The sequence below is a fragment of the Gallinula chloropus genome (assembly GCF_964237585.1).
Source record: "Gallinula chloropus genome assembly, chromosome: 24".
Classification (NCBI taxonomy): domain Eukaryota; kingdom Metazoa; phylum Chordata; class Aves; order Gruiformes; family Rallidae; genus Gallinula; species Gallinula chloropus.
Window position 1 is genome coordinate 2,250,463 of NC_140109.1, and position 72,089 is coordinate 2,322,551.

The 72,089-nt window shown below is 48.2% G+C and overlaps 1 protein-coding gene across 1 annotated transcript; it reads left to right on the forward strand.

The window, feature by feature from the left end:
• Positions 1–11,115: 11,115 nt before the first annotated feature.
• ATP12A (ATPase H+/K+ transporting non-gastric alpha2 subunit) lies at positions 11,116–29,403 on the forward strand (the record flags this gene model as incomplete). Its single annotated transcript, XM_084274921.1, has 23 exons — positions 11,116–11,124; positions 13,123–13,266; positions 14,633–14,692; positions 15,500–15,703; positions 16,251–16,364; positions 16,517–16,651; positions 17,183–17,300; positions 17,849–18,117; positions 18,898–19,096; positions 19,578–19,687; positions 20,154–20,288; positions 20,548–20,740; positions 21,194–21,369; positions 22,059–22,195; positions 22,916–23,066; positions 24,948–25,116; positions 25,890–26,044; positions 26,596–26,719; positions 27,011–27,156; positions 27,827–27,960; positions 28,877–28,978; positions 29,097–29,188; positions 29,375–29,403. The coding sequence occupies 23 exons, from the start codon at positions 11,116–11,118 to the stop codon at positions 29,401–29,403; spliced, it is 3,105 nt and encodes a 1,034-aa protein (XP_084131047.1).
• Between the last annotated feature and the right edge of the window lie 42,686 nt (positions 29,404–72,089).

A 72,089-nucleotide genomic window follows, 5' to 3' on the forward strand; every position in this document is an offset into this window, starting at 1 on the left:
GTACAAGGCATCGCTAAGACAGGCCGTAGGGGAAGATGGGGCCCAATTACTGGATCACAAAAAGCAGCCAGACGCATTACATAGCAGACCCCAATACTCACCTCAGCAACAAGAAAGGAATCCTGGGCAAGGAGATGTTTTGCCGCCTGTGTCCCGCTCTAATGAGGCCAACCCAGTCTTGGTTTCGACTGGAATTTCCTACTGCAACCAGGACAAAGCTCCCCAGCCCTTGCCTGAAGCGCTCTGGAGCGCACACCACACGTGATGGAGGTTCTTGGTTTTGCTGCAGTTCTCGGAAGCGGGAAGGAAGCGGCGTTCCCACAGTCCTCACTCCCATTCCCAGCTGGTCGCCGCGAAGCATCTTATCACCCACCTCTCTCACCTGGCTTAGAATACTTGCCACAAGGAGGCTGGCAAGTACTAACTGGAAAACGATGCTACAACAGGGCATGCAGCCCTGATGGGCAGAAGCCAGAGACAGCAGAGAACTTGCTGCCAGTTAGGACTTCACATATCTGCACACCCTGGTGCAGTGCAAACTCTTAACCCTTTCCATACCTTCAATTCTGGGGTTCTTCTTACCATCCCTGTTTCACCACTCAGTTTTCCCGTTCCCCAACTGCTTACAGGGAGGTTTTGTCCATGCCCTGAACTCACAATTAACCTCTTCTTCACCCTCAGGGAGTAACAACCCGCTCAACTCACCACTTCCTTCAGATCTAGGCGTGCTGTGCACAACCAGCAGGAGACAAAGTAGTCGTTATGGGAACGATACATGTGGGTACCATGAGATTTATGGCCCCGAGAGGGTGACCAGGGCAAATATCTGCAGGATCACAGGAGATTTCCGTATGGCAGTGGAGTAATCACAGGGAAGCAACCACCTCAGAACTGCGATGGGATTCCAGGAGGGAGGGGGGGACGGGAGACAGTGAGGAGCACATGTCAAAGAATCAGACAGCGAGTTTGGAAATTATGAGGTAGTGCAATGGTTTGGGACATGCTCCAAGGCACTGTCCTGACATGCCCCACGTTACAGAAATCCCTACTGCAATCAGTGCCCAAATCCCACCTCCTCTCACTCCTCAGGAAACAGCCTCTGAAAAAATATGGGAATTGGCAATAGAACAGTGAACAAAGACTGCTGCCATGGTCCTGAGCAGAGTCTGCACACCTCGGCTCTGGTGCTTGGAGTCCTGGCAAGCCCCAGGGAAGGATCTGTGCCATTTAGTCTTCCCAGACTTGCACCGACCAGGAGGCCAAGTTTTGCTGCTTATCAACTTATAATGCAAGAGGCAGAAAGTAGGTCAGCAAGCATGGCATCTCAAAACCAAAGAGAACTCTCTTCCAGTCCCTTTTTCCAGGATGGCTTTGATCGATGTATGTAGGCAGAGCTGATTTTTAGAACGATAAAACAGAGAAACTGCTTGAGCCCAAGGCTGTAGCAGACTCCCCCAGACTAAATCAAGCAGCTGTGCAAGTAATTCAGTGCTCAGGAAAGCAGGGGAGGGTGTTCGTGCCTGAGTAGCCGGGGGCCCCAGGCAGAGGCACATCACCAGCTCTGGGTGCTGTAACTGCATCAAAACTCAAGCCCATGGACAGCAAAGCAGCGATTGTAACAGCAGATTTAGCAGAGGCACACACAGCTTTAAGCTATTCTTCCCCAGTGTCCTACATAAGAAACCCAAACAAATTAAGGAATGAGTAATGAAAAGGTAGGAGGTGGCAAGGCTTGTTTTGGTTCAGGAAAGGGTTCCCATCCCTTGCCTGGAATCTAAATTAGATTCAGTTTAGATTACAGTGAGGCAAGGCCAGATTCCCTTGACGGATGAGCTGCTGCAGCGGTTGGCTTGCGTGTTGCAGCTGTTCTTCAATAAATGGATTTTTCATCTCTGGCTTCTGCTTTTGTTTCTGATCTTGTCAGCTCCGTGCCATGCCCTCCCCTGCTCCTCCGGGTCAGGATATCCCTCATTATCTGGTAAGGAAAGAACTAATTTGTTGAGAGAAGGTGTTCTCAGACAGATAAACAGATCCTCTCCCTGAGCACGCTCTCTCACACAACCCAAGGAATTAATCACAACCCGTGAGGCGACACCCAAAAAAAGGTGAAGGCTCCCTCTCCTGCCCAATGTGCTACCATTACAGCCAGGCTTTCTGCCAAAGGAAAAGATACAGGGAAAACTAATTTCATGCTTACCAGGATTGAAAAAGGGTCTCTGTCCACTCAGAGCCTTTGTGTGGCCCCAGCAGTCAGGGGTCCAAGGCAGACCAGAGCTGCCAGCAGCACGGTAGTTCACACGGGTTGGATTCAGAGCCTGCCTTCAGATCACAAGTCACTCCTGGTGGAACGGTACACACTGACTGCATGAACAGAGGAGGTGATGAAGCACAACCTCCAGCTAAAGAGTGTTTAATATGTCAATGTCACACATGAACAGAGAAATGATGTCAGGGAACACCGGAGGGATGGCAATGGCATCAGCCGCACGGGAAGTGGCGTCTATCTACTCCCAGCAGCTGGGGAAGCTCAGCCATCATCTGGGTGGCTTGCTGCAGCCTTGTGATCTCTACCCTCCTGATTCCCCTCCATCCCACAGATGATCCCTCATTTGAGCTAAAATGTTCAGCTCTGCTACGTCCCTCTCGGAAGACATCAAGAACGTATCGCACCTTCAAGCACACACTCAGCTCCTCACAGGACTGAAACTCCTCAGCCTCTGACTCACCTCCATAAGGAAGCCAAGTGCATGTAAATGACACTCTGATCCCCAACACTGTACCTGACAGGCCTTTGTACACCACCTGCTCCACAGCACCACCACTAATTCCTTTCGTACTTCCCAAGTATTACAGCTTGCTCTGCCCGGGCAGCAGGACACGTGCACGTCAAGAGGGCATCACTGGCACGTCCTGCAGGATGTGGGAGCGCTGAAAAGCATCCCTGTGACTTCAAAGCATCCCCCTGGCAACAGGGTCAATTCACCTGGGAGCTCTGGACACTGGCCTGGCTTTCCTCTCTCAAACACCGAGCATTTTAGCAGTGCTGCTCCAACACAGGCCGAAGGGGAATTGGCTATCAGAACTTTAAGCTGGCAAATGCTATGTTCAAATCCCTGCTTACAGGGACAACCTGCAGTGGCATGGCTCCTGATTTTAATTCCACAGCCAAGAGACTGAGGTAGCTGAGAAGATTTCTGCAGGAGAGTGCATAAGCAAGGTTCTTATTTGAAGGAAATAGATCTTTCTGATGTGCTTCCTGTCTCCTCTAATAGATCAAAATTGCACTGCTTTATTTCACCAGCCCAGCTCCCTTCGCAGGCCTGTGCTACTTCAGTCTTTGTTACCCACTAGCCTGGCATGTAATCCTTCCTTCCTGATGCTTGGTTTCACATGCATTCACTTGCTGACAAAATGATACTCATTTTCTAGTATCACTTCAGCAGCTGAACAACACACTTCGTGATGATACTGCAAGATCATTCGGATGCCATGCTGATTTTGTGCAATAACCCAATAAAAACAGACACTGTTCTGAGGAGATGCTCCCTTGACTGGATGCTCAACAACTTTTGAATGATTAAACTTAAAATACATCATCTTAGAGTGTGATCTGTTTCCAAACAATGCAGTAGCCTTAAACTCCCCCAGGCTGTGAACACCAAGCCTCGTTTTGCCAAGTAGTGCAAATGTTCAGGGTTTGGAAATAACTAAAAATAAGTTATTTCTGCATGTGTGTGAAATATCACAGTGTCTGACTTTGCTTCCAGGGAAGAAAACACAAACTCAGGTAATTTAATTTCCCATGATTGCAGTTTCCACAGGAGAGAGGAATAACAGGAGCTTTGGAACCTTCCTAGTCATCCTGGATGTGTTATCCGTGTATGCCGAGCTGCCTGCCCAAACTGCACCGCAGTTTAAAACAATTACATGAGAAGACAGAGTTTACTATTGCTAAAAAGCAGGTGGCTGGCGTCCAATAAAACCCCAGCCAGTAGCTGAGCTACGCACATTCCTCTATTTAAATTCACATCAATGCTGGGAAGGGTGAAAACTCCTCGATTAGAGTTGGCATCCTGGCACTAAGCGGTGTCAATCCCATGGCCTGGTGGCTCACAGGAAGGGACGCAGAGCACGGCTATTTCCATGGCTTTGAGGGCACCTCGTGCAAGTGAGATCCCAAAACGCTGCACACTCCTTTACTAGCAGTTCTCCAAGCCCACCCAAATGGTTTGAAGAGGGACCAGCCCATCTAGTCACAATCAAAGCAACCCCCCACATTTGATTCCATCCTTTGTTTTACATTCATGCCAAGTGCCTCACTGCCTAATTAGCCAAGAGGGCAAGCTATACAGGCTGTCTGGAAGCCAACCTGTTTATCATTTGCATTTAAGCAATGCTTTCATATTTGCAGAGCCCTATGCAAATACCAATTACAGCCATGATGCAGCAGAGCTTATTAACACAATCGCAGAGCTGATGTGATTATGCTGCTTCCAGCTCTGGAGCTGTGGAAACTAGCGAATTCATTGCTAGCCAAGCTCAAATCCCACATCTTTCTGTATTTCTTACTCAACTGACTTTATTCTAATTTGCACCGAACGAGCAGTTGGACTGGTTCTCAGCAGCAGTCAAACAATATCCAGCATAAATCAAAGTCAAGGGCATTTTCCCAAGAGGAAAGTGGGTGAAAGGTAAGGCAGGATTGTCCCTCAGCATTACCTGCCCCAGTCTGAAAGCACGTGGTGAAACTCTGCCCACGTACAGGGACGCGCTCAGAGTAGGTGCACAGGGAGGTGATGGCGCAGAGCACCTCACGCATGCCCACTTTGAGGAAGGGTCCAGAGCGTGCCAAGGGCCCTTCCTCTCTTTGTGGCCATCCCTCCACACTTACAGACCTGCAGCATGTCACACCTCTGCACAGAGTGAAGCAGCACAGGAGTTTTTTTCATGGAGGTTTTCTGTATTGTGGCAGGAGGACGAGCAGCTTACAGCAGCAGTGTGCATCCCAAAGGGCTGGGCTGGCCTCTCACAAACTGGTGAGAAGCAGCACAGTGAATTCCCTGTGCCCGTCCCACAAGGCCCTACATCACAGCACCACCACTTTCTCTAGTTGTGTGCTTTACCTTTCAAACTGCTCCTCTCCCCCCTGCCCGTGTGACGCTGGGTTACAGGTACAGAGGCTGGTGTGGGGCTGGGGCCGATGCACTGGCACAGCAAGGGCACAGAGACTTGGCCGAGCCCCTTCACGTGGCTTCGGCAAATACGAAACGAGTTTTTCCCGACCCCAAGGTCTGCACAGCTAAGACTTCACACTGCTCTGGGCTGCATACAAACCCACGTGATTTTTCAAGTTCCACAGGTAAAAACGCTGTTTGCAACTTCATATCACAGCTCAAAACACCCCGGTTGTGTAACACCTTGAACTACTTCAAGACCATTTTCTCTCTCACCCCGCAACCAGTCTCTGAGTTTTCCTCAAGGACAGAGATGTGCCCATTATTGCAAGAGGACAGAGCTTCAGAAGGAAATAGAATGAAAAATGAAACATGTACAGATTGTCTGAATTATGTTGAAAGGTCAGAGAATGCCTCCCCTCCCTCGTCATCTTTTAAAGAGGCCAAAGGAATTCCACTGCAATGAAATCACATGTAAATGGAAAAAAAACCCCACTAAAGGAAAGAGAAAAGAAAGGAGAGGGACATAGCATTCTCCATTAAATGCTTCAACAGATGCTTACCACCTTGCCTGCTCTGGCAGCAGCTCTATCCAAACTCCCCACTTTTCTGGGAGTGCAAAGATGCAAAGGCACCATGAAACAATAGCTCAAACCCCGTTATTTTTAAACAGGCTTTCCTCTCGCCTTCTGCCAAGCTGCTGAAGCCAAGCCAGCCATTTTCAAGACCCTTTTCAACTGTTGCTCCCTGACTGCAGATCTGCCAGCATTGTTACAGCCAGGGACACCAAACACAGAGGTCAGTCCGTATCAGAGCAATGGTCCCCGGCTGTCGGCTCTTGTAAAGCATGAGCCATCACTTTGTCAGTCTCAGCCTTCGGCTTTGCAAGCTGTGACTAAAGATCCCGACTTGCCCTGCTAGCAGCTGTTGCAAGCTGTGAGCCAGCATCTTGGCATTCTCAGCTGAAACACTCACCACCCGTGTGCTCACGAGCTGTCATTTTCAGTTAGCAGAACTCTCAGTGACGTGGCAGCAATGCAAGGACATCACTGGGTAAAACAAGGACCGTCTCTTTGAATGACCCACATTCAACCAACCGACTCGTTTTTAATCACTCTCCACCAGAGGTGATCCAGAGAGCAGCATCTCAGCCATCTCCCAGAGAGCATTCCCTTGCGACTCAAGATCCAGCCCCCTGGTATCAGCTCTCAATCGCTTGTGCACTCACATTAGGGCAACGACCTGCTTTCCACCACCACAAATCCCCAAAAGCCACAGGACCAAACTTTTCTAAGTGAGAGAGGATCTTTGCCAAGTAACACTTGCTTTGCTGCCACACAAGATTAGGAAATAATCCTTCCCCAAAGTGACTTTTGACAAGACCCTTCCAGAGGCTGTGCATGGGAAACCTTTGCTGACCACAGACTGCTGCTTCTAGCTAGCTTTCCTTAAAACATGAGGCACATACCATGTCCTTTACAACTGAGTCTACTCCAACTCTTCCTCGCCAACATGTGCATAAGTGCTTTGGGACTGGTGTACATCTGCACTGCTATCCATTTCCTCTTCCCTCCTGTCCAGTTTTAGCTAGGAGTAGATTCAGACAGCAAACTGCAAATTCTAGAAAGTCATACTGTGTTCCCACACCGGCTCCCAGTCCTGCCTGTAACTCTGCCCAGCCCCAGGAGGTTGCAAAGAGGAATCACAGCAGCATCGAATGTACTGAGTTGGAAGGGGCCCAATAAGGATCATCAAGATCAGCTTTCCTGGCTGTTGTGTCCCACGCTCAGTATGAATTCAGTAATGGTTCACAGTAACAGCACTGGGAAGCAGGAAAATAAAATACCAAGAAGAACTAAGTCCTTGATACTGTGACTTGCTTGTGGCTTCTCTTTTCTGCCCTGACAGGCACACCTCTGGAGGTTGCTATTTCAAGTAACCCAGGATGCACTAGGGACAGTCACAGCTTCTTGATGACCCACATGAAAACATCTTGGAGGAGCACTTATCCACATCAGAAAGTGACAGGATACAAGTGACAGTATTGTTGTAGAATTCTAAGTAGAAACTCTCAACAAGGACTATAGATGAAAAGACCTGTCGTTTCCCCCATGCCCAGCTAGCTCTCCTCAGGTATGTGAAGAAGTAAATTATATATTGAAATAAATATATAAAATTATACATTTCATCTGTGTTACCTCTCTGTGGCTATACAGAACTCACATCAGCAGTATGTTAGCTTACAAAGGCCAAATCCTATTGTAAAGCAGAGATAAAACTTTCACAAAACTGGCTATGGCTGTGGTGACTGTGCCAAGCCCCTGGGGACACCAAGTCTGCATGGCAGATAAAGTGATGCCCACTGCAGCTCACCATTTGCAACGCTGTCTGAAAAGCTGAGAACTAAGCACCTCATCACATCCTACTCATGTTTCATTAACAAGAAGGGAAAATTAGAAGAGAAGCACAGCAATACACCTTTCTGGGTGGACACAGAAAATATGCTCAGCAGCCACATGTCTACTTGCCTTCTGTTGGAGATAGCTGGTTGCAAAGCCTTGTCCTCAGGGCTACTTAAAGCACAAGGAAATTGTATGGCTCACATACATATCTGCTATCTCCCAGCTCCCCTGCGGTTCTATCCCATATTTAAAGAGGATTTCAGCATCACAAAACCAGAACCCTTCTCAGTCTCTGGAGTGAGGTCTGTGCCATGGACACCAATGCAGACGCAACGTCTGATTTTTGGGGTGTGAGAGCAGTGAATGAAGAAGGGAACCACAAGCAGAGAGGCTGCTGTGCTCCCTCTGCTGCTCTCCCCGAGGGAAGGCAGCAAAGCCTGCACCATGCCTTGGGAAGGGAAGTGGAATCAGGGACCTACCTGCGGCTTCGGGTGCTTCACATCCATACCACAGCAAGGCTCAAAACACACCGCGTTCTCCTGACTCCAAAAGCCCTGCCAAACACTCTGTTCCACAGCCCAGAGAACCGTGGGAATCGTAGCACAGGTTATGGGCAGCCTGCAGTCTTCAAACACGCTGAGAAACCTGGGCTCTGTGTGCTGTACAAGAGCAAAGCACTCTCTGGGCTGTCTTTTTCCAGGGCTGGCATGCAGACATAGGAGCTCAGAACAGGATGAAACACACCTTCACCCCAGTGAAGAACCGTGAGGATGAAATACTTCAGAGGGAACGTGTTTTCCTCAATCAGCGTTTGGCAGTCGGAACAATGCTCATCCATTGCACCTTCTAAAAGAGTGAGAAGCTCAGCCTGAGTGTTGAGGCACACTAGGCACACACCTGATGATTACAGCTCCCTGGCACGGGCCCGAGTGTATTCCCCTCCATACATGCTGCGTCTTGCCAAAGCCAGGCACAAGCGCTTCGTGAGCAGGACTGAGTTGAGCACAAGCACTCGTCCAGACCCGCAGCCTGGGCTCTCCTGTGGGTTCTCTTCTGGTGCCCATTTCAGCAAGGCCAAACCTAAGATCATCAGTGGCAAGTGACTCCTGTTAACGAGGATAATTTCTCCCAAAGGTGGGAAATGATGCTGCCCCCACCACAGCACCTTGGTTCATGGGGAAGACAACATTTTGGGGGTTTTTCCACAGTGCTTCTCATCATTAGTTTGCAACTCACAGGAAAACAATTCCTCAAGCAGACAAAACTAATGGAATTTCTGCCACAGGCCTTTTTAACCATCAATTTTGCACTTTGAACTTGGCAGCTCAGTACAGATCCTTTGTCAGCAGCAACCCCAGCCTGATACTCTGTAAATATTGTTAAGCTATCGTACTGTTGTGGGGCTTTCCCAGCTTAATTTGCTCCAAAACTTACCCTCCTTTAGATGACAGATGTGTTAAGTACAACGTGCAGACCGAGGTGTGTGGGGTACTTGGCTGGCAAGCACTTCCCTAATTTGCATTTCCAACGTTTTTCCCCAGGCAGAAGTAGTTGCTATTTATAGAAGACAAATGCAAGAGCTGCCCCAAATGACCCAGGTAACATTCTCAATCACAATCCCTTCCTAAAGATTGCAAAGCACTTGGTTTTACAAATCTGAACACCAGGATGTAACAACACACATTCTGGTTTTCCACCTACCAGCCATTCCTCGCTGCTGGATTAGTAATCCTAGTTCAAAACTGAAAATCAACAGGGTAAACAGGCTAGCCCTCTGATGGACAGCACAACTGCATTCCTGGAAGGCATTCCCCTCTTTCCAAGTCCACTTTCCTTTCACATATCCCCCCCCACCTTCCAGCCTCAGCACTCCAGTTCGATGCCAAACACGCTCACTCCGCCTCTTGGTCTCACTCCAGTATCTTTTCCAGCAATGGAAAGGACAATCTCAGCAAGGGGTAATGCAGCACAAGCAGACTCGCTGGATACAGTCAATACATTACTGTTCTTGCAGCATAGGGCACATATTGCAAAATCTCAGTACTTATATACATATGAAAAGCCTTATACATTCAAGCCCCAGGACACAATCCAGTTCTCATTAAAACAAACGGCAGAAATGGAACATGAAACCTTCCCAGACACACTCCTGCGTCTCGTGTAACAGCCTGAGATTAAAGAATGCCATGGAAAATGCCCAACACACATATAAAGCAAGAAGTGGAAGAGCTTTACTTTTAATATCAGCATCATTTAAGGAACTATGATACCCGAATCACTAGAAACCCACCTGTCATTTGAACACATATTCACGCTCCTGCTGCAGTAGTAAAGGATGTTTCTAGCTTGCCTTCCCTACACTCACAGATTATGCACATGGCCTGAAAGAGTCAACATCAGTTATCTCCATTAATATGTTGCATCTCACCACAGTTTGAGTCAGCCTCTGGCCACCATGGTACCTCACAGCATCTCAGATGATGCAACTCGAAGCTCACGGATTATACAACGTAAAAGACCAACTGCTGAAATGCTATGGTGTTCAGTGGGACCAGTTCTGTCCGACAGGTGGGACATGGTCTTCCCCCAGATAATGTTCAAATACAGAAAGTCATTGGCTGTCTTTGCTGCAGTTTTAAATCAGTTCAATTCCAGAGGTGAAGAAGTGGTTAACTTCACTTCTAAATGGGGAGGTATGCCAGGCACCTAAAGCATCATAAATCTCATGATTACTCCTGCATGGAAAATGGCAATTGGTGCAAGACAAACAATTTAAATAAGCTGTTCAGGTAAGTGCTCTTGCTGAAAATGCACTGGGAAGTGCTTGCTTTCAGCTAAGCACAAAGGTTAAAACCAGAACAAACGCAATGCAAGAATGAAGTCTGAGTTGAGAGGCTTGAAGTGAGTACTGCTCCACTACATCTCCACTAGTACCTGAACATGGCAGGGGGACTGACTTTGAGGGACCCGAGGCAAGCAAACAGGCAAGACATGCACAGACTTCCTTCTCCCCACCACACGTTGCCAGAGGAGATGGAAGTCTCAAGGGGAGTCCGGTGCTGGAAAGTCTCAGAAGGAAACTCTTTGCTTCTAGCAAGATGAATGATACACCTGTTCCCTAGTCATGAGCAAACACTACAAAGGAATAATTAGAAACTATCTGACCTGAAACCCACATGCCCATTACTGTGGTATTTTTCCACCTACTACAGGTGAAACAGAAGATGGGCTGGACCTGGAAGGGGAGGGGTGGAGTGGCAGCACAAGATGCTGATTTATAAAGCACTAGCAAACACCACTCTTTCTCCACAGGCTTTGGACATCGAACTCGTCCTGCCTGAAGGATGCCGAAGTGCAAGCAGCATTCCAGCTAACATCTGCTTGCCAGCTGAGAGGGAACTGCAGCCTCTGTGAGCTTCTGTACTCCGACAGCCAAAACTCCTCTGAGCTGCTTCGTTCTCCAGCTGGGCTTTTGTTTTTCATCCAGAGACCTTGGCTTGGCTGTTTCACTCCACCAGGAACGGAATAAACTCACCACAATGGTAAAGGTGAGTACGCCATTCACAGAACTGCTGCTCCTGCATGTGTGTTTATTCTTAAGAACAAGCAATAATTTCAGTTTGAATAGACTTGTATTATAAATGGGAGGTCAGTGAACAATGGAACTAACACTGGACACTGGCAGACATCCAGCGTAACGGGCAAAATATTCTCTGTTGGCGGATAAGCACCTCTAAATCCTAAAAAGTAAAGAGATCAGATTGGATAGGAAAGAATTCTGGGACTGGCAGGCTTCATACATAATCATGAGCTTCAAGACCAATATCCCTTCTGCAAAGGCCAAAACCTGAGACTTCACGAAAATTTGCAGGTTAAAGGTTAAATTTAGATCATGCATAGAGGTGATCAGCAGATTTTACTAACTCCTTTCATTTTCCTCACTATCCTCCATCTGCTAAGTTCTCACAATGCATAGCTGCTTTCCTTCTTTCCTGGCCCCACCACTTCATGGGGATCTGAAAAGCTGAACAGACTTCTGGGTGGGATAAAGGGAGGAGGAGGAGGAGAAGGAGAAATCCCAGTAGATAAACCAGATTGTGAATCTTTGGCAAGGTAGAAAAGAAATAGAACTCACTGCAACACACATGTCCTTTACCTGGGACATGCATCACCAAGCAAATTCAAGTGCTTCAGGAAAAAGACTTCAGATTTTTGACTCCCCAAACTACTCCCCTCCTCAAGGTACGACGCCAGGACTTTAACACTCCTCTAATCAAAGGGCATCTGAGGATAAGATGTCACTTCTGGGTTCAGAACAGTAGCAAGTAATAGAAGGTTCCTATTATTTTTCCCCCCTCTTCTTGTTTCCTTTACTTCAGCTCTCTGGTCTAGTTTGTATGTAATTAAAAGGTCTGCTTTCAACTCCTCTGAAATATTACCTCTGCAGGAGTCCCAACACTGACAAAGGTCCTGCAGTGTGTACAGACTCATTAGTCAGACAGCAGCAGCCTGCAAGCTCGTCCATCCCCCTAGCAGATAAGATCCTGTACGACTCTCATGAAGCCCTGATGGTGAAGCTGTAAGGAAGCCTCTGAAATGGGGTCAGCCCCTTCCAAGGCATGGCATGTATATTACAAGATAATTAGGATCTGGAACGTTATGATTATAGAAGCGGGTAAATTGGCAACACAGGAAGTTTGCCCTTCAGACTACAGTATTAACTGGGGGTTAGGAAACAGCCCCTGCCCACCCGCCCCCAGGTTATTGATAAACCCCCACATCCTCAGAGGTTTTGGCAGCTTCTTTAGGTTGGCAGTTTCCCGTATCTGGTGCTAGATTGGCAAACGTCAGCCAAGAGTTTGCTGACTCCCTGGCAGTTTTGAGCCCTAGGGGAAAGTAACAGACCTGTTTCTCACACCACCCTGCTTTTTGCCCCCCTTTCTCGTTATGTGATCAAGTGTAAATGTGCAAATATCAATGTGTAAACAGTAATCTTAATTAAAAAAGTAAACCTTCATGTCATGTTATCTAAAATGCTCTTGGAAGAGGCAAGTTTGCAATTAGCTTTTTTTTTTCTCCTCTCTTTTCCTTGTAAAAATCTTAAAATCCTCTTAAACCCCTACCTTTTCCCTAGAGAGGATAAATGACTTAGTGGTTTTTGCTAGTTCTAAGGTCCTGGGGCGGTATTCCTACACTTCAGACCACAAACTACTAAAAGCATTGTGCATCCATAAAGGAATCCCTGTAATTTACACCTGCTGGGGACCTGACCACGATTGCTGTAACACATGCTGGAGAGATCTTGGGGTAAGGCAGGAACTAGTGCTCCAAGTTGCCAGGAGAAAAGTTTGTGGCCCGTCTAGAAAACACAGGTCTGTCAGTTTGACTTGTCTGTGGGAACTTCTACTGCATCCTTCCAGCCCTAGCAGATCATAGAATCACCTGGGTTGGAAGAGACCCTTTAGTTCAAGTCCAACCACGGCCTGTCCACCTCTAGACCATGTCCTTGTGTTCACAGCAACGCTGAACCCTTCTTTCTCTTACAGAAAAAGTCTGATGTTTACTCGGTGGAGATCTATGGGACAAAAGACCTACAAAAGACAGAGATGGGAGATGAAGAGAAGTACAAAGACTTGAAAGGCAACAAGAGAAAAAAGAAGACAGAAGACCTTAAGAAAGAACTGGAGCTGGTGAGTGTTGCTAAGCTCCCAGTAGACCTGCCAGGACAGCCCCTCTGACCCAGGTCTGTCACTTCAGCAGAAGACAGGCTGCTCTGAAAATCCTAGCACTGGGAAGGACTTGCTCCCCTGTGCTCCTGAGGTGGGATTAATACCTCTAATGACAGAATGATTCTGGTTTAATTAAGCCACCAACGGCTTAATTAAGCTGCAGCCAGCCAGGCAACACAGGCAAAGCTGGAAACCCAACACGTTGCTCCTGAGAGTTCTAGGTATAAAAGCCTGCCTCAGCTTTAAGCACTGGGTTTTCTCCTTTCCCCAAACTAACTGCAAGAGCACAGTGCCCTAAGCTCCAGAAACCTGTGTTCTGCTGCTGGCTCGCTCCTGCCGTGCCGGCTGGTCTGGGAAAAGTTGCTTCCTCTCCATACGTTTCAGTTGCCCAATCTGAAAAATGAAGGTAATTACAGTGACCTCTTTTCAGAGCGGCTTTGAGAGCATCTCAGAGGAGAGGCTATTTAAGGGCTAGATGGTGTTTCAAAGGTAAGGAAGCCCCAAAATGAGCCATCAGTTTACCCATCGCATTTCCAAGATCTACCCAGCACTAGCTAAATAATTCTCAGTGTATCTTACCTTTGTCTCCAGGGGATGTAAGATTACTCCCTTGTTTCTAAAGAGAAACCAAAGCACAGACAACTTAATTGACTCATCCAAGTACCAATGAATCATTCCGTGAAAACAACTGTGAGAACTCTCAAATACTTGGCATCTTAAATCTCAGTTTGGCACAAGATATAATTAGGTCACTGATCACACAGAGGTGTCACTGCAGGGAAAGGGGAAGAGCTTTCAGAGTTCCCTCTCCCACACCCTTTGTAACCATGGTTAGAACCTGCTGCTTCTTTCTGTGGCAAGTCATTTCACATACCCTACCTTGTCAATCAAGTGCAAAGATTGTTGTCACACACATTCCGGCACCGCAGCCTTTCTCCTACCGACACCCCAACATACTGCCTGCAGCACCCAATGCCTGAGTCCTGTAGCATGGAAAAGGGAACTGTTTGTCCAAAAGAAGCACAGACACTTGTGGCAAGCAGTATTAGCTGAGAACACCATGCTGTTCTCCTGACAGATTTGCTGGAGGAGGGAGCTGCTTACAAAAGTACTCTCAAAATTCAAAGAAAACACCGTGTCCCAGTGGAAAGACGTTTCACTAATCGATATGCAAATTGTATCCTGCCTGTTCACAAAAGCAGGCTGCCATACTAGCAACTGGATCCATGGGCCCAGGCCCAGGCAGTTTGAGCATTCTCCAGACCCTGAGATAAAAGTTTTAACAGTCTGACCTTCTGCTCACTGTTGTTTTTCTTTTGGATTCCAGGATGACCACAAACTCAGCACTTCGGAACTGGAGGAAAAGTATGGTACAAGCATCAACAAAGTAAGTCCAAAGGGCATCATTAAGAACCTGCCTGATTCAGTTACCTTATGTTGCCTCTGGCTTGCCCGTAGCTTCCTAGAAGCAGGAGGAAAACATTCAGATCAGCAGACTCATACATAGCTGTATGCCCATTGTGTTCATGCTCCCAGTAAAGCCTGAACCTGCAAGTCAACATGCAGCACTGACCTGGATTTAAGTGTGAAGAAGTCCGATCTTTTGAAGAAGGTCACAAAATGTGACCTCCAAGTTTGCACCAGAACATCTGCTTTCCTGAGGTTTTTATGGGATAACTCAATGTCACCACAATTCGTTTTTCACTGGCAGTGACTGCAGCAATGGCAAGACAGTACACTGGAGAAGACCTTATCTCAAAGGAAATGCTACACCTTAGCTGTCCTTCGATGCACTGCAACAGGCCAGAGTACAGACCAGAATTTCAAGGATCCCAGATGTCTGGGTTGAAATGCAGGAAGAGCAGCAAAAGAAAGGATGTCCTTTTTTTTCCCCAGCTTTCCAAACACTTAGTGACAGGTATACTTGACAGATAACCCACAGAAGGAAAACTCCTAATGGCCATGGCCTCAGATTCAATGTTCCAGTGAAGAAATCATCTGTTTCTTCATAGCAGCTAAATAACAGCAGGCACCCTGAGAACAGAACATCTGGGAAGCTTAGACACAGGTTCCTGCAGCTGAACTGTGACACAGATGATGCTTAAGGAAGAAACAGTGTGTGAACTTTGTTCTGAATTGAGACAAAGATATGTTTTCTCTGACTTCATTTTAATCACACCATTTACTTTTGCAGGGTCTCTCCAGTGCAAGAGCAGCAGAGATTCTGGCTCGGGATGGTCCCAATGCACTCACTCCTCCAAAAGCCACTCCTGAAATTGTGAAGTTCCTCAAACAGATGGTGGGAGGATTTTCCATCCTCTTATGGATAGGAGCTGTCTTCTCCTGGATTTCATTTGGCATTCAGCTTGCCCAGGGAGCTGAATCACCCTTTGACAATGTAAGTGTCTGAATAACCATGAGTGAGTATTTGACCCTTTGACAATCTAAGTAATTTAAATACTACTTCACAGTTACTCAGTAACTACTAGGAGGCCTTTTAGTCTATCAGTACTCTCCCTCTACTATGGAACATTCCTGATAAACACTCAAATGCATGACGCACCACTTCTGCCTAAAAGTGCCTATCTGAGGGTTTTATAACCACGACGCATAATTGTAACACTTGAGGACCCCTGAGAGCAACACTGAAGCCCACAAAGGACTCTGGAGTCTCAACTTGGGAGTTTCACTCTGCTAGGAATGTTGTTTGTTTGGGCTCATATTAGGTTTAGTTTAGAGGTGGCTTTTGGAGAGATGGGGAACTTGTTCTTAAAAGCCCTTTTCGTATTCAGAAAGTTTTACTCCATCATTATCAGGGCAAAACCTGAAAATTCTTTTCTTAAAATGTCCTTTAACCTGACTGATACAGAACTGTGATTTATTCCAGCAGAGGAATCGCTGAACACTTGTCTTAAATTAACCAGATAATGTCTTTTATTGATTAGCTCTACCTTGGTGTAGTGCTGGCCCTGGTTGTCATCCTCACCGGTATCTTCGCTTACTATCAAGAAGCTAAAAGCACAAACATCATGGCCAGCTTCAGTAAAATGATTCCACAGGTAAGAGCAACCAACACATCGCATTTGAAGTTAAAGAGGCCACTCTAATAACGCACCCTGAAGTGACAAAACCCCAGTGAGCCCAACTTAATTTTACCTGGGGGTCTAGAGGATGGCACACTGCTAATTTTTGCCACACTTGTGTCTTCCAGCAAGCCCTTGTCATCAGAGATGCAGAAAAGAGGGAAATGCCAGCAGACCAGCTGGTGGTTGGCGATATCGTGGAAATAAAGGGTGGCGACAGGATCCCAGCAGACATTCGTCTGATCTTCACTCAGGGTTGTAAGGTAAAACAGCACACTGCAGAGCAAGGGAAAAGAGGAAAAATCTGGTTAAGATACTTTTACTACATACAAAGATTTTCTGCTTATACAAGCTGAGTTATTAGAGCTTTAATTAGACATAACCTAATAAAATCATACAGTGCAGGAGCTATACGGTGATGCTCAGTTCATCCAGGACTAACATCTCTGCTCCCTGAACATCAAAAGAAGTTGTAAGTCTGTGCCACGTTCTAGCAATGCTCTTTACCAGGACAGAGGCAGAAATACCACTACAGTAATAGGAGCATCTGCAGACCTGGAGGCAGATCTTCAAACAGTGTTTTCTTTCGGGCTCCTACCAAAAATCCCACTGCAGGCACATTTGAACCCCCACAGAAAGACTCTCCCAGAGACAACGGCAGCTCTGTCGGAGGAAAGGCACCGCGAGATTACGCCCTGTCTCTGATGATGAAATGCTCTGCCCCCTTGCTTTCTGGGCCAGACATAGCTGCATGTTACTAACCTTAACACGGGCATGTCTCCGTTTCATTAAAGGTGGACAATTCTTCACTCACAGGGGAATCGGAACCGCAGTCTCGTTCCTGTGACTTCACCCACGAGAACCCCTTGGAGACCAGGAACATTGCCTTCTACTCCACCACCTGTGTGGAAGGTGCGTGCAGACAGACAGACAGACAGACAGACGGGCCTCTGGAAACGGCACCTCTGCAGGGTGCTGCCTAACAGTGCCAACTCCTTTTAAGCAGTTCTGCTTCAAGGAATTCCAGAAAGGTTAAGGAAGAAACTATTGCCCCAAGCACAGCAGAATAAAGCCTTACACACTGGGCTGGTCATACCTAGTATTGACCAGAGAGTTGTTTTAGCAGCTAGCCTGGTTATGGGTGCAACAACCAATTCATTGCACCTTAGTCCTGGTCTTTCCATCACTACCTTTAGGAATTCAAGCTGTGGATACCTCTAAGTACTAGCAGATAGGATAGCATCCAGGATAACACTGCACTCCTGTAAAGGAGATTCAATTGAGAGAAAATAAGCTTACATCTTCCTCGTCACTGGGATCAGGTTTCTAAGGGGAAGAATGTAAATCTGGCGTGAAGTCTCAGTCACATAAAGGCTGAGAAAGGCTTTCATCAACTAGTGCTGGGTAGATAAGGCAGCATTAGCCTGTCCTGGAGCTGACAGCCTTTTATTTCTCCGCAGGCACTGCTACTGGCGTTGTAATCAACACTGGGGATCGCACCATCATCGGGCGGATTGCCTCTCTGGCATCGGGAGTAGGAAACGAGAAAACACCCATCGCTATTGAAATAGAACATTTTGTCTACCTGGTGGCAGGAGTGGCCATTTCCATCGGTGTTCTCTTCTTCATTATATCTGTTTCTATGCGATACAAGATTCTGGACTCCATCATCTTTCTCATTGGCATCATCGTGGCCAACGTGCCAGAGGGACTGCTAGCCACAGTAACGGTAAGTCTATCTTTGAATTTGCTGCTTGTCACCATAGCCCCTCATTCATTACCACAACTAATCACTTTAAAAGCTCATTACAGTGCAGTACTAGCCAGTGAAGAACAGATGATCTGTTAAGTGCCTCGGCCACATTGAGTTTGCAATAGGGGTGTTTTCTTCCATGAAACGGGAAGGACAAACATTTCATTTAGGAGTCCTGGCATAATTAGGCCATTAATCTTAAAAGCTCCAGCACAGCAATCCAGTTTGAAATAAGGTCCTTCAAGTACTAGCTAGCCAGTAGAATGATGTGACTCACTTCCCCGCATCCTGTTCCTGTTTTATCATACCCTAAAAGTTGCATGAAAATTCCACTTAGCAACATGCATAGAGCATCCCTAAAATCCCTGGCTGTGAAGCAGCACATCAGCTAAACATGGTTACCCCAAGGTATGCCAACAGCAAACACCAGCAGTACTGCAATAATGGAAAGCATCGTTCCCAGATTCATTAAGTAGGTGATTAGGAGCTCCCTGTGTTGTAGGTTCTTCCATCTAAAACAGCCTCTTTTATGACATTCGCATTTCTATCAGCAGGCAAGCAGGTTCCTCTTAGCAGCAAATGTGCTTTTGGTAGTTACAGCCAAACCTCTGGCCTTAGTAATGCCATTGAAAAGAGAGGAGAAAATGCACAGCGACCTGCTAAAAGATGAAGTTAAAAACCCACCCTCTTCCTAAAAAAAGCCAGAGGTTAGTGTACCTCACTACCCGTGAGCTGAACTCCTTTTCCTTCTGCCAGGTGAGTCTGTCTCTGACAGCCAAGCGGATGGCGAAGAAGAACTGCCTGGTGAAGAACCTGGAAGCTGTGGAAACACTCGGTTCTACCTCCATCATCTGTTCCGACAAGACTGGGACCCTCACGCAAAACAGGATGACTGTTGCCCACCTCTGGTTCGATAACCAGATCTACTCAGCAGATACCAGTGAAGATCAAACAAGTAAATAAGGCAGTGGGGGACATGGGAATCCTCAGATCACATCTGGGGTGTTTCACACCTATTTGGCTGTCAGACTGGTGTCGGTGGGAATCACTGTCTCTTGACAGCTAAACCAGACATGTCTTCCTTCCACGGAGAAGTTAATGTGCAACAGGAAAGTCCCTTCTTAGCCACACAGAAATGTGAAAGGAATTAATTAATATTTGCACTCCCTTCACAGCGAGTAAGTCTGGATGAGGTTCCAAATCAGACCCTTTTGCTGACACTAAACTTAGTAGGGAGACAGACCTATCACCTGAGCAATTTTGCCAGTTCCACTGACAGATGTACTGGTTTGTGTCAGCTTGTTTTTCTGCAATGACACCTCACAAAACAGCAATTTTGTTTTGCCAATAATCCAATCCTGTCGTTTCAAACTTAAGCTTCTGCTTTCATCCTGTAATAAGCTAAGGGATGCAATATTTATTTTGCTTCCTCTCAGCCCAGCCTTTTGATCAATCTTCTGCAACATGGACAGCATTATCCAAAATAGTAACTCTCTGCAACCGGGCGGAATTCAGGCCAGGACAGGAGAAGCTCCCAATAATGAAGGTACTGCCTGCTTCCTATCAGCTTCCTTCCTTCTCTTCCTCTGAAAGAATACATATGAGTTGCTGTGTTTCACTCTAGTAACCTACACCATCTTGCCAAGCCAGTCTAAGTTACTCTCTCTAGTAGCATTACTGGTATACACTTGCAGAAAGGGGGGAAAAAAACCCCAAGTCACTTAAGTGCCTCAGTTAACTGAGCCCCTTGCCTGCTGCTACCCTAGAATTGCATTACGAAGCCTCCACACAAACCCGAAAGCCATCCCCCTTCTGCAGAATGTAGAGTTAACTTTGTCTCTTTGCTGCAGCTTATTTCTGAGACAGACAGACATCCCCAATTTTTACTGAAGTAATTTTCCAGGACAACCTGAACTCACTGCTGCTTAAGCACAGAGCGCGCTACAGAAGCGGGCAGGCTCTCCTGATGGCAGTGCATGTGCTGTAAATGGTTTCTTCTTCTCTGCCTACAGAGAGTTGTGGTAGGTGATGCCTCCGAAACTGCTCTGCTGAAGTTTGCAGAAGTCATTCTGGGTGACGTCATGGATATCAGAGCGCGGAACAAGAAAGTGGCTGAGATTCCTTTCAACTCTACCAACAAATTCCAGGTGTGTTTAGTTCATGGAAATCATGCCAGACTCTTTCAAACCTAACCAGCTTCTATCACTGGGTCTAGAGCAACTATTTGTGACCTGGAAGTCACAGAGACAATCTAAGCTATAACAAATGTTGCTCATTCCAGCTGATGGAATGTACAATAACCTGATGGGAAAGAGGAGACATTACTTCTGTGCAAAGTGCCCAAAACTAGAGACAAGCAGGGCTCACCTGTGTTCTTTTAACTCATTCCATCTTTGTGGCACACAGCTTTCTATTCATGAGACTGATGATGACAACGACAAACGCTTTCTGCTGGTGATGAAAGGTGCCCCAGAGAGGATTTTGGAGAGATGCAGCACCATCATGATCAATGGCAAAGAAGAACCACTGGACAGTGAAAAGGCAGAAGCTTTCCAAACAGCATACATGGAGCTGGGGGGCATGGGAGAGAGAGTGCTGGGTGAGTCCAACTAGAGGGACCATCAGAGAATTGCAGTGTAAAAGGGGATTGTAAATGTTGGTACAATCCAGTGTCTGGACAAAAGTAATGGGTACAGCCTCCTAAGCAGAGTGTTAAATCCACACTGACATGCTGTAAGCTCTCTGTGGCAGGGGTGGCCTTACTGCTTACTGTTCATCTGCCACGCTGAGCAGCCAAAAAAACCCCATAAATAATCCAGGAAGGGAAACACTGTTCTTTGCTTGCAGCCTCATAGCTTTGCCATGTGAAGCACTGAGTCTGTATTTACTCTGGGGTGAAAGTTACAACACCAGGTTACAAAAATCCTCTATAAAAAGCTAGTGGCTAAATGCCCTGGAGATTTATGAGCAAGAGCAAAGCCTGATGCTGTAAGCAAGCTCTGCTCTTTCTCTATTTCCTGTACATCACACATCAGCCTAAGTTTCTTTTCAGGTTTCTGTCATTTGTACCTGCCTGAAAACGAGTTTCCAGACACCTACCCATTTGACACCGATTCCATGAACTTCCCAACCTCCAACCTGTGCTTTGTTGGGCTCCTATCTATGATTGACCCACCTCGTTCCACCGTGCCAGACGCCGTCTCAAAATGTCGCAGTGCTGGGATCAAGGTAGGGATTTTACAATGAAAAAGAGAGTGATTCCACAGAAAAACATATGATAATGTCACTTCTAACATCTCCTAGCACATTTCCATTAAGTAACTTTCTATCAACAGCTACCAAAAATCTAAATGCTCGTTAATACCATCCCAGAACTGTAATTTAAAGAAACCACTCAACAGCCTTGAGAGGCCAAACTGTTTAACTGAAGAGGGAATCACCACTCAGATGAGGTGAATCCCAATTCCCAATGCCAGTGAAAATTTCTTGTCTCTGAAGACAGATCTGGCAACTTTTCTTCAAGAAAGACAGGGATAAGACACAGTTTTATTTCCTAAGTCACAGGGATCCATTTTAGGATGCAAATTCTAATGAGTTCTCACTTTTGAGTACACCTAATGTGAATTCTTATATAAAGGCTTCTTTATTCTGCATTTTTCTAACCTTGGTGCCTGTGACAGGTTCTTCCTTTACAGCCCTGATAAAATAGCACCAACTGCACAAGGCAGAGACCAGATGTCAATACAGAGCTAACTAATTAATAGTCATAACCTGTCATTGTTATGTACATAGCAGAGCTTTCCAAGTTCAGATGCTAAATTGCTTCCTGGTCTACAACAATAGATACTTCACCTTATCTCACCCCAGCCATTGCACATACATTTGTTGCTCAGGCTGAGCACTTGTCCCTTCCTCAGGTTATCATGGTCACTGGCGACCATCCAATCACAGCCAAGGCCATCGCCAAGAGCGTCGGCATCATTTCAGCCACCAGTGAGACTGTGGAAGATATCGCCAAGCGCCTCAACATCCCTGTCGAGCAAGTCAACAGACAGTAAGAGCAACGGGAGGACAGGGGATACATACAGGCTCATTTTCTTGAAGCTCCACAACGCTTTTATAGCCTATTTCTACATCACAACTGCTTTTTGCTTTCCTTCTTCTTGCTACATCCCCAACCACCGTGTCCATCCAACATGCCCTCTCTACCCAAACAACCACGCACCTTGGTCAGCAGCACACGTGCTTCACTGGCCCCTAAAAAAATCCTAGCAGATTATTCTTTGCAGTCTATGCTGGACTTTGCTGTCACTGCCCATCCTTGGACAAAACATACACATGTGGATAGGGAAATCCAGAATCTAAGGGCCGCTGGTCCAAATCCCTCTTTCACCCATAAAACACAGAGAAAACAACACTATAAGAGAAAGATAAAAGCTCTTTGCATAAGAGCTCTTTACATAAAAGAAGTCTCCCTCTTCCACTGTCCCACCCTCCCACTTGGGGTCCTCTTTAAAATACATTTTCTGCCATTCTCTGTGCTCAGGAGGAAGCTTTGAGCACTCCCCTCTGTATCCAGGGAACCATAATTCAGCCTGGATTTCTGCAGCAGCTTTCATTCCACACCTGCTGATTAACAACTAAGGCTTCTGAAATTAACTCCATGTGCTGCTTTCCTTACTACCAAGCCTCAGGCACCCTTGTGAGGGTGCTATTTTTATCTCAGCCTTTTGATGGGAGAATTTACCCAGCTGCTCTCCCATGGCTCTTACAGAGAAGCTACAGCAGCAGTGGTTAACGGGATGGAGTTGAAGGATATGAGCTTGGAGCAGCTGGATGAAATCTTGTGTAACCACTCAGAGATCGTCTTTGCTCGGACGTCGCCCCAGCAGAAACTGATTATAGTTGAAGGCTGCCAAAGGCAGGTGAGTAAGAGGTGGGAAAGGTTACAGGCAGACACAGCTACAGGGCACTGGTGAGGCAGCAGCTTTCCCCAGACAGCATCCCTGAGGCGAGCGGGTGGGAGCCGGTTTCCAATGCTCTCTAAGCTCTGCTCATGCCCTCTTCACCAGGCAAGAACGTTATCTAACAGATTGCTACAAACACTGTCTGGACAGACTCCAAGCTACTCAAATTCCCCTGACAGGCTCCCAACTCCTATTGACTAAATGAGCTTTTCCTAAGTTTGATTGGCTTGGCGCTGTACCAAGGGTCCCTCTTCCGTAATGCTGAGAAGCTGCTGCTGTGCTGCACACAAAGCCTCTGTCGGGGAAAGAGCCTTCCCCCAGAATTCTTTCAACCCAGATAAAAGCCATCAGCCTTACCACATCTTATCTCAGTGGCCACTTAGACCTATGTACCTCCTGCCCACAGAAATGCTTAGAAGCTCAAGGCAGGGATCCCACAAGGTGTCATAGCGTGATTTACGGAGGACCAAGCCTTATCTGTGGTGCTTCCAAGGACTGTAAAGCAACCCACAGAGAGCAGAATTTGAAGAGTGCAGCCAGCACAAGAGGCAGACAGGACACAAGTGACATGTACAGAGCTCTGCAAAAGATGCCAATCGCCATCAAAAGCTTCTCCCCCACAGATAAGAGCCACACTACAGCTGCACCTGAACTGTGCAGAGAAGGAGATGAGGCACAGGACATTGTTTTCTTTCAGTAATTATGCCAGAGCTGAGCTTTCCAATCAGCATTATCAGCTCTTTGGGTTTAAGCCTGAACTGTTTCCAGGAGGTTTTTGTTTTTTTTTTAAAAGATATAATCTTTCAATTTAATCTTTTTTATTTTCTTTTTGAACAGCCCTTGGCAGAGAGGGGCCAAATGTATTCTGCACTGCTTAGCCACCCACACTCTGAGTAGATTTGCCTCTTTAAAGATGAAAAAGAACACCCTGCTCCCCTCAACCCAAACCAGCCAGTCTACACACTATGTTTAGTACTTAGAGTTTATAAGCTCTTCTCTATGTGGCATTATTTATAGGTAGTGACACTGTGCTAAATCCCCTGGGGACAGGACAGTCAGTATTTCTATTAATCAGTTGTCAGGCTTTTCCCACTCAGAACACTGTGTTGCTATCGTGCCACAAACTTTAGTCTCAACTACAGGAGGACCCTTTGCTGCAGTAGATGGTTTCATTGGAAGGTAACAAAGCAGCTGAATTGAATAATCCCAGTTTTTCACCTGCTGGATTACATAGGCAGTAATTTCAGTGCAGATAGCAATGGCCAGAAGTCGCTGGGGTAGGATGAGAATGGTCCTTAAGTGAGCAGGTAGGGAATCAAGAATTAAGATGGAAGCTGACCAGTTCTGTAAGCACTTCAAACAAAAAAAAAGACAAGGAGAGAACATGCTGTGCCAGCTGAGTCTCTCACAGATGCCAGAGATGAGTCTGGGTCTGCTTAGACAAGGACAGACCGTACACACATAGCCAGATGTTTACATTTTTAAGCCCCTTTATATTCCACAGAGAGAAATTATCCCAGTAATTGCATTTTAAGTGCATCTAATTTAGATGTCTACTCTTTAGGATGTAGCAAACCATAGCCCTGAATTTCCCATTGCTCTCTACTGTGAAGGGAGTCTAGACCCAGACATCAGTCACACTAAAGCCTGAGGCTGCTGTACTAGCCTTGATCACTGGCCACGCTTTATGTAGGTACAAGGAGGATTCAGAACTTCACATCAGCATCTTTCTCCTATGCATTTACAGACAGGGAGCAAGCCAAGAGCAGACTGTCCTCAGGGGCAGATAGCACCATCTCCTCAAACCCCCCCACATCTGGATCCTTTTGTGTGTTCCAGGGAGCAGTTGTTGCCGTGACTGGAGATGGAGTCAATGACTCCCCTGCTCTTAAAAAAGCAGATATTGGAATTGCTATGGGTATTGCTGGTTCTGACGCAGCTAAAAATGCAGCTGATATGGTACTGCTGGATGATAACTTTGCTTCTATTGTCACAGGAGTGGAGGAAGGTAAAGATAATGTTGCTATCCACTTTCTTCGCTGAGAGCTGCTGACAGCCACACAGCACTGACTCCTCTCTCCTGCCCTCATACTCACCTCTTTTTTTCCCCCCCCTCTTTCTGTATTTGGAAACGTGATTTTGATATTCCAAAAACCTGGGAATTAATTCCTTTTGCAGACACATGACACACAGACAATAAGGAAATCATCCCCTGCTCTCACATGCAGCATCACTTGTTCAAGCTCTGGACTTGAGCACTTCCCATCTTGTTCCCATGCAGTTCCGAGCCTCACAAAGATACAGTCTTCTCTAATTTTACCTCTATTATTGTACATAATCATTGCATTTTAAGTGCATCTTATTTAGATGTCTACTTTTTAGGATGTAGCAAACCATAGCCCTGAATTTCCCATTGCTCTCTACTGCGAAGGGAGTCTAGACAGAGATACCAGTCACACTAAAGCCTCATACATTCACAGACAGGAACACATATTCCACTCCTCTCTCACCATAAAGAGCTTGTGGTTTCCCTTCAAACTACAGCATACTGTGGAGTGGGACTTTCTCCTCAGTCTGTCTCACTGAAAGACTTTTTAATTTTCCCTTGAATTTTCAGAAGGGGAAGTAGGTTAGGAGTTAAAAAAAGATGCACAAGGGAACATACATGAGGAAAGCAGGCAAAAGCAGTGTTTTCACTTAACTTTGTTAGAAATTGAATTTTTTTGGGGGGGAAATAGTGTTTACAATAAGCTTCTATAAAGGTGTTTCATTTTCCTCCAGGCCGCCTGATCTTTGACAACCTGAAGAAAACAATTGCCTACACCCTGACCAAGAACATTGCTGAGCTCTGCCCCTTTCTCATCTACATCATCGCCAGCATCCCAATGCCCATTGGCACGATCACCATCCTGTTCATTGACCTGGGCACAGACATTGTAAGTTGGGGGTTCCTAAGCTCTTTTCTGCCGAAACATGATGAGAAGTGAGAGGGGCTGGGTGCAGAGGGACACGTACATGCTGGAAGGTTCAGTTGCTGAATAGCAGGCTAGATGAAAAGCAGGCAGGTAAAGATGAGTAGGGAAAAAACTGCAGAGAGGGAGTGGAAAGAAAAGGCTTCTGACCCATGCTGTCAAGCAGAACTCAGCATGCACAATAGCAGTGTGTTTCAATCAAGAGGTTGTACAGACTGCTGTGATTACCACCACCAACACCAGACATGTCGTCTGAGCCCAGTCCAAGGGATCTAAAAGCCCCTCTACTTTACTTTTTCAGTATCCTCTAGCTCTTTGTGTTGGCATAGGATTGCCAGCCCTACACAACAGCTTCAGACTACCCGCACATCCATCATACCTACATGGATCCTGCTTCCATTTGCTCCTGAAAAGGCAGGGTATCAACAGGACCACTGGGGAGCTGAAGCATTCCTGAGAGGCATCGGAGCCGCACACTTTGCACCACGACTCTGAGGGGTTTCTTTCTGTTGCAGATCCCTTCGGTCGCGCTGGCCTACGAGAAAGCTGAGAGTGACATAATGAACAGGAGACCACGTAACAAAAGGACAGACAGGCTGGTGAACGAGCAGCTGGCAGTGTACTCCTACCTGCAGATCGGTAGGTTGGCTCTTCTCTCCAACGCTGTTTTCCATCCGAAAAAGGGGAGCCAAAAAACTCAACTCCTTCCTCCACAAACTTCCTAAGTCCCTTCTGTTGCTCATTATTTAACAATACAACAGGTTTTTACTTACAGAGTCAAGAAACGTCAAGCTCCAAGAGCTCTAAAAGTACCTTTAAACTCACAGCAAGTTTCACACCATAGGACAGAAGTCAACACTGATATCCAGCACCTTCCCCAGTGCTCCTAAATTTTGCTTCTTCCTCATTTCTGCCCCTTTGATTTTCCAGGTATCATGCAGTCAGTGGGAGCCTTTGTGACTTATTTTACTGTGTATGCTGAACAAGGCTTCCTCCCTTCCACCCTGCTCGGTGTGCGAGTCGACTGGGAAAACAATGCCATCAACGACTTTGAGGATTCATATGGACAGCAATGGGTAAAGCACTGAAATACACCCTGCCTCTCCCTCAACAGTTTCCTAAACGTTCTACACTCCCCTCCAAAGCCAAGGAATAGGGAAGGAGAGAGAGAGTTTTAAATGCAAAAGAGGTTACTTTTCATCTAACGGTCCCTCAGTGTAGACTCTTTAGAGCTTACTGCCACCTAGCTCTCTCATTCAGACTCCATTCTTTAATTCATTCTTCTGCAATTTCCACTCCTCTCATTGCAAATCTCTTGAGAGAGGAGCACCTTCTTTCTCTGGACTTTATGTTTAGACCCATCACAATCTCCGAGCCCTGCTTCTGAACAGCAGTGCTGCCAAGCACGGACTCTGCCTCCCCCTCTTCACTCTTCACTCCCCCACACTCATTCTGCAGAAATCACAAGACACAAGAGCCATTAATAAATCAATATAAATACCTCCTTGCACCAAGCTCGTGCTTCAGCCTCGTGACTCACCCACAGTACCTCGCAGACTACAACAACTGTCCAAAATGTGATGATTACGTACCTAAATCTGGAGCAACTCTGCATTTACACCTTAGTAACTAAATTCCCCCTATCGAGGCTGGCAGCCACTTGCACAAGATGTGAATGTCTGATATAACACTGTCTGATCTTTCCTGAACATCTGATCTAACACTCATCTTTCCTTCGCTCTGCAGACTAAATACCAGAGGATGTACCTGCAGTGGACTGGCTATACTGCCTTTTTTGTCAGCATCACAATTCAGCAAGTTGCTGATTTGATCATCAGGAAAACACGAAGAAATTCCATTTTCCAGCAGGGTCTTTTCAGGTGAGTGTTGCAGACTCTTGACCCGACGCGTGGGAGGATAGGTCAGCCTACTGCCCATTTGAGGAGAAGGTTAGCTCAGTGATTTAGCCCACCCACATTCAGCCTTTGAACAAAGCTTCTAGCAATCACAAAGCACATTTTATTATGCCTTCCCCCACCCCTTTTCCTACACCATGAGAGGAGTTTTCTTTGAAGAAAGGAATCATACTAGTTACTCTGAAAACACATTGCTTTAAGACAAATTCCCTGTTCATTTAAACGTTTACTACAAAAAACCCAGGAGTTTCCATTCAGATTGTTTTCTGCAGCTCTTTATGGAGTTATCAATACATTGCATGTTTGGACTTCTCCAAGATAACTTCAGCCTCTGAGGTGATACCAGCTGCTCAGACTCCCTAAGGTAGCACTGGCTGCCCTCTGCAAAACACTCTGCACCCCTTGGAAGCCAGGGAGTTAAACACATCCATTGGGCTGGAGGCCACACGTAAAAGCTGGCATTTAGTCAGGGTATTGCTGATAGGAAAGCAAATTGTTTTCCTTTCTTTATCTATCAGAGCCTACACCTATGTATATTTCCTTCTTACCTTTACATTTGAGTCACAATGTGTGCATTCACAGTGCAACCAGAAGACATGGCTAAGGCATGCTACAAGGCTGCCTGGAGCTTGCTTTCATCCAGGCAGGTCAGGAATGCTACCAGGAACGGCACCGGCACCTGCCATGCAAGGCAGCACTGCAAGTCCACCACCAGCCTCATCCCACTACATCCACAGTGCCCATCATCTGATGGCAGTCATTCCAGCTAGCTGCCAGAGCACCACCACAACACTTTGAGAACCACACAGCCTTTGCTTTATGCTGGGCCACCAGGTTTTTATGTAGAGAGGCATCTAACTCTTCCTCTTTATTCTTGTAGGAACAAAGTCATCTGGGTGGGCATATTTTCCCAGATAGGAATTGCTTTGATTCTTACCTATGGCCTTGGACACGTTACAGCCCTGAACTTCACACCGCTGAGGTGAGTTCTGATGCTATAGTGTCTTTTAGTGACATGAAATTGCATAGACAGAGACCCCAGAAGTTCAGCTGAGTGGGGTTAGAGGCTTCTGAGTGAGAACCTGCTCTCCCCCTCCCAGGTTTCAGTACTGGTTCGTGGCTGTGCCGTTTGCCGTGTTGATATGGGTCTATGATGAGGTCCGCAAGCTGTTCATCAGGAGATACCCAGGAAGTGAGTAGATTATTCTGGCTCTGTGTTTTAATATAAGGGGCCCTTTCCCACCCTGTCACTCGTACTCCTACCTCAGCTGCTGCAGACAGGTGCACTGCTCAAAAACAGACCTTTTATTCCAATGATTACTTTCCCTTTCTGAGGACAAAACACCAACTCATTTTTTCTCCCCTTCTCCCACTGCAGGCTGGTGGGACAAGAACATGTACTACTGAGAGAGTCCTTATCACTGGGTCGTCTTCATCCCTGTGGAGAGCGTCTTCCCCCCAACATAGGCTCTGCTGCTTTAACCTCCTGTCTGTGCAATATCAGCATGGGTTCGCCCCACAAAGGGGTGAAGAATTCATGAATTTAATGAAGAAATAAGGACTTTAAGAGGTTACTAAATTACCTCCCACTGTACTGTAACGCTGACACTTGTCTAGAAATTGAAATGCTACCTATATTTGCAACAAGCACAATTTTCCCCTCATTCAAAGATGAACACAGAGACCACTCTGGGAGGAAAACAAAAAAAGACAGAAAATCCATAGAATCTAAGGCATTAATTTGCACTAAAGGTGTTTGCCAATTTTCTTTTTTTATTTGGAGGAACTGAATTCCAAGCCAGTGCATAGATAGATCTGTGTTATCTTTTATCAAGGATAAAAAATGCTGTACAGGAATAATTTCATAATAAACATTTTTCCAGAAAACAGTCGTCCATATTATTTTCATATACAGACTAATAGAAGCTGAGTGGACCAGGAGAGGACCTAACCTCTGCCAGGTCACCCACCAGCCTTTCTTCCCCCCCATTAACAGACTAACACACTTCACTTTGAGACACCAAATTCAATGCTTGCTTTCCAGAGGCCACGATCTCCATGGCAAAACAGACTTCAGTGCACATGAGATCTGAAACCAGGTCCTTAACATGGTCATATTAGCAAGAACCAGTAGGTACCACATCTTGTTTAGAGGAAGGCTTCACTTGTTTTGAAGCATGTGGGCAATAATGTGTTGATATTTCACACTTAAAGACAAGTTGAGGCAAGCTTTGGAGAAGAATCCTAGAATCACAGGAGTTGGAAGGGACCTTGAGAGATCATCGGGTCCAACCCCGAAACAGGCAGAGAGATAACTTCTGTTTCAGCAAACAGCAAGAGGGATTGCCAACGAGACAGAAACCAGCAGGAGAGCTGAGGGAAGGGAAAAGGCAGAGAGTTTCCCAGTCCAAAGCCTCCCTTTTCCTTCAAGTCCACACCCTTATGCACTGGAAGCTGCTTTGCATTTTGTGCCCCTCCCTCCTTGAAACTCCTCTTCTTAATACCTGCCTGGGTATTACACTGAACATCAATCATGCTGGCTATCAGTGTTTTGCACATGCAGGCAAGAAGAAGTAAAAAGGAAGGAGGAAGAGCAACAAAAAATGAGCCTGTAAACGATGGGCGAGCCCAGATTCCTGATACACGTGCTGCTTATCACCTGGTAATGCAGCCCTCTACCACGCCAGCAAGTATGTGAGGTGCCAAGCTGACTCCTTCCAACACACCTTGTCATTTGTCAAAAGTCAGGACTGATTTGCTCTGTCTCCTGCTTGAAAGATGGGGAAAATATGAGCAGAAGCTGTATGGGAGAGCAATGTAACTCCCTTTCCACCACCTACAGATCCGCCCTAGTGAGCCAAAGCAGCATGTTCAGATATAGCCAGGAAGAGGGAAGAAAAGGGGTGGGGGGGGGAACTGGAGAGGTTGTTCACTCCTGGAGCACACCAGGCTCTACAAGCGCTGAGAAACCCAGTGGTTGGTTTGCAAAACCCTCAAAAGATGCCAAGGCATCTTCCAGGATTTCAAGGCCAAGTGACAAAGTGTTGCAGCTCCAACGCTGGAATGCTAATGCAAGTTCTTCAGGATTTTTCTAGGAATGCTATTTCTTGGCTTGAAGAAGAGTCAAGCAAAGAAATCAGGAGAAAACAAAGGAGTGCAAGCTGGAAAAACCTCATCAGCACAGGAGAGAATAAAAGAAAAAGTAGTTCTGAGAGGAAAACTTAAAAGACACATGTCACACATCCATTTTAGCACTGACATATGCTCCTGAGAGAAGAGAAAAAGAACTCTGTCCTGGTAATACCTGGAAAAACAGCAAACGTGTCTCCATGTCCCATCTGTGCAAAAGTGAGTGGGGAGGAATTGCAGCGTCACAACCCTGCTTGTATCACCCTTCTAGGGACAAAAAGCCATCTGGAAGATCAGAAGCAGGAAAAAAACACAGAGAGAAAAACCCACGAACATAAGAAGCAGAAAAGCACCTGACAGCCTGGAGCAAACACCTCAAAACCAGCAAATAATGCTGAAATAATCTGCTCTGTGCCCCTGCAGTCAATGCTGCTTTTAACAGGAGTCACAAACAACTGCTGCTTTGCATTTCAAACGTTGCTTTGGTTCAAAGCCCTCTTCAGAGGAGAAGAGTAGTATACAACTTAACCAGTCTACAGTCTGGGCTGCCTGTGCCTCCATTACAGCCCCGTTTTTCGTGCTTTGCAATCTGTTTTACTGACCAGTGCCCCAGCACAAAGTCCCAGGCTGAGGTTTGCAACACAACTGAGAAGCCAAGTTAAGAAATCAGAAAATGAACATAATTTCCAAGATGGGCAAAACCCACAAACGCCCAAAGACACACTCAGGGTTTCTAAATCTAAGAGACTTTCCAGTATTACAAAAGATCTCAAAATCATTAAGGCAAAACAGACAAACAGGCCATAGGCATGGAAGAATGAACCCTGCATTCGCTCGCTGGCATGTTTGAGACCAGCAAGCCTGGGAGTTACTACACAGGACCAGACAGGTCATTGCACAACAGCACGTGCAGGAAACTGTAGGTAGGGCCTCCCAGTCCAATAAAACCACCCTCCATCGACGTCTCCTTACATCTTGAGATTATGCTATCTGGTGCAAGCAAACATGGAACTGCCCTCAAACACAGGCCTCATTTAACCCAACAGAGTCAGAGAACACTGCTGTCCCCATCAAGTGATGGTAAGGCTATTCACAAGGAGAAGCTACAAAGAAGGTGGCACAGTCCAGTCACGAACCAAAGCAACTCAAATACACACACAGGCATCATCCCTCCAGTCTCACCATGGGTTTTTAGGTGGCAGTATCACACACCAGTTCTTGGTGCTGCATCCTTTATTCCATTTCATCTGGTTTGTACCCCATTTGTGAGCAGGTTAAAGATAGCCACCATGGCATGGCACCTTCAAAACGCCATAGGTGTTCAGTTAAATTCCAAATCTGGGCAGAATACACATGCTGTAATCAGGAAACAGAAGAAAACATGAGCTGGCCAGCTCATTGTGGTCCAGCTGGGGAGGAAGATAATTTACTTCCCTGGTCTGGTTTTTCATCTAGCCTTGCACAGTCGTTTATCACAGGGAGTCTTCAACCTCGTGTAGGTTTCTCAGTACTACACATATACTATTGTTACCATCATTTGAGAGAACACATAGGGACCACAACAACAAGAAATACTTGTGCTAAACACTAAACCAAAAAGTTCTTACTTGTTAGTTCCTCAATGGGAACAAACACTGCTCTCCCTCAGTCAGCTAAGTAGCAGTAACTCCAAAGATATGCAAAGGAGCAGAGTGTGAACCTTAAGTTAATATCCCTTCAAGCAGGCTGTTTCTTTTCTGCCTGCAACTACATTGTAAGCATGCCAAGAGTTAATTTACTAGCTCATAAACTGAGAAATCTCTCTTTAACACAAAACTCTGCTTTCTTGCTCCAGCCTCAGCCAGACCAGACAGGTCAGATGTCCCTACTGATTACCTGCACTTCACAGCTTTCCTTCACCTCCTTCTTTCAACAACAGCTTCATTGCACAGTTTTCTCTAGTTTAAACTAGCTCTTGCCATCCCCCCCTCCCACCTCCAGAGAACCCTACCACCTTTCCCCTTTTGCCTGCTATGTTACTAGAGAATTCCTGCATTTGGGTCAAGAGGCAAGCAGGATGAAAAGGGAGGGCTGGCTTGAGGCAAAGTGCTGCTCCACAGCAGAGGAGAAAGGGAGAAGTTGGAGATGGCAAAAGCTGCCGTGCAAAGCCATACATAAAACCTCCAGGACTGCACACCATACTAACACAGATGTTTGGAACAAGGCAGAGTTATGAGCATTTTATCTTGGGGTTAGTCACGCTTCAAGGTGGTAACAAATCACAACGCTTATCTTCTACCCTAACTGTGCAAGAGAGGTAGAGCTCTCACGTGTGGCAGGTCTGAGCTTTCCCCTGCACCCAAATACAAAACTGATTTTGGCACACATAGTACCAGGGTAGTATGTAGACCTTTCAGTGACTACCATATGTGGAGCATCTTCCCTTCCCTGTAAATCAGATTTGTAGGCTTCATGTAGGGTGCTCGTCCCTTCTCAAAAGGATTAATGACTAGGACATCTCAGTATTAGATTTTTAGCCGTCTAATGCATGCAATAAATGAGGACCTGTGTTTTACAGAGCTCAAGATGTTCAAATTTCAGTGAAGACTGGGGGGATACAGTGGGGACTTGTATTCCTGTGAGGTGGAGAGCGCCTTCGCTGCTGTTTCTGCAGGCAGAAAAGCAACCCATCCATAGGCAGGGCTCACATTTGGAAACAAAAATTCTACAGCCAAATTCTGCAGTGACAAGTGTTCTTACTACCCTTCCTGGCAGCACCGGCGCTAGTGCAAGGAACCTCCTCAGCAGACACCACGACTCTGCTGGCTCACGTGGATCTCTGCTAGAAGAGGAAGGAAACCACAGAAATTAATCTTCTCCTGCAAACATTTGCAAGCAACTGCTGCACTCACTGCCATGTCAACAGGTGCTAAAAAATAACCATGATCACAACGATGCTAGAAAGTCACACCCAACTCACAGTCCCTTTATTCCTGGCATAGGAGAGATTAGTGGTGGCACACACCGAGCGCTAGGCTGGCTACTCAAGGGGTGACAAATCCTCAGGGGCTTCTTCCTGCAGCTCTGTGATGGGGCACAGGAAATCCACACAAACAGGTCTGTTAAGCCCAAAGGCAACATTGCACTTCAGGGTATGATTACGGTGCCACTCTCGGGCCTTGACACAGTCTCAGAAACTTCCTTGGCATCGCGCTATCTAGGGCACCCTGGTTCAGAGAGACCCCAGTGACTTGTTCCGGCCCCACCTTCTGACAAAACCTCTGCAGTCATTGCTAAGCTGGCTGCATGAATGTCTTCTGACACTACAGATTTTGACAGGGGAAAACCACCTTCTCCTAAGTCGTGCTTCATTACACCTGCTGTGACTAGGTCAGTTCACGACCTTTTTCCAAAACATTGTTTTGCAAGGACTAAAAAACTAGTCCAGACCCACCAGTGTGAAAGAACCCCTGGGAGCAGGTATTTTCTGGCAGCACTGCTCACCCCATAATCACTCAATCCATTTAATTCCAGGTCCCAGCCCCAGAAAGCACAACGCAGTTTGCATTCATAACCACGCTCAATCCCTTGCTCAGACTTTCCTCCAACTCCACAGGGTGAAGTTTATTTCTGTGCTGAGGGAAGTGTTTCAATGTGAAGATGCACACTTCAAACTCCTAACTGAAACCCAAATAAACACAAACACACTCAACTGAAAGGTGTTTACCCCAGCACTTGTCTACCTAGCAGATTCTCTGGACTAACTATAAACTCCACATCACCTTGAGCTTCCATTTGTGAGATCCAATCTTCAAAGCTCATTTGGCACCATTTAAATGCTCACATTACCAATTTCACTCCAATCTCCATGAGAAAAGCAGAAGGTACCTTATCAGTCACCTATTGTCAGCACGTCCTGACCTGAAAGTATCTTGACAATAAAAATATTGGAAATGGTTGTGCTGCATTATTTATTTTCCCAAGCTATGAATTCTTCAGCCACACAGCCCTCCTGTCCCACTGTTCCAGCCCTACATAGTCTCCATACTTCTCCAGCCATCTCTCTTGTAAAACTGGAAACCAGACAACTTTTTTGGCTGTGCAACTACAAGAAAAACCACATTGTTCTGTACAAGCAGAGCCTCTTCAGCAGAAATTCCTACACTGTCAGTCTACCAGGTCTGATGCTCTGTAAGTCTGCTTCACCACCCTGGAGCTGGCTTTCCAGTGGAGCAGCTGATGCCTACACAGGCTGCTTCAGCAATCCCTGCTGCTCGCCTTATTTAGACCAGTACACCAATTTGCTTTAGGAAACTGTTCCAATTTTCCATCACAGGTAGCAATAAATCTTTCAGGGCCACATCCCTCTAGATTCTCTGCTCAGCCTCACACAAACCACCACCGTGTGCTATTCTGTCAATTCAAGACGGTACCTGAGACCCGTGAGGATCTGCCACAGATCTGCAGCTTTGAGGCAAAAACCCTGCATGGTAGAGTTTTAAGTATCTTGCATGACTACAAGATCTACTTGTTGGTCTTCAGTAAAGGACTTACAGGATCAGCCTGCTGCACAAGTGATTGAATAGGAATGAGATGCCCCATATCTATCTTTGTGGAAAGACCAGGACACCTAAAAGTCCTCAGCTGAAAGGAAAATACACTTCCAAACAAGAATTAATTTCCTAGGTAAGACACCTCTGTCTTCCCCAAGAATCTCTCCCTCAGATGGTCTTTTTCCAAGATGCACTGGCCTTCTGTTGAGCCTGCATCGTGAGAAGCAGGCAGGTCTCAATAACACGCTGGTCCACAGCATCCTGAAATGCTGCCCTGTGCCTGTCCCTCCCAGCCCTCCCGTGGTGCCAGGGGCAGAACCGGGATGCAGCTCAAAGCCATGTCTTTGAAAAGGCTCCCACTAACACCTGGTCTCTCCACTGTAAGAGCTGATGTGGCCTTTAACCATGTGGAACACCAAATTATCTTGTGCACAACAAGAAAGAACAGAAAATGCTGGCACCAGCCTGACCCTGAGCACGGAGAATGCACGGGCACCAGCAGAGGAGGAGGAGGAGGAGGAGGAGAGACGGTGTTTGCAGAGGGGTTGTGCTCTCTCCTCTCTGCTGGTACCAGCAGATCCTCTCACCCCCACGTACCACTGCTGCCCCAGGCTTGAGATCTCTCTGGTCCCTCCGTGTCATGCTGGCTGAGCCAGCAGAGGTGAAGTTCCAGCAGCACAGATGAGCCCTTCGCAGCCACAGCTGGCAGATGTTAAGCCTGTATGTTAAGTGGGGAGGTAAAGGAAGCAAAATGACTCAGATAAGTATGTGACACTCCACTGTCTGCCTCCTGTATCACAACCCGAGGCTCAGGGAGAAAAAATGGAATGTCAGTTCTATCATGCTGAACTGCTGGCAGTGATTCACAGATTTTATACACCAGAAAGAATCACTCAGAAGCTACAAGAAAGAAGCAGCTAAAAAGCAGAGGTGAACTAGGAAAATACAGGACAAAGAAAGGGACATGAACACATGGCAAGGGACAGGAGCTGAGGGGAGATGCACCAAAATGAAAGAGAACTGAGCTATCTTTCTGTAACTTCTCTGAAGGGTTCACTGCTCATGAGAAACCCATGATATTGCATATCGTGTGAGTAAACTTACTTCTGGTAGGGTTTCTCTCACCTGGTCACTAAGCCTGTTTTCCAGGCATTAAATCAAAATCCCAGTGACTTCCCTGGCAGCCTGAGCAGTCTGCAAGTGAGAGTGTGCACTCAACCAGGGACAGTCCTGATCTCTGATCCTACACACAGTGTAGAAATGCACTTAGAGTCACAGTAGCGCTGAATACAGGGAGAAAGGGGCACAGAGGGAGCAGTGCAAAGGTGTGCTGAATGGATGGGCTGTGTGAAGCAGCTCCGCAGGGCATCAGAAGTTCTGCACAAATAAAAACCAGAGCATGTTGAGTAAGAAAGTAGATTAGGATCCACAAGACAAAGGGGAGAGAATTGCCCCAAAGTAGAAGGCCCAATAGCCATAAGAGTCTCCTCCTCTGGAGACATTCAAACCCGCCCGGACCCGTTCCTGTGGGATTTAGTCTGGGGGACCCTGCTCTGGCAGGGGGTCGGACTAGATGAGCTTTTGAGGTCCCTTCCAACTCCTAACTCTCTGTGATTCATCTCGGGCATCCAGGTCAGTCACTCTGGGAAACGTGGAGGTCTTTCTCTATCTTCACTCACTCCACTCCTTGGCCATGCTGGGAGCAGCACAGCCCTGGCCAGAACCAGGTTGTTCTCCTCATTGTGGATGAAATTAGTTTTGCTTTAAATTCCCAGAGGGCTCAAGTCATCTCTGCTAGATTAGGTTTGAGTTCCTCTAGATGCCTGCCTGGAATAGGAAGCTATGAGCTACTTTGAGGCAAAGTTTATTGCCTCCTGAACAGACAGAATGTTCCCAAAACAAATCTCCCCCCAGTTCCCAGCTGCCCAGCTCTAACCCAGCTTTCTCTGCAGAGTACACATTAGGTCAGGTCATCTGGGGTGCTGGAGAACTGCCCCTTCCCCGCTCCCCTCAGCGGGACCCAACCAAGTACGACTTGTCACTGGAAGGGGACAGAGCCGGTTGGCTGCACAGGCTCCTGCTCAGATGGCAGCTGGATCCAGCTCGCGGGGCTCCTGAGGTTAAACACTTCCACAAGGTGAGTTTCTCCTTGAGTCCAGGATCTACATAACCCAGTTTCAAATTTCCTCCCACAGTCCAGAAAGCGAACATGGTAGGAAGGAAACAAAACAACACAACAACCAAACCTCACAAGAGAATAAAACCCAAGGGGAGCAATTCTGTGTGAATAGCCCCTTTCTGAGCTTAGCTAAGAGTTTTGGGCTGGCAGTTTGCTAAGAGAGGGTGGAGAAGCCAAGGTAAGCAAAGGATTTACAGTGCTACAAAGTCTTCCTCGTTCTTAGTTACTGCTGACCTACAAAGCCAGGTAAGTACATTGCAGGAAAACTCCTCAGGGTGGTAAATCATTGATGGGGGACCTTTGCTGATGGACTTAACCGTGGATCAAGTAACATTTATGTCTTAAATTTAAGATTATTTCTCCAGGAGGGGGTTCAAGGACTGTTTACCTAGTGTACAAGACTTCACACTGGCTTCTCTGACAAGACTGAAAACAAACCCCACAGGCCCTGACATAATTTATAGCAAAATACCTGCATTTCACAGAAGCAGAGTAAACCTGACTTCACAGTAGCATGTAATAAGGGAGGACTGTGGCTTCTTATGGTTCCAGTTTCTAACTCCTGCAGCAGCGCTGCAATGTCAATCCAAACCAGGAATATGCCCTTTCCCTTCTGGTCTCTACCCTGGTGTCATTTGTGAGCATATTCACTGTCCCTCCTCCCAACAGGCTGTTCACCCAGGTTCCACACGTAGGACGCTGGTAATTCACCTCTCCCCCCTTCTGACATTGCCATGTAGCTCAGGCTGTGAGCCATCCTCAAGAGCTTGGTGCTTCAGGCAAGCTGCTTTTGCACACACGGTCTCTTACACCTGCCAAAGAGGAACTGGCCTCAGCACCCTGCGCTACAAAAGGCCATGGACCTGTACAGCACCGTGACTTCCTTGTTGACCACAACCCAGTTATCAGCTAGAACCTCCCCTGGCACCGTTTACAAAGGCCAGCCTGTCAGACCCACACACAATGGCTCTCCAGTAGAATTCAGTAAGAGCTGGGCACCTGGAAACCACCAGCTTTCTTAATGTCACCTTCATTACTTAATCTATGTTTGGCTTGGCAAATTTGCTCCAAGAAATAGGCTTATTAGTGGCTTTTCTCCCAGTAAAAATGCCACAGGTACTCTTACCGTGCCACTTGGTGTGGTTTTAGATCTGCAAGATGTGGAGTTGTTTGCTCCCTTGCTCAAAGGTGTAGGAGTGATGGGCTGTGGCAGATTTCTCACAGAGAACAGGGCATGTTTTCTGCTATTTTGGGGCTCTGATTTGTCAGAACTTACACTGGCTGACAGATGGGTGAGGGGGAGATTGGGAATCAATTGCCTGTCGCTTTTGGTAGATGCAAGTGATTTTTGCAGGTCTCCCCTTTTCAGGGTTCAATACTGCCAAGGTAGCAAGGAAAACCAAGTTTCCCCTGCCTTAGTTCCAGTTTTCTTCCCGTTCTTCCAATGGCTGGAGTGGACACCTGACTTTTTTAAAGACAAGATTTTGTCCAGCTTAATTATGATGTCATCTTGCCTATTTGCTACTCTCAGGAGAACCTGGTCTCTTTCCCAGGGAAAGCTAACATGGGTAACAACTGTTCCCTTCCTCTGATTCTCATTTTCACAGGCTTCTTGCAAGACAAATTCTGTAAGCTCCAGAGAAAACAGAGACTTCCTGCTGAAGTAACCACTATTTCTGGGCCTACCTAACAAAAATGCTGTGTCCCAACAATTCCCAGACCTCCACAAACCCAGAGCAGACACCACTCCTGCACTCCCCAAGCATCCCCACCACTGCAATTCTACAGCCCTACTGCTTCACACCATTTGCAAGTGCCACCACCAGCAGAAGATGGATGTCAAACAGAGGACAGTTATGTTCTCACTGATTAGGTTTTACAGCCTTGTTCCTTGTTTTTTTTGAAGAGGAACCTTGGAGGAGAAAGGTTCATCTTGTCTTTTACAAGATTATCTAAGTTTTTATATACAGTTTTAATATGCTGTACTGCCGATTCAACAGGTATGTGAAAGATGGAACAGAGTCCATCCCATGGAGGTATGACCCACCTAAGGTGTTATAAAGTTATTTACAGAAGCTATTCAGGTGAAAGCTGACATAAAAGTACTGAGGACCTGTTAATTGAATACTGCAGCAGTTCCAGAAATAAACCTACTGAGTTAAAGATGAACCAACATGGGGCTGCAGCTTGTCTATCAGTTTCCGTGATTCATCACGCAAGCCCAGTGTCTGCAGGGATCAAGGCTTCGTTTGGCAAAGGTATTGAACACGTACCTGGCTCCAAACTGATTCACTGACAAACAAGCTCACTGATACTCTTCTTTTCTCCTAGAAATGAGGCATTTTCTATTTCAGGCTTCTGGAAACCTCCCAAGCAACTCCTTTGATTTGCCACTATTAGAGTTTCCCAGTTTCTATGGAAGTGAAAACCACAGTTTTGTTCTTGTTGCCCTGTGGTGATTGACTCCTTTTACCTGTTGTAGAAACATGATATGCTCGTGGATAGGTGCTGGGGACCTAAACAAAGTCTAAATGTTGACTTAATTTTGGTCAGGGGCTCACCTTATGTAGATGGAACCACAAGAAAGTGAAATTGATGTCTGCTGTTATTTTCCAGTCTTTGCTCTGGCAGGTGACACATCCAAAGCTTCCCACTTCCCCATTTTAGTTGCAGAGAGAAGTGGCTGATACAAGAAGATCAAACATAATTCTCTTCTACTTCTGTGGGACCACAACATGTTACCTGCCACCCCAGTACTTCATGCACAATGGGAACATATTAACAAACATTTTCTTCCTCAGTTTTTGCCTTTTAGTTCTGGAAATAAAGATTTCCCCTTTTGACCCTAAATTAAAAACACTCCAGGCCTTTATTCCTCCAAGAAGCACAACTAATATGATATTCTCTCCTCTCATGTCTGAGAAGACAATCTTCACCTCTGTCTGGGTATTTCTTCAGTTGCAAAGGAAAATAAAAGCATCTCCACTACAGGAATTTGCACATTCACACAGCCAGTACTGGATAGCCATTATGGTTGTGTTCATCAGTGGCAATTTGAGACGCTCAATTGACACAGCAATGAGATCCTCATCGGGCATTTTTTCAGGTGCACATTTTCATTAGACTTTTCCCTCCAAGAGCACGTGGAAGCAGCTTATCAATCTGTGGATGTGCAGGAGGCAAGGATTATCCAGGTAATACGCACAGCCAAGGGCAGCCTCAGTAACTGCAACAAACACCAATGGTATTACCTGGCTCTGTGAGCACACTGGGAGGCTTGATGACAGTCTTCACTGGAAGACACAATCAGCCAACACCACCCAGCTCATTTCAGGACTCAAGGTCACAGAGAAATGGGTTCCTTTCCAGGGGACTCAGCTGTACCTTCCTTCCCACAGCCACCACAGTGCTTGAGGCTCTCCAAGAGAAGCTGAACTTTACACTGAATGCTGGAAAGAGCCTTTTTATTTTCTGTTGAGAGAGGTGTGAAGTCAAAGCAACCCAAGAAAAAACAACAGCCCTGTCACCCTTCTCCAAATTTGAAATGAGGTGACCCTGTACCTGATGGCTCTTACCAGCAGTCTCAGGGGAACGGCACCCTTCTCAGTGTGAGGGGACCTCACAGCTACTCGCTAAACTGCCAGAAGATTCTACAGACCACTTGAAAAAGTTATCAACAATAAGAACTTCAAAAGTATTGGGTCAACCACTCCTATTTTTATTTATTCTTCCAGTTCCAGCTACTAACAGAGTGTGAGAAGCAATGCTGTGTCCAACTGCTCTTTTCATGGATACTCTTTGGTTTTGTGGGGAAAACAAAAAATATTTACTGAAAACTGAAGTGTACTTGTTAAAAAAACACAGTGGGGGTGGGGGGAAGGAAAATTCCACATGCAACATGCCATCTTTAGTTTGATCTATAAAAATAATCGTTTTCATTAGAAAACTGTTACAATGAAAAGAAAATGACTGATTCTATTTACTACTGCCTTCCACCCTGCCTTTTACAAATACAACCTGGAACCACAAGTCACAGAGATAACTTTATCACCTGTCTGGGTACCATGTTTCCCTGTGGGTATTACACCAAAGACTCTTACCTCTGTGCAGTACTGTTATAAACATTGCTGCTGATAACCTAAAGGAGCAAGCAACCAGGAAAGTAGTAACAGTTTTTTCACTGGTACATTCTACAACAGGCAAGCACAGAGTAACCTATGGGTGGTTTTGTAGTGTTTGCTTGTAGGCACGTGTTCTGCTTCCTAAAATCCTCCTGTTTTTGGAGAATCCCTTCAGGATGTCATTAAGTCCCTAAGTTCTCCCAAAGCAAAGCTGCAAAGGAACCAAACCCAACTGTCTGCCAGCAGACCTCACTGAGATCCACACTAAGCATACTGAAAGCACGCACAGGAGATGCAGAGATGCTGGACAAAGCTGTAAACTATACTTGAACCCCCCTCCCCCCGCAAATACACATCAAATCACAGATCACAAAGGCTCAAGGGAATGCATCAGCAAGCAGGGGCTCCCAACACCACCCGTGGCCTCACATGTTTTCTGCTTCACTGGCTCAACAATGAAAACGATAAAGTTACTAAGATGTCAGGAGCCCCAGCTTCCTCCTCAGGCCTATGAAGTATTGATAATCCAAGGCAAGTGTGAAAGTATTTCAACCAGGTTAAGCAAACAGAAAATGGATTCTTCATTACATATTTGAGCAAGTAAATCTCTAAGAAAATATATATGTACTCTGATACTTCAGTTACTGCAGCTCTGTCCACAGACACAAACACTCTCCCATAATCCACCTTTAGCCACTGCCAAGGATAAACCAGGTTCCTCAAGGAAATGAGCTGGTGGTTATTTCACTTTGCAGAAGATGAACTAGTTCTGCTCCTGTCTCTCCAATCCTCCAAGCAACGCAGTTCCTCTTTATTTCCAGCAGCAAAGCTTCATCCCTCTTTGTAGCCCAAGAATCCAGCAGCTCAGAAGAGGGCTGAGCTCCCCATGTCTGATTGCTGTTTGCTGTCTGTTACAGAAATTCAAAACAAAAGCAAAGTGCAAATTCAGTGGACAGATCAGGGGCTGCTATGCCACCCCTATGGCAGCCTCATCCAACAGGCCAGGATCTACTGCCAGCACTCCATGGATTCAGTGACGGCAGAGTACGTGGCAAGCTGCTTCGGGCATGCTGACAGCACGTTCAGGCCTTTGCAAAGCTCACTGCATCTGAATTTCCACCCCTAATTTCTCCAAAACCACATCATTAATCATTTCAAACTCTAAGCATCACAGTCTGAAAATTCAGCGAGAGCTTGAGGAAAACCTTGGGTTCAGAAGCCTCCCTGCTTATTTTAATCCTTTGTGTGTTTATCACTAAAACCAGTATGCATGAAGACAATCAGCCACCTCTTGCTGGGAAACTGCTCCCTAAGATCACAGATAATGGCTTTATTACAACATTTGCCCCAGAAACCTCTTGTAATGAGCAGAAAAGCTCTAACCAAGTCCTTGAACACAAAAATACTCTGTGTAAGCACAAGGAGAGAAAGAAGGAAACAAGTCTACACATGTTAATTAGGGAAAGACTTTGGTCTCCTTATTGACTTCCCTGGTGACTTCTTAATGTCCCACAGCTCAAAAGCAGACATTCGGAGTGTGTTTTGCCAAGGATGAGAGACACCTTCTCTCCCCTATTCTGTGATCATACTGCCTGCCCACTGAAGGCAACCAGGAACCAATGGACACGCTGAGATTCGTTACCTGGATCAACATGGTCTGAAGGTTGTGGCAGATCCTCCAAAGCTTGCTTGATCTCACACAGAGTCCTGGCAAGGGGAGAAGCTGCTATCAGGCCCTCCACCTCCAGCTCGGTCAGATAATCCAACTGGAGATCTAAACATGATGAAGAAAAACAGGGACACACTTAAGCCTGAAGGAAGACAAGGCTCTTCACGGCTGGATGACTGCAACGTACACGCTGCCATGGGGAAATGCTGTGCCAAGCAGAGAATGCCTACCCAGAGGCTGTGAGGATCTCAGCCCTGACGGTATTAATTTTTGTGACCTCCCCATATTAGCATTTAATTAGTATAATGATAGCCAATCTCTTGTGGTTGCTTAATGTACAGGTGCAAAGGGTCTGTAGGGATTAAAGTTCCTTGGCTTCCCTCTGACAGGGGAATAGAGGAGGCAGAAGAGGCTTTCCTGGGCTGGAGAAATTTCAGTTGTCCACCTCAGCAAACAAAAAATCAATCATGTGAAAGTAAGAAATAGCACAAACAGGAAAAAACCATCACACATTGGCTCTGCTGGCAAACATAAACACCCTCTCTCAGCCTGGACATCACTGAATCAGCCTTCTACCACAGTCACCAAGTAGTACTGGCCCTCACAACCAAGCCACTGCCCTTACCATGTTCTTCATGTCCAGGGAAGTTGAAAAAAGCATCTTTCCTACTGAAAAGCTCATATTCCCAAGGCAGCTCATGATCCTGTGGGAAATAAGAGGCCAGAGTGTTAAAGAATTAGGCAAGTGGAAGAATTAGCAGAAAGGGGAGAGGTGGCCCAGTGACAGACACCAGCAGCTCACCTGCTCTTCCAGTACTTCTGGTTTACTTTCATTGGCCAGGCTGCCCAGTGAGGGTACAAACGCCACCATATCCTGTCCGTGGACTTTCTGCTCCATCTCTTGTTTCCCAGCTATGTTCTTGTACAGCAGCATTTCCAGAGCTTTCATTAACGCTGTTGCCTCTTGCCACAGAGCACCTAGTGAACCCAACAAGTCATTTTAGATGGCCTTCTGCAGAGCCACGTGAGGAACTGCAATTATCTCCAGAGTACGACCAGAAGTGGGAACCTTTCCTTAGAAATTCCACTGGCTGGTTTCAGGATGCCTCATGCTGTAACATTTCCAAGGAACTCTGTGCTCTTACAGACCAACAACAACACTGGAAGACATAATTCATGTAGGATCTCCTCTTGTGTACGACCTGGGCCTTTTTTTAGCTCTCCACTGATGCTGCCCCAATACTCTGCATCTCTCACCTGCTTGGAAGTTGTTGCTACAGTGTCCATCACATTGTTCAACGCCCACTGCTGCCCAGCTGCTGTCTGTGGGTTTATGTCCACAAATCCTCTGCTTGGCCAAGGTTTTCAAGCCTTCAGAACCCAGTGCCTGGGCCATGTCCTGTTACAGAAAGTAGCTGTGTTACTCCCAAGCCTCACGGGCCACCCATCCCGCGTTCTGTCTGAATGAGAAGTGGAGATTAGCAGAACTATTTCAGCAGAACCAGAATAAGGTACCAAAAGGAGTAAGGCCCCAGTAAACTGCTGCTACGGGACAAATTCCAGGATTCCCTTCCCTCAGCTGACCCTTCACACTGACCCTGAGACTCTGAACCTGCTTGCTGATGCCGTTGTAGAACACCAACACATCCATCCTGTGCTTTGCCAGCTGAGACGCCAGGTGCAGATTCTGATCTTCCAGCTTATCATACAGGGTGCGAACGCTGAAATCCTCCAGAACCCTCGGTGCAAACAGCTCCCCTGAAACACAAGGGAGGTCTCACACTATATTTATTAATAAGCCTATTAATTTATTGCCCAGAAGGGGCAGTGCCTGTCCAGAGGGGGCAAGATCGTTTATTTTGTGTACTGGGGAGAAGAAAAACAGCTGAGCCAAGAGATGTGGGAGAAGGTCTTTGCTCCTTAGTGAGGGGGAGGATGACAGAGCGTTACTATCAACTCCTAACTGGTCCAGGAAACCGTCAGGATGCCACTTCTGGGTAAGCTGCTCTCAGCATCACTAGATGGTGCCATCTGCTGGGCTCTGGACTCGTTGTACCCCGTGAACATCCTGAAACTCCTGTGCTGAGTTCATCCCCAGAAAGCAAAAAAGGCCCATGTGGGCCTTCAGAGAACAGGACCAACAGGAGAACACCTGGGGTTGGCACAACACTTCACCTGCGTTACAGGTGGCTCCTTTCTCTCCACAGCCCGCATCTTCTCCAGAAGCATGAGGACCCAGTGTCTGATAGAACTGAAGGCTAGAGAGAAGAGGGTGAAGAGCATCTCATTCTCCTCAGTAAAACCAGATGCCGCAGCATCACCAGCCTAGTTCAAGCAGAAGGATAGGTTTCTTCTCTAGATTTTGAAGTCAAAACATGCAGGGGAAGCCAAGGCCAGGTAATTCAGACACTAGTACTCTGTGCAGCAGACACACCAGAGCTGTTACAGTCTACACTGGAAGAGAGCTGGAATAATGCTGGGGAGCTCCTGGGTAATACTAAGCAACTCCCTGTGCAGCTGGAAATGGTAAAGCTGGGAAGGAGCCCAGCACTAGGACATGCTTTTGTACTGTTGAGGTCTGAGCTCCTGACACCGACACCATGCGAAGGTGGGCTTACCTGTCTCTAAGGAGGGTGTACTCTGGTGGGATGTGTGGCTCGCCCAGGCTCCTCCATCGTGGCTTCCAGCCCTTCAGAGGGCTAACAATGGGGACAGCAGGCTGGAGCACTATAGCCAGGGTGGTCAGCATCACAATTAGGAAGCCCAGAACAAAGAGGACCGCTGGGGAAGCCAAGAGAGATGGCAACAAGTCAGAAACATGGGAACCTGTGCGCGTCAACAGCACGCTTTCCCTCTCACACTTCACTAAGCACTCCCCCTCCCATTCAACCCCAATATTTAGCAATGTTCATGCTCCCTGCATGGGCTTCTGCTTCTCCCCAGGCTGATCCATTGCGTGCAAGTGAGGAGGAAAAACATTTACAGCACTGGTAGCTGCAGGTGACAGCACCGAAGATCACGCTCGCGAGCTGCACTTTCATTTCTATTGCTTTATTGTCCTCTCACTGATGGACAAGGGACTGGTATGTACACAGGACTTACACAGAGGTAGGGCTTTCAGGAAAGACCTTAACTGCCCTTGTGTTTAGCCTTCAGTGAACTTCTAAATGGTGCATTTAATTTCAGGTTAGTTTTTCACGGAAACGGGCTGGCACTGACTGCTTCATGCCAAGGAAAACAAACCCTCAATTACTTGAATTGTTCAAGCAGGGTGTGGGGAGAAGCACAGCTGCTCATGCCCTCTATCCCCACTTCGGCTCCTACACAGGCAGGTTCTTGGCTAGAAAGCAGTGAACTTTGGGAGACTAAGCTCCACGGGAGAGGGGGATTCAAAGTGGCAAAGCCAGGGGTTTGATGGAGTTTTCAAAAAACCCCTGTTTGTTTCAACACATGCAGAGAGGTACAAGAATGGCTGAGCATCAAGGCTCAAGGTAGGTATCACAGTGTGTGGGCTGTACCTGTGATAGCAGCCCAGTTAGGGGCTAAGTTCAGATCCCGTTGCTTCAAAACCCCATGTCTGGCCAGCTGGAGCAGAGAAGAGGGCTGGAAGGACACATTTCTGGGGTCACAGCTCACGTTTTCTTCATTCACGGTCACAATAAGGAAGTGTTCCTGAATGGTCCTATCCCTGAAAACGTATGTCCCAGACTCCAGGAAAACATGGGCAAACCTAAAAGGGATAAGTAAGGCAGGCAGGGGTTGATCCAAGCCCCTTTTAGCACCCAGCCTTGATGATGGTTTAATACATGGACTTCAACACATGAAACTTTGGCATTTTCACACACTGCCAAGGACCTACTGATTCTGTGCAAGACTGACTCACAAGTCCTGCCTGTAACACACACACACTATTAATCACACCAGGTATTACCAGGAGATGTTGAGGTGAGTCTCCTGGATGAGGTGGTCCAGCCTTCGGAAGGGTCCAAAATCCCAGCTTGGGTTGCTGTTATAGAGATGCTGCTTCTGATAAACGGGGTAGTGGCTGGATGCACGGTCTGGGAACAGTTCAGCACAGCATCAGCAGCTCTGACGCACTTCAATTAGGACAGCTGGCACTGGCCTGGCAGAAAACTACATAACTGCATTTCTACTGCCCATCAAAGACTCATGCTTTCTAGCAGAGGAAAAATTCCATCTCTCTTCCACAGAAAACCAGTCATAAAGTAAATAAAACCCAGCTAAGTCACTGGCAGAACCTAGACTGAAGTTCTGGACTACCCCGTGTGCATGAGAGACATTGAAGGGATGAGCCCCTGACATGCAGCACTACCAGATGTGGAGTTGTTGCTCTACATGGGGCTGGATATGTACCAGCAACAGCACACAGACCTGACAACACTCACTGTGGGAACTGATGTGAAGCTGGAAAAGGATCGTGTCTCCTGCTTCCAAACACACCACGGGGTTAGGAACAAGGGGCAAGGCATGGGTGCCGCTGGGGGAAGCCCTCTGAACTCCACGACCTTTCCACAGCAACTGATCTGCTGAAAAATCTCCTGCCACAGGCAGAAGGAAATGGATCGAATTCCCTCAAACAAGCAGCATGGGAAAACACCTAACCCTTGGCACTGAAGAACAACAGCTTTTGTATGTGTGGGGAGTTACAGCTCACAACACCGAGCTCTGCTCTCGGCCACACTACTATGAACAAGGAGCAACTGCAACCAGGAGCCAGCACACGCTTCCAAAGGATCTGCCTCCAACTGGAGCTTCCTTCTAATACCTTGCAAAGTCAAAATCATCATACAATCTTTATTGGACCCGTTCCCAGGGAACTAACTGTGCAGCCAGTGCAGGTCCCCATTGTTTACTCCCAGAGAGAATGAGATCTCTCCCTACTTTGGAAAGACTTTGGGAGTATCTGACAGTAAATTCCCTCTTGCCAGATCAATGGCTTAGTCTGGTTGGAATCAGGATTCACTCTCAGGGAGCCTCAAGCCTTACCTGTGAGAAATGCATCCAGAGCATCCATGCTGGATACAATGAAACCCAGCACTCCCCTGGGACTGAACAGAACCAAATGCACCCGCTGGCTTTTCTGCACATGTTCATCTGGGCCCAGGACGTTTGCCACTTCCTGTTCAAGGCAGAGGGGAACACTGATCACCAGTACAGTCAGCCATGGATTCAGACCCTGGTCACAAACCAGCCAGATCTGTCATTTCTCTGCATCCTGCCCAATCAGTACTCTGGGGAATGAGACATACTGAACCTCTCCTCCTCCTCTCTGCTCACAGCTTCGCACCCTTCAGTAACCTCAGTCCCAGGAGTCCCTTTACCTATCTGTAACCTAAGGGCTCTCTCCAGACTTGCAAGCTCAGAAACCCTTGCCCCACAGCATACTTACCCTCACCTCTCCTTCGTTCATCCGCAGCAGCAGCTCTCTATTGATGCCAAATCCCAGGGAGATCTGCGGGGCTCTCAGCAAACACAGCTGGTCACAGAGCTCCTCAGCAGAGACATACTGCTTGCAGTGACATCTGGAAAGCAGACAAACAGTCACTTCTGATGCCTGAGCAAACAGCTACAGCACAGTGATGGTCAGGCTGCCCCAGCACCTTACAATCTACACAATGAGTGGGTCTAACGTATATCCACAGAAAGCAGAATGGGCCAAACTCACAGCCCATCTCACCCAGCAACGTGCCTGCAGTTCGATGCATGTGACAGGCCAAAATGCCCTACCCCACTCCCTAACTGGGCTCAGAGACCAACGTCAGTCCTGTAACAGAGCATTAGGCATCCCTCCCTACAGCTCTGCTTTAAGAAACCGGTTGAAAGCACCCAAGTCTGATTCTAACACACTGAATTTCCACGTGAGGCAGAGATCTGAGGAGATTTTGCAATGCAGAAATTCATTCACAAAGAGAGAAAGCAGCAGAGTCCTGCCACAAGAAGGAGCTTCAGTGGTTTGGTCAGCATTAAAAGGTGGGTGGGGAAGGAGGACAGATTTCCTTAGTTCTGGTCTAGATATAACCACGATCATCTACTTCAGGGGAGCTTGACCTGCAGTATGTGGAAAAGGTCTGCCTCAGACCATGTGAGCTCTGTCCACCCTCACCTCTTCCCCCAGGGTTCAGTCTGGTGCCTCCACCCAAGCATACACAACCACTCAGTAACGTTGAGAACACAGGCACAGCCTCCAGGCAGAGGAACGAGGCCAGCCAGTGAGGCCTGAAGGCCAGATTCTTCCCAGAAAGGAACTCCAGGAACGGAAAGTTTCTCAAAAACACCTCCCACAGCTCTACCCGGAATGACCTCACGGGACCAGTAAAGCAGCCAGCCAGAACTAATTGTGAAGTGCTTCTTAAGGAGGGGCCAGGCTGAGACTTACATGCCCAGCTCTGCGTTAACCTCTCCACCTGCAGGCCCACAAGGAGGAGAGCAGTCGTATCGCTCGGGAAGGACACACTGGCGTGTAGATGCCAGACGGACCTCTCCAGGAGCACAGAGCCCATCCACCTGGAAGAACACCACAATATGTGTAACCAGACCAGCTCTTGCACTTCATCCAACATGCAGCATCCCTACAACTCCCTTTTCCCGCCCCCCAGCACTGACATTCATCATGAAGTTAATCAACAAGGGCTGCTGAAAGGCTATTTGGAAAAGCAGGAGGAAAAAAATCCCAACAATTTCACTTCCCATCCAAATTCCTCAAGCAGGTCTAATGAACTTCACAGAAACAATATGGAGGTTTAAATTCCTGCATCTGTCATCTGTGACACTTGGCTGCTCCCCGCTGCCATAGCAGGCAAGTACATTTTGCCTCCAGCCCTTACAAGTGTCGCTTCTCAATGTGGTCAAGGCAACTATGCTGTTATCCTACAAGCAAAGGTAGAGGGTCCCAAACTAAACAGCTCAAGGACTTGCTTGAGTCTGCAGAAGCCCAGAAAACTGAGCTCAGACTGCACACATGTACAGACCCCGAGACAGGGCCTGAAGTGCTGAGCTACTTTCCTTCTCCTGCACATCACACAACAGCTTTGCTTTGGAAATAAATCTTTACCTGAGGCCGGCAGTCCTGATCACTGTTGCCATCAGGGTCTTCCTTGCCCCTCTCATCATAGTAAACATAACCTGCCTGGCAGATGCAGGAGGCATCTGACTGCTGGAAAGCCCGGTTCAGCCCATGGCAGGTACAGCTGGTGGCACCTTAGACCAGAGCCTGGGTTTAGAATGGCCATCAGGGTGGGGAATACAGATCACTATAACTGTGCTTATCAGAAAGGAGCGTGAAGCCGTGCCTGGGAATCCTGTTTCTGGGTGATTTCCTTTTTAGTCTTTCTCTTGATGGAGGTGAAAGTCTCATGCAACAGCAACTCACCAGGCTGAGAGGAAGAGGAGCTGCCACAGGGGAAGCAGGCGGCCTGAGCAGGGAGGTGATTGAAGGTGCCGGCTGGGCAGGCCTGGCAGTCCTCTATGTGCTTCGCAAAGTCGCTGCTCCGGAGGGTCCCTGGGGGACAGGGCTGGGGGGCAGACACCAGGGGAGGGCAGTAATAGCCGCTGGGACAAGGCTTGTCGTGGTAATTCTCACTGCCTAGAGAGAGCAGTGGGCTGCCTCAGACACAGATGCAAGCTAAGAGGTAGACAGAGGGTTTATATCTGCAGAGGACTGAGAGCTCGGTCCACATAGACCTTAAAACCTCCTGGTTATACTTTAAACTGCTGTGTCTTGCCCGACTCCCCCAGGGCAGCTCCATGTACCTCTTGGGCAGATGAAGCCTGCTGGGCAGGGTTGGCAGGGGGCTGTGATGAGAGAGTCACGACGGTAGGTGCCTGCATCACAGATCCTGCAGAACTTCTCGAACGAATCCCTGGGACCTGGCAAGCTGAGGGCCATGTATCCTCCTTCACAAGGCAGTGGGTGGGCACTGCCTGGGGGACAGTAGTAGGGAAACACACACCTGAGGACAAAACAAGGTAGGAAGGGGGCAAGAAAGCATCTGAAAAAGGTTTTGATAGCCACGTTCAATGCCAACAAAACTAAAGATGGCTCTGGCCTGGTTCTAGGCTCAAGCTAACGAGTAGGAACCATAAACATCCCCATCCAGTCCTGGCAGTCACCAATTCCCATCACCAGAATTACAAAGATGCCTTGGCACGATGCACGAGGACCGTGGCTGAAGCATTAACTTGGCTTTGTCAGAGGCACATTTCCCAGTGTCCAGAGCTTTTAGAGACTTAGAGCTGGAGGCACCAAACATGCTGGGTACTCACAGCTGCTCAGGGCTGTTGTATGTGGACGATCCTGCGGGACAGTAATACCCAGGAGGGCACACGGAAGGCACGGCAGTGTGAGCACCACAGTATGAGCCAGGCCTGCAAGGCTTGGGAGTTACTGAACCTGGTGGAAAGGAAGAGGAACTGGTGATAGATTCTGTGGCACTCCCCAAACAGGAAAGCATGTGAGCAGGGGGGCTTTAGTAAACGTGACAGCCCATAAACACCACGCTTTTCCCATTGCTTACGCAGGGATGCAGTAGGAACTGGGTTGCTATTTAGCGTGAAGTGATAACCTCTGAATGCCTAGCCCTGGATCAGGGAAGGTGTCTGCTCCTTTTATAGCCCCAGACCACCTGAACCTCAGCTAAAAGAGTGCAGCAAAGGAAGGCTGACAAGCAGGAGATAGGAATTCAAAGGGCAAAGGCCAGGAGAGGGCTTCAGGGCAATAAACCCACTCCTAAAGCCACTCTGTATGTGAGCATTTCCCAGGAGGGCTGCTGCAAGAAATGGGATCACAATCACTGCTAAATGGCACGGATGTGCCTGCTGTGTGTGCTGTTCAGCCAGCTAGTCTGAGAAACGGCTGAAAAGAAGACAAAGGAGCACAGCCATGTCACCTGCTGGGCATTCGTAGCCGGGTTCACAAGGCACTCCTTGGGTGTTTGGCAGCCCTGTGGGTGCTGGGTCTGGGCAGTAGTATCCAGGTGAGCAGGGATCACATTCTTCCAGTGATTTTGCACCAGGCTGGATCCTGGAAGTACCAGCTGGGCAAAGGAAAGTGTCCCCTTTACCAGGGCACCAGTATCCAGGAGGGCATGGATAGTCCTCAAACCTGGTCATACCTGTTAGGAGGAGAAAGGAAGGGGGGCTGAATGGCCAGGAGTGGGTTTAAAGACGGGGTTTGAGCTCGATGTGACCACGAATCACTGCTCCCTTTCCCTCTCTCATCCTAGGGAGTTCTGGGAAAGGCCCTTACCCGGCAACGGGCACTGATAGCCCGGAGGACACGGCTGGCAATCCGTCAGGCTCCGAGCTCCCGGGTGCTTGCGGTAGGTTTGTGGAGGGCACTTCTGAGGTGCCAGGACACTGCTGTGGTCACTGCCATTGCCTCCAATGCAGTAGTGTCCTGATGGACAAGGATGGGCCTCTGAATCCCCTAACAAGCAGAAAGCAGGGCCTTAAGTAGCCATCTTTTCACTATCAGAGAGCTCAACACCTTTCTCTTGTGCTCTCCCTGGGCCATTCCTAAGCTACTGTTTACAATCCACCTCTGTGATCCAAGCCCCTCTTCTCACAGTTGGCATGCAGGGATATTTGGATACCAGCTGCTATCTCCTGCACCTCCAATGCTTGCAGGAGCAGCACATTGTAACAGCATCAAGCATCTCTTTTCCCTGCAGACACTAGAACTCATCACTAGAGACCTGTGTGTCCTGCTGCCAGGACTGCTCCACAGACCATTGTCTGGTATCAACGCTAGCTTTACCAGCCTCAGGGATGCACACAGCTTCCTTGACAAGCAACTCCCATTCCCTGTCCTCACTCTTGATGCCCAAGTTCCAACCTGCTTTACACCAGTGGCCCGGTGGACAGGGCAGGCAGTCTTCTCTCCTCACAGCCCCTGGAAGATCTCTAATAGTATTAGCAGGACACGGTACAGGTACCTCAGATCCCTCCTGGCAGTAGAAACCTGCAGAAATGGATGGGAAAGAGATAAAAGTTAAACATGGAAGCCCTCCAATGTCCAAAATTACCCAGCAAGTGCTTCCTGTTGTTAGAGCTGCAGGGATGCTGAGCATACAGAGAGCTATGCCAGCAGCCATCAGACTCTCCTGGACTCACAGCCTAATTCAAGGTGGTCTTTTTGGGCAGACTCTCCTGGACTCACACCTTAAATTCAAGGTGGCCTTTTTGGTCAGGCACACCCCTTTGTTCAGAAAGGACGGACACCAGTGAGCAGGGGCAACTTCCAAGAAGGGATCGCAATGTATTACACCAGATAAGGGATGTTTTCAGTTGGTTAGAAGCAAGACAGCACTCTGTGCTCTCAATCCTCCTGAGACTCTGGCTTACCTGCAGGACACAGCCCTGCACACACCTGGCCCCAGCGGCACCCGGAGAGGAAGCGCCAGGAAAAGCTGTGGCCCCGTGGAGCGGGCTGAGAGCTGCCAGCAAGGCAGAAGTATCCAGCAGCACATTTCCCTTCCAGCCGCCCGTGCCTGGAGCAGAGGGGATAGTAACATTTACATAAGATGTAGTGCTGATGATTTGGTGCAGCAGCAGAGTGAGTGTTGATGCAATGAACTCCAAGGTTTGCAGCAAAAAAAGAACTTCTTACAGCTATCTCAGAGGGAAAACAGACCTGGATCTTTTTCACTTATAAAAACATGCAAGGAACTAGGCAAAAAAGTTAAAAAGCTGCTGGGCTGAAATCAATCCTAACCTGCAGTAGTGACCAGGTAAGCAAGGCAGGCATTCCTCCTCATCCCAGAGGCCAGTCATATTTGCAGGAGTGAAGGTGCCTTCAGGACACGCGAGAGGAACCCGGGTACCTGGAAGGGAGAGTGCAGAGACAACAACCAACCGAGGAAAAGTGTGTGATGTGACAAGACTCCAGAATTGCATCAGAGCATAACAAATGCCTCCCAGAAAGCAGGGTGGCAGCTCTGCCACCTTTGCTTGTTGCCAGCTCCTCATCACCCAGCCTACAGGAAGATACACTTCTGGTTTGTACAGCCCTGGGATGGCAGCAGGGCACGCAGCGTTTGCATCCTTGGCAGAGCATACCTGCAGGACAGTAAGAATGAGGTGGGCAGTGCTTGGGGTTTCCTGCCACTGGCTCCTGGCAGTAGAATCCCCTCTGGCATGGAATGCAGGATGCAGAGCCCCTGGAAGGCTGGTATTCCCCGGCTGGGCACGGTGTTGGGTGGGCTGCCCCTGACCAGCAGAAGTGACCCTGGCCACGGCAGAGAAGGAAGAGGATTGCATGGACATGGTAACAAACTTAGGGTTAAAGGGTGAACCCAGGAATTACCAGAGCTTGTGGCCATATCCCCTGTGATGCAATCAACCGTGTGACCCTTTGCCAGTGTGGAAAACACCTCCAAGCCCAGAGCTGAGCCCTCCCATCTTTCACCACCCAGCTGTCCCTGAACAGTACCCTAGGGCAGAGGAATGCAGTGGGGCTGATGGAGCTGAAGTTCGCTGGGCAGTAAAACCCCTTGGCACAAGGTCCTGTCGGAGAGCTCAAACCAACGCTGGCACAGAAAGAGCCAGGATAGCATGGCATACAGCTCTCCAGGGAGGTGCCACCTGAGGAGGAAACCAAAGGTCAACATGAGAGAGATGAAGGTACACCCAAGTAGTCACAGCATCACCAGCACTTAAAATATGACTTGGTAACACATCACATCATCAGGCCCAGCTGAGTGCACAGATACCCTTCAGTGACCAAGGGGCACCCCCTCACCCCATCACTGCAGGCTACAGGAGAAACTCGTGGGTGAAGTCACACTCACCTGTAGCATTGTTCAAGGTTCCAACTGGGCAGGCAACTGGGAGATGAGTACCCTCTGGACAGTAGTGCCCAAGCGGGCAGGGCCCACTGAGTGGGAACGCAGGTGTCCCACGTGGAATGGCATCAGTGGCTCCTCCTTCGCAGTAGTACCCAGCTGCACACAGCCCTGCCATGGCACAACACAGAGGGTGGCAACCGCCAGCCCATGGCAGTTCCCCTTGGATGGGGAAGGATTTAGGAGGACAGAAGGGAGAGCAGCAAGTCTTAAAAGCAAAGAGAAAGTGGAAAAAGCTAAGGGACACAAGGGAAACAGTGCACAAAACAAAGGCACTGTTAGAACAGAACAGAGAGAAGAAATGATGGGTAGGCAAAGACATAGGGTAGGAGGGTGCCCTCCAAATCTCCAACCCCTCTCTTGTGGGTGTCTGTCACCATCAAGCTCACCATCTGGTTCCCAGTTAGCATCTCCTCTGCAGTACCGCCCCACTGGGCACAGCTGGCAGGCAGTGGGGGCTGCTGCCCCCTCCAGGGCGCTCAGTGTCCCCCTTGGGCACGGCAGGGGGACAGCAGTGCCAACTGGACAGTAGTGACCTGCACGTGGAGGGAGGTGAATGAGACACCACTCAGAAAAAGGAAGGAGAAAGAGGTGGTGAGGCTGCTCTGAAGGCAAACACCCCAGTCCCCCAGGGTGAACCACAGGTACAGCTCAGCCAGAAAGAGGTGAGTGGGCACCCATCACACCTCTTCCCCTTCTGTACCAGGGGTTTTGCTGCTTGTCTTGCTCACCTCTGGGACAGCTGAGTGGCTCGACAGTGGCAGCACTGCTGCAGGCCATACCAGCTGGGCAAGGGAGGCAGGCACCTGCCCCCAGCACGGGGCTGAATGTGCCCGGCTCACAGGGCACTTCCAGCGCAGTGCCGGCAGGGCAGTAGAAGCCCCTGGGACATCTGTATCCATGAATCCCATCAGAAGGGCAGGGGCGAGAGTTTCCTTCCAGGCAAACGTACCTGCAAGAGAATTCAGACCTGAAACAATGAGGTTGCAGCCCTGTTCAGAGGCAATAGCTGGGGCAGGTGCACACCAAGGCACTGTGAGGTACTCGGACCCAGTATTCTCCAGTTTGGATGCCTCTCCAGTATAACCTACAGCAAACCTGTGAGCTGGATTTTCCCAATAAGGAGTCACTGCCTCACCGTACCCTGCGTTACACGGTGGTGCCTGGGCCAGATCAGACAATCCTGCCCCACTGCAGTACCGTCCAGCTGGGCAGGGCTGGCACTGTTCCTCTGCCTCCAGGCCCACCATAGTGGAAAGGGATCCGGGAGGACAGGGCAGAGGGTACCCCGTACCGCTGGGACAGAAGTGCCCCCCGGGACAGATGTCATTACCAGGCAGACCAAGGCTGGCAGATTCCACCTGTGTCAGGAAAACACAGAGACAAGAGTGTTACTGAAAGGACATTCAGCACAATGTACTAGGAGAGAGGAAGGGGCATGTCAGAGCTGGGCCCTACCAGTTTGCTGCCACTGAAACTAAACCAAAGACCATGGCTGGCATAAAAAAGGCCATTGGCTGCCGAGGCACGGGCATCCTATCCCAGATACCACCTACCACAGGGAGGTACATGCCAGTGCAATCCACAGAAATGGAGGTCTGGCCACAATTTGTTAGTAGGCAGCAACATATTTCATCAGACATTAAGAGCAGCCTGTCTGCCACTGCATCTGAGGAGCTCTCTAGGGCAGCAGTAAAAGGCCTGAGCAGCTCCATGTGGAGCTTGGAAAATGTTATACCAGAAGCTACGAGGCTGTGACAGCACAGCCCTTGTCCTCAGGTCACTGGGTTTACTGTGCTGCTGCCGGGCACTCGCTCGCTCACCCTGTGTTTGAAGGGCGCTGGGCTGAGGGCTCCCTTGGCGCAGTGATACCCCGAATAGCAAAATCCCGAAGGCTGCACCAGACCTGGGGCTGAGCAATACATGCCTACAATGAACAGAAGAGCAACCTCAGTGTGAGGGACTGCACAGAACATCAGCAGAGGAGTCAGTGTGACAGGAGAAGTCATGTTTTCCTCAGATTTCCACGTGTGCCTTCTGGCTTCCTTGTCCCCAGTCCCTACTTACCTGCTGGGCAGGGCTCACAATCAGACTCACTGCTGGCACCAGTCCTGGGGCCAAAGGTGCCCTTTGGACAAGGATGCTCTGTACTGAAGTTGGTCCCTGGCAGACAGAAGTACCCAGCGGGACACAGCTCAGGAGTATGTGCTCCAGAACCTAGGACACAAAGAACAGCATCTCACTCAGGAGAAGTTCCAAGAGGTGACAGGCAATGCCATAGTCAGCCCTGCTCCCCTAATTTGTTCAGCCAGATTCACCATGTGTGCTTTTGATTTAGTCATTCAGTTTCCCACTGCAGTAATGGGAGAGAAACAGCAATTCCAGAGGAGCTGCACTTCAGGTGATCCATCTCATCCTCAGACAGATGTCTGAAATGAAAAAGAGAACTTCAGAAGTTTCTCTTTCTCTCCATTGACTACAGGAGGAGGACAGCAGCTTGGGTACAGATGCCTGCAAAGGAGCTGTCTACAGTTTTATTAGAGCAATCCTACCTAGGGAGTGCAATTCCACCTGTGCAGCCAGATTTCTTGGGGATTTTGTTGCATGCATGAGCTGCCACATGGAAATATCGATGTTATTTGTGTTTTCCTGAGCACAGGGGTTTTTTTCCCCAGAATGGAGAAAAATTTGGCTTCAGCCTGCTTGTTCCCTACGTCATATTCTCTGGAGCGTGTTTTCACTCCTATTCTTGGCAGAAACTGATGCACCTGACTGTCTAGCCCAATCCACACAATGCTAACTTAGTAGAACCTTAACAGAAGCAGGGAAGCTGCAGCATTCAGAGTCGTCCTTAGTTCCACTAAGTCTGACAGGAAGACTCAGCCCTTAGTGACATGGAATCCCTCTTGATCTCAATGCCCAGCCCCTCCAGGCTCCTTGCAGAAGAGTCCTGCTGGGCAGCGGTCACAAAAGTCCTTCCTTCTCCTGTGACTGATAGGTCCCATTCTCACAGGATACAGGAAAAGCAGACCCCATGGGGCAGTAAAAGCCTTGTGGGCAGCAGTGGGGAAGGGGAAGAACCAAAGCCTGGGCAGGCAGGCAGTAGTAGCCTGCAGAACACAGTCCCTCAGAAGTGGTTTTGCCCAGCCCTGCAACAGCAAAAGCAAAACCTTTCACTTTCCTTTGCCGATCAAAGACCATGGAAGCCCTTATCTCCTGAAATCCTCATCTCCTCCATCAAATACCTGTAACATGTCAGAAAGTACCTATTTTTTCTCTGAAGTTCAGCCTCAGACAAAGCTCGTATCATCCCACAGGAAAGCCAGTTCTGAATTATATGCCTGGGGCTTATGGGCTTTCAACTAAATCTCAGCTGTGATTCTGAGCCTCTCAGTTGTGGTTCCAGCTCTGCTGTAAACTCACGTTAGCTCAGTCAAGTCAGTTCCTCGCTGTTGCTTCAGATCTGTGTCTGAGAAAGTAAAAGCCCCTGTCTCACAGGTGAGGGGTGAGTCTGTTCCTGACAGTGTGACCAACAAATATGTCAGTGTTGTGGGGAGCAAAGAAACATCTTGTACAGACAGATGGTGAGAACCTCTGAGAAGGAGCAGCTGTCTGAGAGCAGAGGCCCTGGCTGCTGGCCAGTACCAAGCGCCTGCCTGCCAGGATGTTCTGTTTCCCAGAGGCTGAACACACGTGAAACACCCAGAAGAGATGGCTGAGCCAAGAAAAAAAGGTGTAATAGCAAGAATTGTTACGCGTGACCTGAAACTGCTACCAAGAACCTGACAAGACTTTTGGATGACAAATGATTCAGGGCATTTCTACGTCGTGCACACCCCATAGAAGCCTTTGTTAACCAAAGATCATGTGTGGCCCTCACTGGGTTTGTTCTTCCTGCATCTCCTAAGTTCAACCTTGTAAGAAACGAAGCTGGAGTAGGTATCTATCTTGACTCATGCTGTGTAACCTCCCAGTTCCCAAACCCACCAGCAGAGACTCACCGCTGCAGAAGTGTCCAGCTGGGCAGAGCTGACAGTCTCCTGACTGCTGCTTTCCACTGTCAGAGGTGAAGCTGCCGGGGCTGCATGGGATTGGGGACTCAGAGCCTTCAGGACAGTAGAAGCCAGGAGGACAACGCTTATGATCTGGCTGGGTGGCTCCAAGGTCACAAAAATACCCAGCGTGACACCTGCCTGCAAGAAAGAAAAGCTTTGGCATCAGGTTTTTAAGGAAAGTGAAACCACTGGAGAATCCAAACCAGGAGACAAAAAAAGGAAAGATGTTAGGTGTGTGCAAGACACACCAGAAACACTGGCCAGGCCTTCTCCTTGGCAGAACCTGCCCCCAGGGCAGGGCAGACAGGCGTTGCGGTAAACCATCCCAGACTGAGGTAAGAAGGTGCCAGTGGGACATGGCTGGGGCTGGCTGCTGGCTGGTGGGCAGTAGTGGCCTGCTGGGCAAAGGCTGCCTGTCTCCTCATCAGCAGGATTGGGTACACGTGCCTTTGAGGCACAGTAATACCCAGGCAAGCAAGGGCCACTTGGGGACGAGAGACCTAAAGAAAAGGAGCATCGAGTCAAAGGAGCCAGTGGCATCACAAAAATCACAGCCTCTGTGCTAAACAGACCAGACAGGCCTTGTCATCCCCATGACTTCAGAGACTGCTGGCCTGTGACCGGCCCTGCTGTCTGTGTATACTTACACAACTGATTACCAGGCAGCTAAAGGCCTCAACAGCTTCCTCACTCCCTATACAGACCAGGCTGATCAGTACCTGCCTTTCCACTGACAGGCAACCAAAACCAAATGAGTCCTGGAAATTGAGATGCTTGGCTCTTGGCCTCATCACCTTTGCTGCAACAGATTCACCTGCATCTCTAATTAAACCTAGGAAAGGTAGATTGCAAAGACCCTTAAAGTGATCACAAAGATTCTGACCCACTTCAAATGCTACTTAGAAGTCATTGAGAATGCCTCACCCACTGGAGGGACTTTTGGGACTTCCCTAGGTACAGACCAGCCTTGGAGTGCATGTAAGCTGTATGAGATTCCTACCAGCACCAGCACAAAATGCGCCTCCAGGACAAGGCTGGCATTCCCTGGCAGTTCCCAGCCCGGTTTGGTTACTGTAGGTGCCCTCTGGGCACGGGTACTGATGGGCAGCTTTTGTTCCCGGCAGGCAGTAGTATCCTGCTGGACATTCCAGTGGTCTGACCACGCCATGTGAGAAGTTCTCTTGGAGATCACCCAGCTGGTCTTTCAGGGTGCAGAACCTGCCAACGAAACCCCCCCAGTCTTGCCTCAGCCCTGTCTGTCACAAAGACCAAGAAACTTTCCCTGTACAACAGTGACATGCCAAGACTATGCAACTAAAGGAAAGCAAATTGCTTGAAAGGAAACAAATGGAGAGCTAAGAGGCAACCTGTCCAGACTGTTTTGTCCATGCCAGTGGACAGACCTACCAGGATGGATTTTCTATGCTACAGAAAGTGACACAAGAAAGGGAAAGATGATACAGGAACAGAAAGGAGAAAACCAGCCTTGTCTATTCAAGGGTAGACACACAGAGCAGTCTGAGGCAGCAGGGAAACACAGGCGTGCTGATTCCTGAGGAAAGCATCAAAGGGAAGGAGTGAATCCATTTCACTTACGTTCCTGCTGGGCATGTTTCACACTGGCTTTTACCAGCGTGGGCCTGGTATTTTCCAGAGGGACAGGGTATGGGCTCTGGGCTGCCAGCAGGACAGTAGTGACCCACAGGACACACACAGTCTAGAAGTATAGAGAGAAACACACTAATGTCACTGTTCTGATGTCCTGGGCAGCTGTATAGTGCTGTTAGAGGAAAAGCATCAACACAAACCCAGAACTGGGAGGTTTTTCAAAAAGCTTAATAAAGACCAAAAAACCCCTGGGTTAGTATTGCTGAACAGACTGGAGCAGTTGAAGCCCATGCACTGCACTCTGAACACCAGCTTCACCTGTCACTGGGCTCAGCTCTTCACCCAACGACCCTGTGGCTGTGTTGCCCTGACCAGCCTGCAGAAAGCCAAAGGGGCTGCAGCCCCCACATACCCTCAGAGCCACCTGCACGTTTCTAAAAACTCTGTATTTGAGTCACACTTAATCCCTACATCACCCTTCTGAAAGGGAGAGTAGCCAACCAGACGTAACCTCTCTCCCACCAGCACTTTCTGACAACACCCAAAGCATCACAAGGAGTGATCTCCTCTGGGGATAGTTTTTCAGCTTGTTTTTTGCCTTGATAAGATCCCTGGTTTCTCCTATTATGTTTACACACAGTTGCCCAGTACTTAACCCATGTTACTTGGAGTAAGTTTGGAAAAAACCTTTTAACCTAAGTAGACAAACATTTCAAAATGAAACTTGAAACTGCACATGAAGCCAGATTTTAAGATCTGGCCACTGTACCTCCTGCACGTAAAGCATGACCCCTGGGATGTCCTACCTGGACGCTGGCCTGACACAGAGCCCTCTGGGCAAAACCATCCTTCTTTGCACAAGCCCTCCGGGGAGCTCTGGCCACCCTGAGAACAGAACCACCCTGGGAAGCAGGCCTGGCAGTCCTCTGCTGACTGGCCACCACGATGAGCCAGAAAGGAGCCTGGAAAGAAAAAGCCACTGAAATAATTTCTCGCATCATCCTAGACCCAGCTGGAGACAGAGGTGGAGAGAAGCCCAAGCTGGTCATGGAGCAACCTTCAAGGTACACTAGCCCTTGCTGCCTCTTGCAGAAGATGACAAAAGGATGCTGCCTAGGAAGGAGTTCAAAGGGAGCTCAGTCCCCTGTGCTCCTGTGGGAGAGAAGGCAGCTGCCTTCCTTTAAGAGTGTTCTGCAAGAGGCTGGTCCTGAGTGCTGGCTGAGGCGAGTTCCTATTTATTTTGGGCTTGGACCAAGCAGCACAATCAGTCCCTTGCTTAATGCAAAACCAGATTTAATCCAGGAAAGAAACACACATCACATGCTCTTCTCATCCAGCCTAACGCTTTGCCTCAGTAACGGTGACTTTAAAGGACAGCTCTCACTATGCAGGGCAGGCAGTGGGGGCTCTGGGCAGTGTGAGCCTTTCAGGAGGGCTCCCCCATTACCCCCAGCTGCAGAGGCCACTCCAGGGGCAGGCTTGCAGTTACCATCCCAATACCAGTTTAGGGCCGACATTTCCAGTACAACAGCACTGGATTTGAGGCTGAACTGTGGCGTGGGTGTCAGCTGTCCCTTGGGGGACACGAAGGCATGCCACAGCACCAGGTCATGAGGGGCTGCAGAACAGTGGCACAGGCTGGACTAGCTCAGGAGCCCACAGGGAAGGGAAACAGCAGCAGCTGTCATCAAACCTACCTGGGGGACACGGAAATGGAGAAGAGCTCCCAGCAGGACAAAAGTGGCCTCGAGGACAGATGTTGCCCACTGCTCCATCCATGGGGTTTGGGAGAGTGGAGCCCCCTGTGCAGTAGAAGCCAGCCTCACAGGGACCTGATGGTGCTGCAAGCTCTGCAGTTGCACAGTACAAGCCTGAGGTGGGGGCCAGAAGCACAGCCATCATTTTAGAGACACCAGAGCTGAACCCAGACAACACCACACGAGACTGGGATTGCCCAAGACTGTTCAAAAACACCAACCCAGCACACTTGTGCAGGAAGAAAGACTCTTCTCCTACCTGGAGTGCAAGGAAGAGGGAGGAATGAACCAGCAGGACAAAAGGTTCCTGGCTGGCACAACCCAACAGATCCAGAAGCTGGAGCTGCCGTGCCTGCCAACGGAAGAGACATGGTGCTGAAACACAGGAACTGCAAGCACTATCTTACTTTAAGAGCTCAGGAAGAACAGCACTGGTGAATTAGGTAAAAAGGGGAAGTAAGCTGTCTGGAACCGGGCTGGGTCCCTTAGGTGACTCTCTTAACACCACCTCCTCTATTACAATCATCATCATGCTCCCCTACGTACCAGAGTCATTTCCAGGAAACACTGGTTTGCTTGATGCTGATCCGGGAGGACAAAACCATCCAGGCATGCAGAGTCCATCTGGTCTTGCTAGGCCTGGCTTGGAACAGACCCTTCCAGGAGGACACAGCTGGCACTTGGAAGCATCCCAGATATTTAAAGCTTCACTGTAGGTCCCAGAGGGACAAGGATACTGCGTAGCAAATTTGGTATTCCTGGGGCAATAGTGACCTAGGAAAGGAAAGACATATTTCGTCAAGGGTAACAACGTGCTGGGAGAATCCCCAACATGCACACAAAGCTTTCTGCTCATCTCCTTCTGAGGAGGACCAATCCCAAGCCACAGTGGTGGGCCCATCTTGCAGTTCATCTCTACTTGATGATAGCTACATCACAAGGGCTGCGTAAGACGAAGCTGATCAGCGCTGAGGATTAGGGCTGGTTTGAATAGCACGTAGCTTTCTGATGAAAAGATCTCAAAGCACATGAGAATAAGGTCTACTGTCAAAACTTCTCCACTCAGCAGGGTGCAATCAGACCTACCTTCCGGGCAGTCTGTGTGGGTTGTAGCAGCAGTCATGCAGTAAAAGCCTTCCGGGCACTCCAAACACTGTGCTGTACTCCAGGATGGGCTGTAGCTCCCTGCAGGGCACGGCTGGGCTCTGCTGCTCCCCACCTCACAGTAATGTCCAGGTGGACACGGCCCTCCACTGACTGTTGTCTTTGGAGAAAATGAACACCATTGCAGTTACAGCCCACAAACTGACAGGCTGGCCTTGCAGAAAGATCCCTTGTCAGGTTCTACTGGTGGAGAGATTTGGGCACGTAGTAGAAACCCTGTGCTTATCCCTCTGTCTAAGGCTGCATGCCTATTTCTTTTCAAAATAAGGGATCAGAATTCTGCCCATAACTGATCTCACCAGATGGCACCACCCCTTCATCATTCGTAGTTCACAGGGACCTGTGGTCCTAAAACAGTATCTTGCTGAGTTACCATCTCTTGAAACTCTTACTGCATGTACTAGGAAGAGGCTGACAGGTGCAGTATTCTGATCAGAGCCATGCACTCCTCTCCAGGGCAATTCTATCTGATGCAGCATTCCACTCAGCTCTGCAGCATCAATACACAAAGCAGAACTATTTTTGGTCAGATGTGTGAGCTGGAAGGAGGCCAGGTGGGTTTTACCATCTCAAGTCCCTTTCACTATCAATCAACCAGATGTACCTGAGACAGCACATAACATGTGGTAAGGGAGAGTATGAGCTGGGGCAAAAGAACTAAGGCAACCTCACGGTCTGTTCCACAGAGATGACATTTTACACTCTTTACACCACCGGCACAGTTTACCCTGGGAGGTTTAGGAGATGTGGCTCCTCCACTGCAGTAGAATCCAGCCTCACACAATCCTGTTGGAGACACGAGTCCAGTCCCGTTGCAGAAATACCCTGGATTCAAGAGGGACCAGAGATGAACCGTAATATTGGTCACACAAGACAGACAACAGCAAGTACATAATGAGGAAATAACTGCTGAAGCATCACGCTTGATGTCACCCACATCTAATCACTTGGAGATGCTTTCACTGGGGAGTTTCTCAGGACCTCTAGAATGGTTGGTGTCTGGATAGAATTTCCTTAACCCATCCTTTCCATACTGTACCTGCATCACATAGAAGACAGTCCTCAATCCCTGTATTCCCAGTTGAGTTGCTGTAATGACCAGGAGGACATGGCTGTGGAAAGGCAGAGCCCGTTGGACAGTAAGTTCCCTTTGGGCACCTGTTCCCCAGAAGACCATCCTCAGGTGTTGGACTAGAAACGCCGCCGCTGCAGTAGAACCCGGCCAAACAGGGTCCTGTAACATGCGACTGCCCCACCAGTGCACAGTACTGCCCTGAGGAAGGAACACAATGCCATGAGGCCTGGCAGAGACACCCACAAAGATAACCTAGAGACCAAGCTACACCACCCATTCACCAAAGCACAGAAGCTCAAGAGCATTCAGTACACATTATCATACCTTCTCCCGTTGCCACAGGGAGAGATGCTTACTGGCCATTTACCTGGGTCGCAGGGGGTGCAGTGAGACATCAGGCTGCTTCCAGTCCCTGGGTTGTACGTCCCCTTAGGACATGGGAACTGAGTTGCAGAAGCAGTGCCAGCAGGGCAGTAGTGGCCAGCAGAACATTCGTTCTCCGAAAAGGAAGTGGAATTTTGGGGGCAGAAGAATCTGGTCCAAGGAAAGGTTAAAAAAAAACCCAAAAACAACTAATGAAGGTGAAAAAAACAACTCCAAACCCCAGAAAATTTTCTAGCAATATTCTAATCTACAAGTAATAACTTAATAGTGGGTCTACCTAGTCTAATGTGGCTGCTCCACTGTGCTGTACTGACCACAAAAGAGACCTACTTATCCACATTACTCCACTCTTAGTTGCTTCCTCATATGCCAAATTGATGGCATAATTGCAAAAGCCACAGAGACCTAATTTTCTTAACTTGAGTCATAACACATCCAGGCTGTGATTCATCAACTTGTAAAAGTTAATCAAGGTCAAATCCAGTCAGTAATTGGAGATGAATCCCCCAAGGAAAAGACAGACTCAGCATCAGATGATACACAAGATCCTCTTCCCTTCAACAAGCCTGCGTCAGCCTGTTGCCAAGGGAACCAGCTATTCCTTCAGACATGGAAAAAGTTTATGGAGCCCATGTTTTCCTCACTCTGAACGGCCTTCTGATCTTAATCCCCTTCTGCTGCAGTTGTACCTGGGTTTAGGACTTCTCCTGGCCCTGTAACCAACTGCACAGCATTGCTAAACAAGAGCTTGATACTTGCTCTGCTTTCACACAGAGACAAATGCTTTTCAGTGATAAAATAACTCATCTTCCCACCACACACTGCCCCGTGACTGGGTAAAGAATTATTTCCAACAGCCCCTCTCTCGTATGTATGGTGCTAAGCCCACTCTTACCCTTGAGGACAGGGGAGGCAGCTGGCTTGCCTTTCTGAAGGGTTATAGGACCCTGCCAGACAAGGAATCGGAAGAGCTGTGCCCTCAGGACAGAAATAACCTGGAAAAGGAAGAGCTGATGAGAATCAGCAGTCTTTGTAAGACCAAAGCCAAACCAGACTTCGAGCAGGAGCTGAACTCACCCTGGGGACATGGCTGTGGCTTCTCACCAGAGACACAGTATTCACCCTCTGGGCAAGCATGGCACTGCTCTCCGCCGGTGTGCAGCATGTAGGAGCCAGGGGGGCACGGCACTGGACTCCAGGATCCAAGAGGACAGAAGTGACTGGCTGGACATGGAGCTCCTGAGAGGCCATCAGTGGGTGTTGGGGTTCGGGCCCCTGCGACACAGTAGTACCTGCAGCCACAAACACAGGAACGAACCCTCCTTGATTTCAACAGGGTAAAGAAGAGCCCTTGCAGACCCCTCTGCTTGCAACAGAGCACAGAAATGTGTTTGCTCTTCTGCTTACCCTGGGCTGCAGTGTCCTGAGGGGGCCCTCTGCCCAGAGCTACTGCAGTATTGCCCCCCAGGGCATGGCTGGCAGTCCTGCAGGCTCCTGCCACCTTCACTACCAGACCACGTGCCGGGAGGGCACTGTGTTGGAAGGGGTGTGCCTGCAAAAATCAGCCACAGCAGAGTGAGGAAACGTCACCTCACACTTTCTATGGATTAAGAAAAAGGAGGCTTGAGCAAAGCAGCCTACCTTCAGGACAATAGTGACCAGGGGGACAAGGAAGTCCTGATTCTCCATCTTGGGGGTTTCTTACTCGGGCACCACTCTTACACCAAAATCCCTCAGCACAATCCCCTAGAAAACAGGATAACTTGTACAACGTACAGGAATATATTGAAGTAACAGCATAGGCACACAGATTTTAGAATGCAGACTCTCCTATGCCATGGTGCAGGGCTGCTGGATGGCTACAAAGTAATGATGCGATGGTCATCAGGCATAGGAGTTGCTTGCAACCCTAAAGGAGTGCAGATTTGGTAGCAGATGCTAGACTGACAGCTCTTAGACAGGGAAGCACTTTATCAGCTCTGAGTGAGCTCTGCCTCCACATTTGGATGAGTACTTAATCCCCACTGGGTTTTCTGACAAGGCATCGTACATAGAGGTATCATACATAGAATTCTAGTTTCCACAGTCTCCCCCTCTCACCCCTTGCTTAGCAAAAAGAATCATCTTCTTTCCTGGAAAGGTCTGAACAAGTGAAACAGGATGGCTCACCTTAGCTGAGATCAGAAGCCTAGTGTCCTACCTCCCATCTCCAGCACTAGCCATCAGCCACCACTGCCACCCTCTAGCAGAAGAACAGCAATATACCTGTTGGAGCAGCAAGCCCAGGGAATCCACAGTATTTTCCTGAGGGGCATCTCAGACACTCTTCGATAGTTCTCAGTTTTTGCCTTGGCCCAAAGGTCCCCACAGGACAGCTGTACTGAGTGCTGCTCTTCGTCCCCGCGGGGCAGTAAAAGCCTTGTGGGCACGGGTAAAGGGTAAGGTCGCTAACCAGCCCTTGCTGGCTGTCACAGTAATAGCCTGCAGTGAAGGCAGAGGAGAGCAGGTGAGGTTAGTCCCTGAGAGATACCAGCTATTGAGGTGCTGTGCGTTCAGCAGCTCTTAACAGGTTCTCCCAGGAACACAAAGCGCCTCACTGGCAACTCACAAAAAGTCTGCTGCTGACTGTATTGACCTGAAACACACTCCTGCTGGGACACAAAAGGCCACCAAAGCCTTCCACTCGCTGCATTGCTTAGAAGGACATTTCCCACCCAGTGGTACTCAAAGCAGAGGACAAAGAAACAGGTGCCACAGGGAAACACTTAGGGACACGCTTTTCTGTTAGCAAAACCCCTCAACTAAAGTCATCCCACTGAACACCTGAGCTTCCCCACACCAATATTTTAATTGTTCAGAACAAATTGTTTTGACCTCTACTGGCCTTTGCACACAGAGCCAGGAATGGTTCTCTTCCAACCAAGAAAAGGAAAACACTAAGTCTCTAAGCTTTGATCCTTAGGAATGTGATAGGAACTCTTATCCCTAGGAATTCTGTGACTGGAAAGGCTCAGGAGTCAGTGCTCAGCAGCCACAGAATAGCATTTGTGAAAAGACATTGTGAAAAATGTGACTCCTGTCTCCTGGATGCCTGCACAGTCTGCTGCAGCCACAGGACACCCATCAGGTCTCCCAGGAGAAGGCCTTTTCCACCCTACACCTGTGACTCACAGGAAGGTGTTTATTTTCATCTTGTTGTACAAACACGTGCTCCTCTGCGTGCGTCCCCAGGGACCCCATCGCTCTGCAGTGCAGCATACGCCCCACTTACCTGCCCAGCACTCTCCAGTTGGGGCACTGAGGCCAGGTACCTCGCAATAGAAGCCAGAGGGGCACGGCTGGCAGGCAGAAAGCGTTCTCCTCCCTGGGTGGCTGGAAAAGGTGCCAGCTGGGCAGAGCTTGGGTGCTGCTGATGCTGCAGCTGTGAACAGAGGATAGAGAGAACAGCAGTGAAAAGAACAACCAAGAGCTCTGCACTCAGGGGTGAGGTGAGTGTGTGGCAGCGTGGATGCACTAGCAGTGAAGCCTTATTTTTCAATCCAGGAGGCAAGTTGAGGCAGTGAGACAAGCGTGCTGCCTACCACTTCCAGAGACCAGGCCAGGGGAGCAGTCTGGCACTTCAGGCAATCTGGTCAGATACTATCAAGTTGGCCACCACACCCTCAAAATCCCCCACCAGTGTTTTAAATATGGTACGACAGCTGTTGCTGGATACTTACTGCAGTAAGTCCCCACGGGGCAGATGTTCCCAGTCACACCATCCATTGGCTTAGGGAGTGCTGCTCCACCTTTACAATAAAACCCAGCAGTACATTCCCCACTGGGGACAGACAGACCTGGAAGACAGGAAGGATAATGGTGCCCAAAGCACTAAGACAAAGGGAGAAAAGGGGGAAAAACACTTCCAGCTTCCCCTGGAAAACACCAATACCCTGTGTGTACAACACATGGGACCTTTGAAGATGGGAAACCCCAGAAACAGATCACCCCTGTTCTCCAGAGACACCAACCTGAGGCATTGCAGTAAAACCCTGGAGGGCATGGGAGAGGCTCGGGGCTTCCTTTAGGGCAATAGAACCCAGCGATGCACTTCCCTCCGGTGGCAGTGGCTGGACACAGGCAGTTGGCACTGGTGTAGTTATCCAGGTCGAAAGGCTGTGGGGTCCAAGCAGCTGAGACACAAAACCAGCCTGAGAAGAAAAGAACATGACTGAGAAGCTCTGGTAATGACAGAGCCCCCCAAATTCTCATGGGTAAAGCAGCTGGGACGGCCTCACACAGCACAACCATGAGCACACAAAAGATGGAGCCAGATAATATCCCACCCCTGTGGCATAATTTTCCACACATGGTACGTACATCAGCAATGCTGGTAAGAGATCTTACAACTCTGGGTTTGCTTTCCAGGCACAGCAGCCAATTCAGACTGGAAAGGCCATGGCAAAGCTGTCGGGTAGAAGCATGAGCCTCCCAAACATTCTGCCCACAAGCACTGGGCAACACAACAGCCACACAGATCCAGACTCACCTGCATCACACTCGCCCGAGGCAGCGGTCAGGTTCTCCTTCCCACAGTAGTGCCCAGGTGGGCAGGGCAGGCAGCTATCCAGGCTCTGTGCCATTGGATCAGGGTTATAGTAGCCTCGGGGACAAGGAAACTCTGTGGCAAACCGGGTTCCTTTGGAATAAAGGGAGCAAGAACATTTCATGAGCTATCAGTACTTCTGTACTGCTTCATGCCCAAAGCCAGAAGGGTCTCTGGGCACTGCTCAGCTTGTCTGCAAAGGGGTTAATCAACAGCCACATGTGGGGTTTAAAAGACCATGAGGCCATTTTTCTGTGAAGAATCAGGCTGACATTTAAACCTAACAGAGATCACTGCCTGCCTTTAACAATAAGGGTGTCTCAGCCTGACCAATGGATTACCCTGTCCCCTGGGCCCATCTCACCTTTGGGGCAGAAGAAGCCAGCTGGGCAAGGATTTGTGCTATAGCTGGTAGTGTTTTCTGGGCAGTAGTAGCCTGCAGCACAGGGGGAGCACGCAGCTTGTCTGGTGAGGTTGTTGTAAGTCCCTGCCAGGCAGGGTAAGGGCAAGCCTGTTCCTTCTGGGCAGAAGTGGCTCACAGGACATGGGCCTCCTTTCTCCCACATGCCTAGGAGACAAGAAGAAGATGTGGCACCTAACAGGAGCTGCTGAGGGAGGGATGATGCCAACAAAGGCAGCAAATGAGAAGAGAGGTTAAGAGGATGCACAACAGAGTAACTAGAACAGCTGTGGAATACCTCACACAATTAATATGGGGAGGGCTGGATGACTAGGAGAAGGCAGGAGAGGGGGTACCAGGGGGAAAGGTGGCATTTTTTAAAGCCACCTGTTGCCAAAGCCTCTGAATTACAGCACGCAGGCAGAAGACACCGAGGTTCCCCCAGCACGGCTCACCGGCTGGCGATGGGGAGGAAGCTCCAGCGAGGCAGTAGTACCCAGCCGAGCAGGGTCCTGAGGGGGCAGTGAGGCCAGCAGAGCTGCAGTAATAGCCCGATGGACACGCTGTGCAGCTGGAGCCCTGCCAGTTGTAGAGCCTGGTGAGGGACATAAGCAGGCTTTCTGTTGGCAAGGGTGTGAGTTCAGTGGGGAGTCCACCGATGCTCACACCTCTGGCTGAGGGGGAATGACTTTGAAGCTGTTGTGAGCTGCAGCCTCAGTCAGGAGAAAGGCAAAAGGAAAGGAAAATACATACATAAAATAAGAAAAGGGACATAAAAATGAGCCTTGGCAGCACCAAGAAGCATACCTGTCTGAGTAAGTACCCGTGGGGCATTGCTGTGGGACACTTGTGCCAGCAGGACAGAAGTGTCCAGGTGGGCATGGGCCACCAGTGCTCGTGTTTGTGACTCCATTAGGGTTTGGGACACTTGCTCCTACATGAGGAAAACAGAACAAAGGTGTCCTGGATAATATGGGTTGCTATTAACAGGCAGTCTGCCCCCTAGGCCTAAGGAAACATTCCCATACCTGAAAAAAACAACTGATTGTTACTTATGACAATAAAGCCAAAAATTCTATAGCAGAATAGATCAATTAACAGCATTAAACCATTGGGGTGATCTACCTTTTTCACCATACACCTGCTGCTATGAAAGCAGGGATGTTAGGGAGGAAAGAGATAACACATTATACAGTTACCCTACAAGTCTGTGAACATTATTATAAAATATTAGATATTATGTTTATTGTATAGAAACACCAGCTGAAAGCTGACAGGAAACTTTCTCACAACAGTCAAATTCCTTCTACTAGCCTCAGAAAGGAGGTATCTGACCAGAGAAACTTGTCCTGTGACTGAGTATAACCATGTCACATAGCTTCAATTCTCAGGACTATCCCAGCACACTCTGCAGTAAAAGCTAGGGAGAGAGTGCACAGGCAACAAAAAAAACCCCGAACCAAATTTCTCAAGGGCCAGAGCTTCCTGCCTTCTGCCTTCTCTTCCTGCCCTCTGAATGCTAAATTCAATACCTGCTGTGCAGAAGAATCCTGGCCAGCAGGGACCACTGGGAG